Source organism: Argopecten irradians, chromosome 1, assembly GCF_041381155.1.
Source record: "Argopecten irradians isolate NY chromosome 1, Ai_NY, whole genome shotgun sequence".
Lineage (NCBI taxonomy): Eukaryota > Metazoa > Mollusca > Bivalvia > Pectinida > Pectinidae > Argopecten > Argopecten irradians.
The window spans coordinates 51733906-51791717 of NC_091134.1; the positions used below are offsets into that span (position 1 = coordinate 51733906).

The 57812-nt window shown below is 33.1% G+C and overlaps 4 protein-coding genes across 5 annotated transcripts; 1 reads left to right on the top strand and 3 right to left on the bottom strand.

Moving 5' to 3' along the window:
* Positions 1-1355: 1355 nt before the first annotated feature.
* Positions 1356-11436, top strand: LOC138332329 (uncharacterized). 2 transcript variants are annotated; one of them, XM_069280385.1, is made up of 10 exons: positions 1356-1556; positions 3957-4125; positions 6558-6807; positions 7272-7375; positions 7773-7797; positions 8177-8323; positions 8606-8677; positions 9085-9216; positions 9669-9797; positions 9961-11436. In XM_069280385.1, exons 2-10 carry the CDS (start codon positions 3973-3975, stop codon positions 10044-10046), a joined length of 1098 nt encoding a protein of 365 aa, XP_069136486.1. In that variant the 5' UTR covers positions 1356-1556; positions 3957-3972; the 3' UTR covers positions 10047-11436. The 2 variants fall into 2 exon arrangements, with proteins under 2 accessions (XP_069136486.1, XP_069136494.1); XM_069280393.1 differs by lacking the exon at positions 1356-1556 and having other exon boundaries at positions 3343-4125.
* Positions 11437-11575: 139 nt separating this feature from the next.
* LOC138332342 (uncharacterized) lies at positions 11576-18235 on the bottom strand. Its single transcript, XM_069280406.1, has 4 exons — positions 17598-18235; positions 15476-15631; positions 14999-15108; positions 11576-11919 (listed from the first exon to the last, which is right to left on the bottom strand). Exons 1-4 carry the CDS (start codon positions 17836-17838, stop codon positions 11878-11880), a joined length of 549 nt encoding a protein of 182 aa, XP_069136507.1. The 5' UTR covers positions 17839-18235; the 3' UTR covers positions 11576-11877.
* Positions 18236-22021: 3786 nt separating this feature from the next.
* On the bottom strand, positions 22022-33714 carry LOC138332304 (E3 ubiquitin-protein ligase XIAP-like). Its single transcript, XM_069280346.1, has 14 exons — positions 33646-33714; positions 32899-32968; positions 32721-32773; positions 31892-31934; positions 31335-31401; positions 29340-30703; positions 28746-28912; positions 26127-26253; positions 25602-25762; positions 24684-24738; positions 24085-24225; positions 23635-23721; positions 23444-23476; positions 22022-22806 (listed from the first exon to the last, which is right to left on the bottom strand). Exons 4-14 carry the CDS (start codon positions 31905-31907, stop codon positions 22613-22615), a joined length of 2412 nt encoding a protein of 803 aa, XP_069136447.1. The 5' UTR covers positions 31908-31934; positions 32721-32773; positions 32899-32968; positions 33646-33714; the 3' UTR covers positions 22022-22612.
* Positions 33715-34422: 708 nt separating this feature from the next.
* Positions 34423-43224, bottom strand: LOC138332297 (baculoviral IAP repeat-containing protein 3-like). Its single transcript, XM_069280333.1, has 11 exons — positions 43146-43224; positions 42557-42614; positions 39785-41295; positions 39201-39367; positions 37849-37978; positions 37176-37336; positions 36953-37004; positions 36411-36557; positions 35835-35921; positions 35600-35635; positions 34423-35236 (listed from the first exon to the last, which is right to left on the bottom strand). The coding sequence occupies exons 2-11, from the start codon at positions 42607-42609 to the stop codon at positions 35040-35042; spliced, it is 2541 nt and encodes an 846-aa protein (XP_069136434.1). The 5' UTR covers positions 42610-42614; positions 43146-43224; the 3' UTR covers positions 34423-35039.
* Between the last annotated feature and the right edge of the window lie 14588 nt (positions 43225-57812).

The following is a 57812-nucleotide window of genomic DNA, read 5'->3' on the forward strand; positions in this document are numbered from 1 at the left end:
ATGCTTTGATAATGATAATGACTTCACCAGTAAAACAACTACAAATTTACTACCAGAGATTTTTGACATGGAACGTTAAAGCCCCACCCCACTACCTTTCCGGAGCAAAAATAGAAAGGTTTCTTTAAAACATTACTAACATCAGAAAATATTTACAGATGGACAAAGATGAGATTACAACACCAAACTATGCAAGATTTCCTGCGTAATATATGAAAACAGTGGAGTGTCATATCGCTGCTTTGCCGTCTGGCGTAGTGATAGTCAACTACCGTGCGTTACACTCCCATTTTAAAAAATAAAAGCTGTTTCGGATTGGTAGTGGGCTTTTAATATTATTTATTTATTTTTTGAAAGTGACTCCTTACTGACTGTCCTTTTCCATTATCCGACGCGATTCATAAGATTAATATTCATAGAGAGCTTTGGCTCCTAAACGTAAACCATTGAAATTCTACTTTCGTTTGAACAACAAACCAATGAACATGGAAAAAAGGGACGTCAAAACATTTTGGAAATCTTTCGCTGACTTCTTGATGAATAGAAAAACCATTTTAATTGGACATATATTTGAAGACTTCATTTGCTATTTTAGCCATAGTGGAAAAGGACAATAAGTACGTATACACTTTAAAGAAAAAAAAATTTCGTGATAATGTGTTGTGTAAATGTATGTGTGTTTATTGAGAATGTGGTATGTTGCATCTCCTTATAGTAATGCATTTTCACTGACACGGCCCCACCCGGGCCCATACTACTATACTGACAAAGAGTAAACCATTCGTCCCACTACTACCATGTGATGTTGAGCGCTAAGCAGGAACAGGAACTGCCGCTTATATAGTATTTGGTGTGTCTGTTACAGGGGCGGAGTACACAATGAACTATTTATATAAATAAATATGCATATATTGTGTGCATGATAAATAAATAATGACAACAGGAATGGTAATGTTTGCTTGAGTTATCAATGATAATATACCTTGTAAGAAAGTGACGAGCGAGGTAAACTACTCAGAACATTAGATATTTATTTTTAGTTAGTTAAATATTAAAGTAAACAAATCGTGGAACGTAGCCTTAAAGTGTAACACTTAAAAATAGATTTGTGTGGGCGTTGGCAGACTTTATATACATTGTAGTTACATTTCAGGTTGTCTTACACAAGTGTAAGGCAATGGTATAGTATACATCGTGATTAATCGAAAACTCCATCATTCTCCTCACTGCTATTAAAATTATCAAACGTTGTTACATCTTCTACGAGTTATTGTAGGCTTTCGATTTAAATAGTAACATTGTTTCGCCAAATTTCCATAAACTATTTATAGCACTCATTTGCTTTATCTGGAAACACAGCGGATTCGGTGAAAATCTATGATAAGTACGTGGTGTGTTCATATGTTGATTACAACACGTATACGTTTTGTATGTAGAACATTTATCAAACTTAATACAGTGATAAATGATACATCATACATCAGAGTGACCGGATGCTGCCATTTCATACCATAACTCCAGGGAATACACCAAAATCGGTGTATCATATTAATAAGGTAAGTCATAAAACATGTATTAACTTTATCATGGTATTGTATGTCGTTAGATAACTAAATCGAATATACGACAATGAAGAAATATGTCGATAGGTGTACAATGAAGTTTAAATGTATTATAAAATGGCCGCAGTCTTCGGCCACTAATACAGACCTTCCAACGTGTAGACCGGATACTAGAAGAATAATACACACCTCAATGTAATTTTAAGACACAGACTGTTAATGTAACATTATACAGTTGTTGACTGGGGTTGAGGGCAACAGATGATTTGTGGACTCGAAGACCAGCTGTTTATGTGAGGGTCCAACAAATCATCGGTTGCCCGAAACCCAGTCGATAATTATATTGACCCATTGACTCATAAAAATGCATTGACGTCACGAATTGTATATGTGACGTCACTCCGGTCAAACAGCACATTTTAACAGTTCTTTGTACCGCTCGACGGAACAGTTAATTTATTGGCATTTTTGTCAATAGAGTTTATATCAAAACTAATTCACAGGGGAATAACAATACTTAATGATCTACTTTTATTTAACAGAACGTGATTCTTCATATTTATGTATGACAACAATATTCTTATTAACTATATATATATATATATATATAGGATCTTTAAAATGTTAAACGAGTATATCGCCCTTGAGTGATTTAAAAAAGAATGACACAAAGCTACGCAATCGGTCATTATTTATTCTACGCGGGCAATATCACACCATATGGACTGAAACAAAGGTCTTTAACTTTAATATTAGATAATATGAAATCCGTGGCACTATATCCTATATGGAATGATGTACTGATTGCGCATGCACCAAAAGCAAACTGAATTATTTTATATTATTTTTGTGTTAAATAGACATATGTATACACGATTAAACACCAATTATTGTTCAAATGATGAGTATCATTTATGCTCTGTCGGCGGTGGAGCATCTTTAAACAAAAATATTTACATTTACTTGCCACTTCTACTACATAAACTAACCAAGGCAAAGTGGAGTATATGACGGTATATAACTGACATCAAAAACGTGGCCATTATGACGTCACTAATGTTGACGTGGTGACGTCAACTGATCACCGTCAAAATGGCTGTTCCATCTTGTGGATTAAATCGTTCCTGATCTAGCTTAAACAATTTTAATACAGAGACCATAAAATGAGTGGTAATGTAAATATAAGCATTGAACTATCTTCCTATGCCATTTATGGTCTATATAGATGCCAGAGCTTTGCAGACAATCATCTCATAATGCGTTAGCGCGCATTATGAAGATTGTCTGCAAAGCTCTGGCATCTATATAGACCATAGATGCCATAGGAAGATAGTTTAAGTAAAACACAATTTCTAATGTGTTTATTTATTACAAAAAAAAATCATTGGTCAAAGAACGCCACCCGAAGAATGCAGTGTTTGGGCAAAGAAGTTCGCAAAGTAATATATTGACTCGATGTTTCTAAAATAGAAACACCGGGTCAATATGCTGTTAATATAATAATAATACTTTGAACGTCACGTGACCATGTATTAGCCAATGGAAATAGTGGGAAATCAGAGCATATCTAATATATTTCAATTATCGACCTTTCTGGAGGTCCATATGGTGTTATATCGCACGCCCTCGGTCATTATTTTAAATTTCATAAGGGCAATATCACTATGGACCGACAAATTAGCGAATGAAAAATGTGAAAATCAGAGCATATCTGCAAAATTTGTTGATTCACTTTATTTTGTTTTGACGAATGTTACTTATAATTGTGAAAGCTACAATGGTCATTTTAAAATGAATACCCAAAACTTGTGAGCTACAACATAAACAAAATGCACTTCCCTGATAATGTGGGATAGATCGTTTCTAGAGTTACCACACTTAACTTCTTTGTAGCATCTGTTGATTAATAGAAATAATGACAATACTGCATAATTATAAAGTTATTAATAATGAAATATCCTACATAACAAATACCGGGTAGTTCATTTGTTGGTAACATTAAATAATTATTTACGAGATTTTGTACAACAATATAGAGAAAACGTCTGGTAAGACATCCTTCTGATTTCGTTTTGAACAAGTACATAAAACTCAAAATAAAATTTAAATAAATAAAATTGAAGCTGCTTTCTGAACTGGTCTGGTACATTAACAGAACGCATCAGTCAATAATAAATTGCATTGAAAATTAGGTAATTTAAAAATATTTCAACAAAGTCTTGCTGTAAGTCATATCAAAACTTATTGTCTAACATAATTTTAGTTTTCTAGGTTTTATTCATTTATGTATACACTGATATCGAACTTTGACTTTTTATTTCCTTGCCATTTACACAAAATTTTCCCGAGGTAATGTTTTAAGCAAACGGTTTAATTCATTTTTTCATATTTCAGGGGAAATTATTACAGTATGGAGAAAAACACATCATTCAGTACCAAAACGAAGTCTGTCAAACAGGAGACTTTAAAGAGTGGTGTCAACAACACTGTTATTTGTAATGATAAATTACAAGAGCAGAAAAATGACAAACAAGTTCTTATTTATATAAGTCATGATGATCAGGTAAATGATTCAAGATTCAATTGTTTTATTAACATATCACAAATATATATTTACATAGCTAAAATGGTGCTCAGCCGAAAACTTCATACACATATATATAGATGTGTCAATTTAACTTAGCTAAAAGATGTGAAGCTGAAGTTGAATCGTCATCTTCAAAATACTAAGGAACGATAATTAAGATTAGAGAGAATAAAGGATTTGTATTTCCACTTCCTTGTTTTAGCTCCTGTCAATGCATTTCAAAACACAATTGCGTGAGTTTTTTTTACATATTCTAAAAGTTTCGCAAATTCCAATCAGTTATGGTAAAAAAAATGTAATCCTGTCTCGTGTACTCTTTCCTACTGATAGTGCTTGGATCATATCAGGATTAGACTTTGTACTATTCTCTTTAAACAGCTCCACTAAAATACTATTCTAAAACTCTTTTTAGATATATACGGGGTTGGAGTCATTACATAAGATACCCCTGATATGCTGATAAACATACAAATCATCACTGAACCTGAATGCTAGAAAAGGATTTTTTTCTAAAACAGTGTCAATATTTCATTTTTATCATTCAAAATGTAATATCACCAAAACAAGAAATGTTACTATAACAACTAATACTGTGTTTCCTTGACATTATTTATACTACATTAATTTAACAATAAAAGGATTGTTAGATTGCATTTATTGGAGATATAAATGCAATCTGGATGGCAGATAAATAAAATAGCGCCCGTATGCAATCTAACAATCCTTTTATTTTTATATTTACATTTTACTTGCTAGTTCAAAGTAAAATATAATTGAGATGCGAGTGAACATTGGAATTTCCTGCTTCAACCGTTAACCTCAACAGTCGAGTTAAGGTTCATGAAATGGCTTTAACCAGTGATATTTTGCAAGCCGAAAACGCATTACTGTGCTGCAATTGAACAGAACTAATTTCATTAATTGTTGGTATATATCCTGGCTAACTGTCAGTCTTACTGTTGATAAGTAATTTGTGAAGCTGCTTGTAAATTTCAGTAAAATAAGAGAAAAATGTATATTTCTGGAGAAGACATAGAACTTGTGTGAATTGCATTGAAAGCACCAAATAATCGTGCCATCGTGTTCAGTAGTGACTATGCCAGGCACTCCAACAGTTTGTTTGGCAAAATCGGACCAGCGAATAGCGCAGGAGCCTATTGTTGTAAATGCAAATGGCTGCTTTAAATGGCGGATCACAAATATAACATATAAAAGGACATTTTAATTGATACAAGTGCTCTTATATACACTATAAGGTACTCTGAACATGACAAGAAGAATATTTACGAAAAAAATAGTTAAAATGTGGACTTTGAGGCTCTTTCCGGAAATTTGCATTTTTCACCCCAAACAGGTTCTTTGAACTATTTTTTTCGTGAAGAGTCTTCTTGTTATGTTCAGAGTACCTTTTGGTGTCTATAAAACATTTGTATCAATTGAGATGGCTTCTTATATGCGATATTTTCGATCCGCCATTTATAGCAGCCATTTGCATTTACTACACTAGGCTCCTGCGCTACTTGCTGGTCCGATTTTGCCAAACAAACTTTTGGAGTACCTGGCATATTCACAACTGAACACGATGGCACGATTATTTGGTTCCATCAATGCAATTCACACGAGTTCTATGTCTTCTCCAGAAATATACATTTTTCTCATATTTTACTGTATTTTACACGCAGCTCCACAAATTACATATCAACAGTAAGACTGACAGTTAGCCAGGGTATATACCAACAATTAATGAAATTAGTTCTGTTCAATTGCAGCACAGTAATAAGTTTTAGGCTTGCAAAATATCACTGTTTAAAGCCATTACATGAACCTTAAATGTGATACAAATTGTCCCTTTAAAAAATTGAAAAGACGACAAAATTTTAATATTTTCAATAGCTTATCAGTTTACTTTCAATTGTACAGACATTTAAAAGAACTTTTTTTATAGTTTCATAATCAAACTGGTTCATTAATCTACAATGTGAATTTTCCCGCGCGGACTAACATGGTGTCATTAAACAAGACTCACATTCATTCATATAGATATTACTACACCAAGTCTAGGCTGCATTTTTGGCCCATAATGCAGATCACGATTATCATTAGAGTAATGGGAATCGCTGTGGCAAAATATAAATATTTTGTCAAGAGCCAGAAAGAATAGGATGCCGCAATGCGTTGGTTCCAAGATAATGATAATGTCGTGGTTCGTCTTTTTGATACTGGAGAAAGAGTCCAACACATTTAAAGATCACACCCAGAAAGGAGCGATCATGAAGATGGTTCTTACTTTAAATGTTACTTATATATATTTAATTTGGCACATGCCCTGACACTTGTAATTAATTTTCCAAATAGTTATTTTGTGTAATTTATTTCAAGTCAATGATATCATCATTATTTTCTTTCAGCATATCGCTCTGTGCTCCGAATGCATAGACACTCAGCTAAGTAACATATTCACAACGACTGATCCCCAATGTTTTCCAATTCGACTTGAAAGAAAGCTTTTGGATAAATGTGACGAATTAAAATCTTCTATAAGCGGAGGATTTATCATAAAACATATAAAAGATCTCTTAAAAGACGACACTTTGAAGATTTTGAAAACTTCTGGAGATTCTGAAGATTCCGTCTTAGCGAAATGTTATAAGGATCAGGGTAAGAAAACGAAGCAATAGGCTTTTGCACTTGATAAGTTCAATTGGTTAAATGCAAAGCTAAATATTTACATTTCCAAAAGCTCAATACCTACATTTTGTAGGTAACTATTTTGAGCCTTAAGTATGGTTCCTCTGCCTTATAGCGATGTATCCATGACGTCACAACTGTGACGTTGGAAATTACACTTCTTGACTCTCACTGCTGACTGTTCAGTTTGAAATATTTACTCCTACCAATGAAGGCAGGATGTATCCGATCATATTTTAAAGACAGTTCATAAAAAACGGTTAAATCCATAGCGTTGTTAGATCTTGTATTGGAGCATAACGTAGAGCATCGTAGTGTAATGATTCCTGGAAATATGGATTCAATTTCAAAAAAATTATAAAATATAGATAAATCCATAAATAAATTGTGCATCATTATATTTCTAATTATCAAAATTGTACATTGATATATAGGGTCCTCTGGAGTTAAACTATCGGGCAAGGAAGAATATTGTCGACTGGTGCTCAAGTTGATGCAACATAAAGATATCGAATATCTGGAATTTGAATCACCACGTGTAAGTATTTTAACCTAAAATAGTGGTCTTAGAAAAATTGAGCTACATTAAGTAGTGACTTGTCACAACTTATACTAATCACATTGTGTATAGCATGCCTACATATAGGCATATATCATTAGATCCTTTTGGGTTAGAGAAATAATCCTTGATATATTGAAACAACCAAATATGGCATAATAAAACTTTCGTTTCTTACATTTCTGGTATTTTAGTAATTGCAAAGTCTTGACTAAAGTTTGTTTCATGGAGATAAACAGAAGATGATTCAGAAAAACATGCCAAAAGTAGTTTGTAATAATTCATTTCAAAATAATATCATTATTGGATTATACACGACAGTCTATTGCATTTTTTTAAAATGGATTGATACGCCCTCATCACTTATTTGTTGCAGGTAACAAGATCCTCGATTAGGCAAGGTAATTCGTTTAGAGGATATATTATATTCAAATATTTGTGCTGGTAAGCTTATTATACCCCTAGCAACGAAGTTTGGAGGGTAAACTAAAATTTGCTTCTCTAACTGTCTCTTTATAGAAAATAGAACGTCTGCCCATCTAGAGATTAATTTCAATGCAATTTGGCGGCAATGTTTTGTACCATAGGTATATGTGCATGTAGCTATTTTATAGAAATATTGGTTGTCATGGTAACCGAGTCATTATACACAGGTTTTGTAAAATGGCCAAAACGTCATTAGCGGACTTTTTCAATTCTGTACAAAGGTCAATTCTTCTAAGATGTATGTATACTTTCTGTTGTTTGTTTATGTCAGATATGTAAATGTATCATTAAAAGATGCCAGTGATGTAGATGAAGATAGTGGAGCACATTCTACCACAGAAGATTCGGAATGCTCGCCATTTTTTTCTCCTGTGTCCTCTAGCGCTACGGATCCAAAGAAAACACCAGAATTCCTTCGGTTACTTAACAAAATAAGAGAATGTAAGTGTGTGTTATATGTTTACAATGGCATAATTGGATTATAGACATATTATTTGTTTAAATTACAGCAATGATATGGTTATTCTAGGATTGATTACCGGTGTTGATATAGTAAGATAATTGAAACCGATAAGATAATTGGATAAAAGTAAAAAGACACCCGACTTCTCCACACATATACGGATGATAATCGTATTGAAAATAGTACATGTCCGGGTTTGCTTTGCAGGTTACATCATATCTTAAAAATTCATACTTTTGTATACTTTTTGTATTGAACAGTGCACCAATGCCCAATGGATATTCCACGAGGACCTCCACAAGGCTCAACTCCTGTAGGAGGAGGAAATGATGGTAGGCATTGTCACAACGTTATAGTATAAATATGTATTAAATAATCCATTTGATGCGCTATGATATATAAAAGACGTAGTATTAGAATACATGTTTAACAGTACTCATACTTCTCATGAAACAAGTGCCCTGCGTGTATTCGATTTAATGCACTTGCCTATCGGATAGTTTCTTCCTTCCCGTCCTAGGTGTTACTAACTTAATGTGTTTGCTAACAACAAACTAAAAAGTGTCTTCTTTTTTTCACGACGATTGTCTGTTTTGCCACTTTTTTATAATAGTATAATATATTTAAGCCAGTATTTGGTGCTTTGAATATGATATTATCAACAGAAACGTGAAAGCCATTTCACAACATATGATGGTTTGACATTCTAATATTATAATAGTGTTATTCATCCATTCAGACGACCTGGAAGTAGATGCTGATCATGAAACACTAGAGGATAATACCAGAGAATCAGCAGTCCCAATCTTCGGCATGAAAGCTATACTATCAAAAGAAAGCAAGTCGAGCTCTTTTTCTGGACAACAAGGGAGTAAGTTTACTTTGTCAGAAAAAACCTAACTAAAGCAATACGAAATACATTTAAGATAATATTTTCATCAGAACTTCAAGCAGGCATAAATATGCAAATATTTCTAATATTGTAAGAAGAACTCTATAGAGCATAACTTTATGATGTATGATATGGGAAGATAACACAATATTACCCAGGAATCCTCTTACCGATTTAGTATGTCGAACGCCAATAACAGCGACTAAAACCCCTTTACAACCGAGAACGAATATATAGTAATTGATTAGCATTGTTAGAAATTCACCTTTTTGTCATCTTGCTTAACTAGTATTTTTTATACCGATTATTTCTTAAAGTAGAATTATATGTTTGTTTTGATTATTATGAGTCACAGTAACGCGAACCTCCAAATTTTAATCTTGAGGTGTATTTTTTTTTAATTTATTTATTTGTTTGTTTGTTTGTTTCAGAAAGCGACACAAATTTTAGAAATGTGACATATCTTTTGGGAACACCTTCAGCATCTTACTTAATAGAAGAGATTGGATATGAAAGGGATCTTGTTCTGCAAGCTATATCAGACTACACTAGAGTAAATGGTATAGAAATTCATCATTGTGGAATGACATCAATATAAGTATTGCAATCACATTGGTATCTTGGAATCTACAGTGTATATTTCACATATCTCGTTTTAGTGTATTGTATAGAATTCTCCTTTTGTACGACAATTGTTGATTTATTTTTTTATTTTCTTTGTAGGAAATGTTGAATTTGACGAGAACGCTTTGATAACTTTTATAGAAAATGACGTACCCAAAATAGCACAAGAACAATCACTTAAATAGATGAAGATACTTAGAAGAATAGGAAATCCAATGAAGTCGAATGAAAGGATAAAACGACGTATCCTTTTTACATTACAAATATCATAACTTAGATCAACTCCTAAGGGAAATAATTAATTGAAATGTCATTACATTACAAAATATTTATTGGTTTCTTATCAAAGTAATATGTGCCATAACCTATTTTTTTCTTCAGAAACCTATTGAACACCTCAACTTTTGGTAAAATAAGCTCTTAAAATCATTCAAAGATTAAAGGCACACAGATATGATGCTTTATAATTATCAGTTCATGGTAATTACATATTATGTCATATCATGGTTTTTGCAGTACTGCAAAATAATAATAAAAAATTAAACCTATGCAATTTAATTATTGTAATTCTTAAAATGTGGGTAACTTTTGTTGGTAAATAACATATTGAAAGCTCTCTTGATCCGTTAGTATGATAATTACGGCACATACAACTGTAAATATACATCATAAAACTGTTTTGTTAATGTTATGTTCTCAACAAGGTTATCAGGATTGATATTTACATTGTTAAATTGTCAAACTTTGTAAAGTTAACATCAATCAAACCGGTATTTAAAAACAAAATTATAAATAATGGTTTTTTTTTCGAATTTAAAAAGTATATCAAAAAGACATAATGGATACATGTAACCAGTTTATGAAAATCGCTATTGGTGGATTATGTAAGAACAGACAACTCGTTGCAAATTGACCAACCATTAAATTACTTCGGTTGTACATATTAAGTGCCTAGTATATATGTTCAAATATATACATGTTCTTTTAATTCAATGAAAAGTCGCCTTGCGCCAACAATAGGAACCACTATATATATTTTGTTTTAATACATAGTAAATACAACATTTTGAAATTTGTTGTTTGGTTATTTTGATCATGGGATGTTGCTTCACTCATTTGCGGATTTCGTTTTGGCTTTTCATCAAATAAAGAAAAACGGAAATAGTTCCAATGAATTCTTACTATATCTATTTACATAATCTGAAATAATAAGCACTTCACTGTGCAACATGAATTATAGATGTTCCTAAATTTTCACAAAGCGGCATCTTATGCCCCGATTCATTGAGATTCTCTTTAATTAAACATTAAATTTTGTTTACAAGTTTTTGTCAAAATCCGGTAGCGGATTCACACATTTTGCAAACAACATACCGTACATACGATGAAATTTAAAAAAAAAGAATAATTACATCAATGCTTATAATTAATATTCTAGACTACTTGATAAAATAAAATGCATTTACACGTATGATTCCATTGATTTTGCAAGGGATTATTTTTTAAAATTAATACGTAACGTCTATGTTCCAATTGTGACGTCAAATCAAAGAAAAAAAATAACAAAGGATGACAATTTATTGACTCGTGCCCTATTTGGGCCTCGAACTCACTATCTACGGCACCCAATCCCCTAGCCAAAAATACCTGCGCCCTCTGTGGCGTCATTATCACGACGGGCAACAAAGAAAATTAAGTATTCAATTTTCAAATATATGTTTTGTAACATTTATTTCTGTAATAAGTGTAATAATTAATATATGAACAGAAAGAATATTCGTTGACTGTCTCATCATAATAATCATCACTAATATAAATTATCCTCAGGTGTTCAGCCTCCTCCTCTTCTAAGAAATACTTCATCACATATAAAATGTTCAAACACGTTCATCCAAACGTCATTCGAGTCTTCATTGATAATACTACCAAATACAACTTTATTTTCTTGTCTTAACTTGCATTCAATTTGCTTTTAACATATCAATACAAATAACATATCTACATTTATTTATCGAATCAGAAACCAACTAGCTGTTTTGAGAACATGAATCCAACGATCTGAAATGAAGAACAATTTTTTTAAAATACATTCCGTTGTTTTGTATTGCTTTACGTTGATGAGGACAATATGGTATTGTTTTATATTTTTAAACATCGTGTATACTAGAGGAATGCATTGTTTTTAAAACAATATTTATTGGCTTTTTTAACAATCCTGTTATGTTTTCTGTTTCTATGGCAAACTCCTGATTTGAATATAGCTGTGATTCTTAACGATCTTCTCGTGTGAGGTTACAATCTCATTGAAGTCCCTTTCAACTTTATTTTTTAAATTGAAAGAGTTTTTAATTTTGTGATTTTCAAAATATAATTGACTCTGTATGTAGCTAGTTACCATATGTGGCAAAGAATTGGAATCATATTGCTTATAGACTATGCAAAACGTTTCAGAAATAAACTATATGATGGCCATTCCTAAAACAATGTGTGATTCTTACGCTTTGTAGAAAGTCGAAATTTCACATGTTTTACTTCCGAATTTTCACATAAATCACCGATGAAAGGGTATCATTAGCTATATTAAGTACATATCTGCTGTAAATTTGTTTTAAATTCATTTTTTGTTTTCATGTTTTAAAAACAAACATTTCAGTTTCAAATTAACATATTTTGAATTTTGATTGAAAAAATAGCAAATATTGCATTGGGGCAAAAATCAAGCGCACTAACATCAAATATTTTAGGGGGTAGGAGTAACTTATGACAAAATAGAATAAATATAAATCGACTATGTATTACAATTAATTTTTAATGAAAATAACATTTTATCATCGACATGTATGTAAGCAATCATACTTATCAAACAACAATTTAAAATATATTGTTTTAGATTGTTGTATGTATGTTCAAAGCAGAGAAATTCAAGCTATATTAATTTTGATTCACAATAGTTCTAAATCAAGTACATGTATACCACCATATGATTTTTATTTCATTTTCAACTTTAATATAAACTAATACAGAACATCCTTACTATGTTAGTAAATTTTATGTTGCTGTCTGGTCGTAATATCCTGGTTAACATCAAATGCTTTTTTTAATTTGATTTTTTTTATTTTCATTTACGTAAATGGTTGTGTAAATTTGCTTCTGAACTTCAGATGTGTATAATATATCAAGAGTGTGACCAGTGTAAATTTCATATAATACATATTAATATGTGATTGTGTTTTAAAATACTCACTTTGTGGTAAGCTGTGTATGGTACATGTGATTAGACAATATAAGTTATTTTAAAATATATCATATACACAATTTAGAGTGTGTATATACATGCTCAATCAATATTTTCCAAAATAAACTTATTCTAAAACTGAATATACTTGATACTGTCATTGTATTGCATAGAGTATGAATCATAATTTAGATAGTAATAGATTATATAATTTAGTGTACCTGTAGGCGTGGTGATAAGGTGGTGTATCGGTTTCGTAAATGATATAGATGGATTTGTTTTAGAAAAAATATATATGTAGACATATGTAGATATAGAAAGATTACCCAACGAGTGGTTGTTGGATATGGAATTTATTACACACGAGTGAGTTAATTTTTAAAAGTTACAAAAGATACAAACTTTAGCGAATGCCTTTTGTAACTTCTAACAAATGACTTTGTGTATTCAATAACCCCGAGTTGTGTGACCTTTTTCTACTACAATTAAGTCATCTACAAGAAGGTAAAAAAGAGATAACTTTGTTTCCCGACATATGCAAATAACGTGTAGTGATAGCATCATAAGTAAATGATATCATCATAAGTAAATAGGCACTCATAAGTATTCAAAAATCTTAATTGCTAAAATAATGTATTAATAACAAATTATTTCAATTATGAACAACTATTCCATGCATTTCCTTCATACTGTAAGTCTTTCTGAATCGAGATTTCTGTAGGTACTTTAACAATAACTTCATCATTGTCAAACTACATGGACATGTTACGGCAAAGTGATATCTACTGTTCGGCAAATAATTATCAACACGTTGTAACCAAGTTAAAGTCAGGCTTAAGTGCGTTAACTCTACCGAAATCATCCACAGAGTCATCGTAGGATAAGATAACCACTAAATAAGACAATTATGAATTAAGCGTCGATTGTTTATGTTACGAATGGGAAAACATGAAAGATTCCGAGGCCTTCACACATTCGGTTTCAACAGTGGTTTGTTCTGCAAGCAGCGATCAGAGTACATCAGCAGGACGCCATTCGATAATTGATGACGTCAACAATTTGTGACGTGACCGTGACCAAAAAAGTAGTTTGGGTCAATGTTTAAAATCTTGATCAATCAAAAGACCGGAAGATGTTTGCCATTAGTGGAATATCAATATATTTATACCTAGTACATTTATATAATAGCCTGAAAGTGGAATAGCATGAACAATTGGTAGAAAACATATTACATGCACTAGTTTATAAAACATGTGTTATGTTATCGTTAGAGTAATTAATGAAACCGTGGGTAGACATATGTAAACTCAAAATATAGCTATATAGCTGCAGGTCATAGAGTAGGTAAGAAGTTATATAAATGTAAACTTACCTGTACCAGGAAACGATGTAAGGTATGTTTAAATTAACCGACATAGGCGAGACTTACCTGATGTCTGATACGTAGATATATGAATGAAGCCAAGATGAGACACGTAATTTTCTCTCATGTAATATTGGCTGTTCAATTGCAATAAACTCGTCTCGCCTGAGGCTGTATTGTATGAATAACCGTGCAATAAAGTCCCGTGACGTCACAGCGTGAACATAACTACTATTCTTTTTTTGTACAATTTTATCATTTTGTACAGAAACTAAGCTTGATTTACTTTGAAAAATACAAGCAATGGGATTTGCGTTGAACATATAGCACCATTTTCATGTATGGAGAATCGTCTTGCAGTCGGAATTTTTTTCGAATCTTTTTTTTTAATATGAAGGATATTCTACCCTCGGATTCACAAAATGCTGTAAAACATTTTTTGTTTGTCTTTCTCGGCAAGACTCGGGTTTTACAACATTTTGTGATCCTCGGGTAGAATATCCCTATCCTTTATATCCACACAAATAACATTGACTTACCGGTATAACCTGGAAAGCTCCTGAAACAAGGCATACATAAAAGGATGTTCCAAGAGAATGGTGACCTTGACCTTGCAAAAGTGCCAAACAGCACGATAACATCAAGGATCCTGTAGATATACCAGAACATGGTGTTGAGACATTTTGTTACAATATTGAAACACTTTTTTATTTCAAATACTTTTGCAGAATTATACAGATCTTGAACGAGTTGCTAAACAAACGTTAACCAATCAAACAAAATTCAGTTAATGTTTATATAAAATGGGCACATACATAGCAATATGTTTATCATATTTTCGTCATTGTAAAAAATAAAAACATTTGGTTTTTTTACAATTGTTCTTTGCAGCTTATTGCTATCTTAGCAAAGTAATTTTCACGAGAAAAAAAAGTTAATAAAGAAGTTTCAAATAAACAATGACATTTAAATGATCCATATCTACGGTTTTTAACAAATATCTAGATTAGTCTTACCACTAGCAAATCCTACAAAGATGACCGATCTGGTCGACAGATAATGGTATTTGATGCCCTTTATGAAGACGAAGACGGTCGCCACTGTGCCTCCTAGTGCACCAATGATAGATAATGTCCCTAGTACAAAAGCCGCTACCAAAGGACCGGATACCGCTTTTTGTGTAAGAAGATGACGATGATTATATAAATTACAGATCAAAGGTTGCATGTATATACATCTTTTGGATTTGTCATTACGTATCGTTTTATTGCTTTTATTTAAGGAATAGATATTTACAGTTTTTCAAGTAAATGAATATTATTTTTTCCCGCGGCAGTTGCATATTTTTTATTAAAATACCCATGTTTTTTTTTCTCCCGTCATCGCCAACGAATTCGATTGAACAGCTGATTGGAATCGAGTCATTCATATGTGCCTGCCAAAAGTGGGGTCATGACCTCACGTTGCTACACCATCGACTATTCACATAACAATAGAATCGCCGCGCGTGTTGTGCTAACATTATACACTGATAATGATAATACTAGAAATCATGGTTATTGAGTCCATGTCAGTGCAAACTGTAAATATATATAATTATACGGATAACTGACTGATAAGCATTTTACATTCATTTTTTTCCGGCCGAAAATATCCAGAAGGTTACACACTGAACGTAGATATTTAATATTTATCATCAACAATAAACATGTGTTATCAAAATGACACACATAGCAAACCTGTCATAATCAATCGAATTTGTAGTTAAACTTTAGTAATCTGCTGTAGTATAGCTAAAGTTAACATACATCCTTCAACTTACATACTTAAGTTATCTTCCTTTTTAAGAATTAATTTTCGTTCAAATTTCTAAACTTAAAATTCGTTGCCAACATTAAAGACGCCAGAATAATATGTGCTGTGTTATTATTTCTTGTCAATAAAAATGCATAAATTACCTTATGTTTTCAAAAGTTTTGAACGTTGCAAATCTGACCTGCAGTTACTTGATATTCTGGGTGTGTATTATGCAAATTTTAAAAATAATATTGTTTTAAAAACAAACTTCAAAACACAGATCAAGCAGTCATTTGATATTTAGCTGTCTCCATGAGTCATGGCCGGTAACCAGACATGCACATAGAGAGGAGAAAAAAATGTTTACCACACTAAATAGATAACAATTAACAGGATGCGGGGTAAGAAAGTATACGCTTACCTGGTAAATACTCACAAAAGGAGAACAAAATACAAGTTTAAAATCAAAAGGTGTTCTCATGGAATATTACTATGCTGAAGTGATTGTTCCGAAATTGTTAGTTTTAACTTTTCGCTTGATTTCACGGTTTGACGCAATTACTGAGATATGGCCATAGCAACGCTTTCAGTTCATGTATTTGACTTTTTTTGGATATGACATCACATGGCAATTCTCCAACATATTTGTCATCAAAACCATTTAAGTAGCTTAGTGAAAAGTTGATGTCTCTTTAGTTTCTCTAACCCATGCTACCTAATCTTCCTTATTTGAAATAGATAGGCCTAGTTTCAATAACAATAACGGCAACGCACGTTGATTGCTGGTTCTCTTTTACCATAACCTTTTAATAAGTCTTTAATTTCTTTAATCGAGGTAGCGATTGATTTGCACACTTCTGTATTGTAGGAACATTACCATTCTTGTTATTGATCCTTTATGGATCTTTGATCAAATAAATAATGACCGAGGTCAATATAATTTACTCTACAAGAGCGAATAACACTATGTGAACCGAATCAAAAGTCCTTAATTTTTATATTACTGGTATATATAAATTTTATATTATATATGTAGTTTCTGTTTCTTTAACAATTGTTTATTACAAGAAGAACGATGGTCATAGGACGCCACCCTGAAGAATCCATAGCAAAATATTAACTCGATTCTAACGCCAAAAAAGGAATATTGATGGTGTGGCTAACTTGGAAATACCGAGAATAGTGGAAAAGCACGGCACATTTAATATAATAATGTGATAATTTAACATGATAATCTTAAATTATTTTTCACCAAAACAAAACAAAAACTGAACAAATCAGTAAATATGGTACCTGTTTGTTTAATTGAATTGTATACTATTATATCAAATTTATACTTACGTTCTTCTGAAAACCAACCCGCTAATAGACAGGACGTGTTGTTATCGTGGCCATGGCAACAGTCATATATAAGTCCACGATCTGAACAAACTTCGTCGAAAAACCAAAACGGAGTACAAAAACCGACGACATTACAAATTGTTGTTAGAAACATCAGTGGGTAGAGGTATCTCCAGGATTCATCTCCGTCTGGTCCAGTTTTTGATTTTAGGAGCCTCTTCAAAACAGTTAAAAACTCCATTGGGCAGGAGTGATTCCCAGCGATGTTAGGATGCAATATATCGCATTAGTTAATTGTGTACATGTACGTAATGTATGCACCTTATGACAGTTTAATTGTCAGTGTATGCACACTGCACTACGTTGACATCTCTATCCGAAGTTTCCTGTTTACATTCCCTATGTATCTTTGTTCTAGTCCCTCGCACCTTATACAATAAATATGGTCCAGGACCACTACAGGTGATGTCCATTTACCCTGGCCATATCTACAACATGTCATGTGATAATTGATGTATCTTGTCTCTGATAGTGACGGCCTGTATGTTGTCAGTTTACAGAGGACGATTCAGTTTACTACATTGAGTGTCTTACCTTGGCTACATTTTTAAGAAATATTTTCTAATTTTAGAATCCTTATGAACAGATACACCTAATGTTACTTATATTCGCACATCAGTTTTATAAGTTTTCCTTTGAACTTGTCTTCTTTCCGCTTCACCAATCGCACGGATCTGTGAAGCTATACAAAAGACTCGTACTTAACTCTAATTTTCGAATAGCCTTTATTATGTTTGTAATGTATACATCGGACTTGTATGGGACACACAAGACCGCCAGTGCATATACCGATACTTTCAAAATTATAGATAAAAAGTCGTTCAACATCAACCTAATATACATTTGTATAATATACATAATGGTTTTTTAACAACACAATGGTGGTTTTAGATAAATTGGCAAAATCACAATAAACAATAGGGTGAAATTAAAATAATTATGCAATTAAATTAAAATGGAATACTCTTATGTGTCGCTCTCCGTTTCAATCAGCGGACGGTTTACAGGGAGTAACATTGAATATTTAATTTCATTTAAAAACATTGAATAGGTATGCAAATTATTCTGGAGGTGTAGAGTTTAGTAAATGTTACCTAAAAATAAGATCCCATTCAACACTTTATAAATAGAACTATAAGTATGGACAGTTATATATAAATATTGATTAAATGACTAAATGAATAAAAGAAATTATTAAATGTATACAGAAATCTAACCAAGTGTACATGTTATGTACTGTATTTACGACAACCATATGTGTATATATGTATTTCTGTGAGACACGACTTGTGTTATAAATATTCTGAATGTGTCTGACACTAAAAACCACTAGTATACACCAGATATGTCTGCACAGGTGTATCAACAAGGAAGGTGATTCACTTACTGCTTCGGTTTGTTAAACAGTTTTCTAGATATCACTGACGCAACGACTTTGTAAATGGATAGTTGCCCAAACATATGAAGCTTTTATGTACATTGTATCCATATTTCTTTTAATTTGTGTTGCAGATTATTTTAAAAGAATGTACAAGTCAACTCAAAAGAAAATTGGATATATCAAAGTTTCCCATTTTTACAATTGTACGCAAAGTATGCATGAGTAGATTAAAAACACCCACACGATGTTTATTCACGTTTATATAATTTGTATACATTTGATTCAATATTAGCTTTAATACATATATTCCTGCATTAATAATTTCAACCAGACAAAAGATGATTATTCAAAGTTACGCATATCATATTACAACTCTTAGTATAAAAAGAATACTAGTACATGTAATAACTTAAAACAAATCCTCGCACCTTTTGAAAAGGATGATAGGTTAAATGAGGTCGGTCATGTCGCAGTCTGTGCTGATTTCATATTGAGACAAGAACATTTCCCTCTTACATATATATATAATATCTAGTTCTTTAGTTTACGTACAATCTACCTATCGCTAGTTAAATTAAAAGCAACAAAATAAAAACCAAAAGCATAATTTCTCTTATTTTAAATTCATTTTCATTCATACAGATATCTTAATAAGTTCCGAAATTAAGCAAGCATTCCATAATGCCATTCTTATTATAAGTAATACAACTTGGTGTAATAGTATGATTCAATTGTGATGGATTTTGTGGACATAATGTTATGCAATAAGCTACGGATGTTGGGCTCCATAAATAATAGTGTGTCGTGGGGTATCGGTTTTAATCGAGCGTATCAAAGTTGCATTCACAACATTGGTTTATCAAACAAAATTTTAATCAATTCCTATTAAATCCAACGTGTACAGAAATCCAAACTGTTAAGAATATCTAGGCATAAACAAACATATAGGGTCGATAGTGTTTTCATAGTCTTGTCAGATATGTGAGTAAAAGAGCAATGTACATGCATAATATGGTCACACAATTATCTATATTAATTTACATTCAAAATCAAAGATATAATAAAATTTGGACAAACTGACAATAGCACTTAGACAATTGCATATATAATGAAATGATCATATACAATGCGGTACAATACTTGACTATAAATCTATATAATTTGACTTTTACACTATTTTCTATTGGTTTAAAGTAGTATGACGTCATACACGAGGAACATTTTCACGGGAAATATTAAAGCAGCCGAGTAGTATGACGTCATACACGAGGAACATTTTCACGGGAAATATTAAAGCAGCACAGTAGATATCAATGCACAAAACCTAATTTGAAGATAAGTAACGCACCAAAATATATGTTAAAGAATGTTCTTCCGTTTTTTGTCATGACTTCATAACCCCAAAAGATATTGAGAATAATGCTTATAATTTAATTCAGATAACTCAATCAGGTACTACTTAGGCATTAATTTCCGTGATTTTACTTACATTTACAATAAAACTAAATGAATTGTTGCACGGTAATATCTTATTCAATAATTCAGTTTGGCGAATGACTGTGCGTCCTTATATATCAATGAATGTATGTTTTTGGACGGGTGGGTGTGTGGATGTGTGAGTATAGAGTTGTGTATGTCAAACGACAAAAGAGACATGACAATAATGTGGCTCATGGTGATAAAGATGATATTGATGATGATGATGATGATGATGATGATGATGATGATGTTGCTGTTGTTTATGTAGATGAAGATGATGACTTATTATTGAGGATGACTATATATGGTTGATAATGATGATTTTCTTGTTGATGAAGATGATTAAGACGAGAGCCTGGATGATTTTGATGATTATGACAATGATGATGATAAACATGATGATAGATGATGGTGATGATGGCGATGATAATGAATGATGATGATGACAAATGATTATGATGTTAATGAATCGTGATAATGATGATGATGATGATGATCGTGATGATGATGATGAAGGCAGTGACGAGAATAATGATTATGACGATGATGATGACAATAAAGATGATGCGGATGATGATGATGAGGATGACAAAATGATATAATATCACTTAATGTTACGAACATGTCTTTGAAAAAAAAAGTTACAAAAAACTGACTGTGGCTTTTTTTTAAATTCCCCGCGAAAACGTTCTGCATGTATGACGTCATAATACTATTACAAAAATACAATTCTCTCGGTCTATGGAAAAATAACCTCAAAGGCTTAACTAATAGAGAAATGAGTGTAATACGTGAAATTAAATTATTACAATATGTGAGATATTATACGTATTTACCAGAAGACCGTCATGGTGCTAGCATCAGACGAAAGTGTTAGAATACTTCTTAGTAGCTATTTAAGTCATATAATACAAAATCACATAAAATTAAACATCGCAATGGAGAGCTTTCAGGGGAAAATTGACACATTTTTTAAAGAAAGGAGACAATAACGATGCTTACTCGGTACTCCGGGGGTTACTATCAATATCGTAATAGCCAACCCTTGATCATGCCATGGTAAAACCGGAGGCATTTCAGAGAAAAACATTACCAAGCACAGGCTCGAAGCGAATTCCTTTGATAAGTATCATTATCGATTAAAGGACCAAACTACCTGTGTCATCTGTGGTCGGTTTTATTATATAACGATAGTGATAAAAACCCTTAGATTATCGAGGATGATAACGGCGATACCACAACAGAAATTGCAGATTTTTACATATGACCAGCTTTTTGAATAAAAACTGCAGTACTACTGTATGAGAAAAAAATTATTTACAAAATATTGATATTTCTCTATCAATCACACCTATTGCATGATTAGTAGAATGGTGAGCTGTTTATATTTATTTTACTAATGCCATACTGTACAATGTGTTATAAGCATGAGTAGGCGTACAGATCTTATGATTTTACAAATTATATGTAGTTATTTGGCGATGTCCTTCCTCTTTTTGTTTAATTTTTTGGGGCTTTTAATTATCTTTATTGATCACACATACGTTTACCTGGTGTACACTATGTTTCAATAATGTCATAACGTATATCGTCACTGCATATATTGTGACGTTACACTTTTTATATTGACGGGTAATGCACTTTGCTACAAGATGGAAGATCCAATAGTCTATGCGAATACAGATAGATTTATATATCATATACATTCATCTTTGTAAATGTTTCAATAAACTGTTAATTAATTTTCTTTCTTCTATTTCTTCTATGTAAATTTCCTTAAATTTGTCCGTTCTAAGTTATACCATTGTGTATATACTCATGAATTTACGAATACATATTGATACGAAACATATTTGTTTTATATGTCACTTATATACAAAAGCTACGACAACTGTCGTGCATTAAACGTTACCGGCACCTTAGCATACACACAGCAAAAATGTCATTTTAACGCTCTATTCGGTGACCCCTACTAACAGATCATGGAAAGAAATGTATAAGATCTTAACTATTTTACTAAATTATAACTGCAATTGTAACTATTCATTTTTGTGATGAAGCCATACACCCTGAATGCACAGTATTTTATAATTAACTAAATGTATATCTTCAGACGTGACTTCACTTCTTTGGAACAGACGGTACATCTTTTCTGTGTTTCTGCACATGACTCGCACATAGATATGTGGCCACAAGGCCTGAACACCACACGCTTGTCTCGAGTTTGGCAATGATCACAGAGCTGTTTTGACTTCAGATATTCATTCTCCTTGGCCATCGCTTTTGGAGCTGAATCATAAAAAAGTAATGATTTACAAGACCAAATTATAAATAATGAATCTAATTAAATCCACCAAACAACTCTTTGAACCCTCAATATCATAATTGTTGAAGTAACATATTAGAACCACCAATCCTCCCTTATCTGATAATGTTTAGTAGTTGCTAACTGCAACACTACAACGAAGTCATTCATCTTTTATTTAAGGACAGTAATATTCCTTATGAATATCATCCTGTATGAATCTAATGAAGCGTGATCTGCTGAAAGATTTATGTTAATAAAAACCTGCGTAGCATATAGTCACAATACTGATAAACATTGACCTGACAGCTCACATTTTGTCACATGATAAAACATGTTCGTAATCGCATGAAAATGTTCGTAGAACATTGGTCTCCAAGCGTGTTAGAGTTCTTAATTCAATTGACAACGGCAACAAACACCTACGTCAAATCTGAGTCAGTTTTACGTTCTCAAACTAAAACAAATAATGCGTCTTAGTAATACCATAACAATCATGACAACATCTAACAGGGAAAATTATATTCATACATATAAACATATTAACTACTATTTTGTTTCAAGTCTTCTTGTTTCTATTTCCTTTTTCAGTTCTATAAGTAACTGAATTATCCTACTTACTCAAATTGATCTCATCGGAACTTGAGCAGGAGTCTGAAATATAAAGGTCGTAGGTCATTACGTTATCTTGAGATAAATTTGATTATGTTTTTTTATTAAAAACATCATATGATTTAATCTGTGTTGAATGTATTCACATATGGTTGCATGTTGAAATTTATATATGAACAATGCTAAGAATATTCACATACCCGATCCGTCCATTTCATATGATGCCTCATTTTCCTGAAGCTTGAAAATCATATCCATCAACTCCTTAGCGTTGAATTCACGTTTACCTATGAATAGTAAGGAATTCATTACACATGGCGCTATCTCACTGAAGCATTCTGTTCCACCGAATTTGTTTTATCATGTGGCGTCGTTGTGACATCTCAAGTTACTCTAATCGTGTCATAGTTACTGTTTCAAAAGGGTTCGCCATTCCAATTCAAATAATTTTGTTTCTTTGTCCCCAATTCGATATAAAAAAGTTACACAGTTCTGTATATTATATATGTGTGTGTAATGGGATAAGTTTACATTTTCATATAATGTATCTCAACTTGAGTAAAGACAAAAGCCATACTCCTTCCTATCAACCAGGTAAAACATACAGCTTTCTAATTAAGTGAACCTTCAATGACCGGATAAGCATATACCTGATGTTTCCACATGTAGAAGTATCGCTTTCTTTATCATTTTTCTCCCGTAGCCAAAGTCCTTCACGCTCTCGACTGCTGCAGACATCATAGGTTTCTCTATGTCTTTTTTCCGGCATCTTTCTTCATAGCTAGGAGTGGCTGTAGCAGAATCAAGCAAACACGATCAATATATATTATCTATTAAAATGAGTTTCGGTAGAATAATGTTGCATGGTTCAAGGTCATGATGCTTTACATAACCGAATCATAGGGCAACATGATAAGTAACCAAGCATTTACAACTCACAGAAACTAACAGTTTAAGCAAGAATGACAAAGAGTATTATCTATTATTATTTTGAAGTCATATGTAAGTTCTTGAGGATATCGAAACAATACTTCATTATATTATATGTGTGTACTTTTAAAAGATACAAATCTAAAACAATATGAATAGAATTGAAATCATATAGTTTAAATTGTCACATCCGAACGCAGATATTTTTGTGGGGTGATGAGCATGAAACAAGAGTAGATATGTTCATGTGAGCATGCTAAATAAGGTTAATATCTTTCTGAGAAATATTTCAAGAGTTCAAACACGCCATAGAACATACGTCGGGAAGGTGGTGATGTCACTCCAACTGGGTTATCTTCCTCCCCGTCACTTTCCTAGAGCAATAATGGAACTTTCATTGAACATTTTATGTTTCAACACACACTTTAAAATGAATCAGATCGCATTAGTTCAATTACACAATCATTGATAAAATGAAGCTTTTCATTCAACCTTCAATATTGACCCGCCAGAGGACTAAGTAACAAAAGAGCTTCAAAGCCAAAGTCAAATTGTGTAAAAATCGACCAGTTGGGATCCGAATAATGTGGTCTGACTAATCAGGTGAGAACAACAGATAGTATCGTTACTTAAAGTTGTTCTAGATTCGTATTTGATTTCATTTATACATGCCAACCAAATCGGTTTTGTATTGTATTCCTAAGGAGCATGGTATTGTGCAACGTCGTTGTTCTTATCTTCACAAGCACTGCTGCCCTATACAGCCTCTATCATCTTACCTTCGTAGGGATAACTGACTCAAACAGATAAGATATCTTTATCCCCAGTGGGGCTGCTGCGATTAATATATTTACTCAAACGCTTGTTGCCTAATTCATTCGGAAGGTATATGCTTCTAAGATGATCTATGTACTTAGCACTTTCTCCAAGAGTTACCGGTTAATTCCGAAGGTAAGTACTAACCTCTAGAGTGGCTGCCTAATTAAGAAAGTACATGCTTAACTTAAGAGGGGCTACCTAATTTAGAAAGTACATGCTGACCTCTAGAGGACTGCCTATTTCAGAAAGTAATGCTTACCTCTAGAGGGGCTGCCTAATTCAGAAAGTATATGCTTACATCTAGAAGACATGCTACTTTACATTAAGAAGATGTTCTTTCTCCAAGGGTTGCTACCTAATTCATAAGATAAGTGCATACCTTTAGATTATCTGCCTAATTCAGAAGGTACCTCCTTACCTCTATAGGGGCTGCTGCTTGTATGAAGGACAGGCCTTTCACCTTGATGACAAATTTACAGAAAGGGAACCATTTCGCGTGTTCTGTCCATGGATCGTCGTTTGGTTCCCACTCCCGCAGACCTCCGTCACAGTAATGGCATCGGACAGTATCCGTCACACCTAGGTATATTTAGAAATATTTCAAGGACTACAACTACCATGAATGACATGTCATTAATTAATTTAACAAGTGAAAAAAAAAACCATTATAAGTGTATTATAACCACAAGGAGATATTAAACGTTTAATAAGTGCACCAATATAATGCTTTTCAGATATAGTAGATCAGCAAGAATCTTCAGTTTTTCTCTGGAAAAGGGGACAATATTAATAATGTATAGGGTTGCATGAACACTGGATTTACTCATGACTGGTTTTTCCACAAACCTCGTCGTTGGATTGCTACATCTTATTTAGAACATAACTTGTAAGGGATGTAACTCTGTTATGATAAACCACTGTTATGTAACTACTCGCAAAGTACCTGTATAAAAGAAGCCAGCCGCAGCTAACTGTTCTGGTGTCTGAACAACGAAGTCACGTGGCCAATTACTAAAAGTCTGAAGTCTCGCATTGGTCTCGCTCATTTGCGAGTGTTTAGGTGTGTATATCTGTAACATATTCAAGACAATACCTGTAGTTAAAACATAGTTGTGATGTCATCTATTGTTGTTTCTGTACTTTAACTATTAGTACTATTAACTAATTATTAGACGAGTACCTGTAACTGTCCTATATGTTACCTTTTACTGTCTTATATGTTACTCTAATATAAGACAGTCACTTATAAACAGTAAAAGGTAGCATATGGAAGAGTTACACAATATGTGTGAGTACATACCTCCAGGCATAATCCCATAATAATGTTAACACACAACACACAACCTGTCGGAATATTCCATTATTTTTAAATCCAAATAAAGAAAAAATCCCACACAATGAATATGAAGGGAATTTAATCCTCTGTTGATGCGGAATTAAACACATTCACAGAATTTCTGCATATATCCCAGATAGAGCACCTTTTAACACTTATCTACACCATCACCGGTAACTCAAACTTCCGCATTCTGAAACCATGTTGTTTTGGTAAACCACTTTTGATTTTAAATATCCAAATCATCTACACTGAAGTTTTACACTTATTTTGATATTGTTTCAACAATGTTTCAGAATTTTATCTAAATGCCATTGGCTTGTTGAATGAAATTGCACATGGTATAAATCCAAAAATGTCCCTAGAGAGGTCGAAAATTCAAATCCCCTTAATTCAATGAAAGTTTTGGGGGCATCGACTGTTTTGAACTGGCCTGGAAATCACTTTTATATGAGATCATTTTAGCAAGACGCTTTCAAACAAACGCCTCAATTGCAAGTCTAAAAAAGTTTCATATGTCACATCAGACATTGGGAAGAAATGTCATTTTAGTAAAAGCCACCTTAAAGCTTACAATGCAAGTTAAAACATGCATTTGAAATTAAAAAAAAATATATTAACGAAATATTTTTTTCAAAAATTGTTTCTGAGACATCCCCTAGTTATGACAGTGTGGTATCTAAGGAAGTGGCAGCCATTTTTCTTTTGCTCTGCTTAGTAACCTTCACTGGCCAACCCCCTATATAAAGCACGGGACACTTGACACACGTGTGTCATTCTAAACATGTCTTGTCTCAGATACACATGCTCAAATGTCAATGTCAAATTGAAAATAAACACTGCACTCACCTGACAATATTTAATTGAAGTAATAGATGAATGTGCTGTCAGCTATATCCCAACATATGTCCAATACGAAGTAATAAAACACTTCATTATACACCAAGTTTTAAACGTACATGTACATCGACACGTGTGTGTCCTTGATAGTTGTCGCTCGTTCGGGTCAGGTACGTAGTCACGTGTACATGGTCAGTTGAGTGCATCGAGTACGATGATATACGTGGAGATATGTGGACGGATTATTGTTTGGATTTCTATTCACTTGCGTTGGAATTTTATTTTGAGAAACATCTAAATGACAACTTAGAGGAGTTGACATGTTTTCTTGCTAAAACAAAGTCCCATATAGTTTTACAGGTGAGGGTTTTGTTTACCTATTTGTAGGTGATATATACTGTGGACTGCTAGGTGTATGGGTACATGAATGAGCGCACGTGTGTCGATTCACGCGCTTTATATAGGGGTCGGTGAGTCGTCGGAATGAAAAACAAAAATGGCTGTTCTCAACCGGGGAATGTCTCATAAACGATTCTTGAACAACGAGTATACTTATTTAAAAAAAATCATTTTAATAATTTTAACTTGCATTGTCAGCTTTAATATATCGCTTAAATTGAGAAAATAATATCCCTCCATCACTGTCGGTGGACATGATGAAAATGAATTTACAGATAGTTGTCCAACCCAAAAGCATGCTTCATGCATTCCATTCATGAATGCTATTCATCACATATAACACAGGCAAAGGTAATTCTATGTTGCAAGTGTCTATATCGGATTTGTCATGGTTGAATGCACATTGGTAGAGTTACCTTAGCTCATAGACAAAAGACAAAAAAAGTGGCATATATTAGAAATAAAAATGTACTTTATTAACACAAAGACTTGCTATGTTTTAAGTTAGAGATAAGCCTCAAACTGTACAATATGTGGGATAGAGAACAGATCTCGGCTCTGACGGGCCTCGATACAGTTCTCTATCCCGCATATTGTACAGTTTTCGGCTTATCGCCATAACGTGCTTATATTGATTTTATCCACTGGAGAGAGGAATGAAGAGACAAAATAATTTCATGGTAAATCATAAACGTTTAAACATAGTTCTAAAGAGATTACCAAATCATATTGCATTGATCATATTGTATTAAAATCAAAGTGGGTCATATCGATGGCACGTATTTTTTTTAATATTTTAAACTTTTTGAGAACAATTGTTTACCATTTACAAAAAAATTAACTTCATTTCAATATTATCGGTTTTTTTTTTAACTATTTCGTGACATCAAACAAAACGTATAGGCGCTATACCTACCTATTGACAACATAAAAAAGTTACCAACATTACGACGCCGTAAAACGACTTTAAACAAAGGATTATGTTACCTCTGCCCAGCTCCTTTGAATTTCTGAGATAAATCGTCCGTCACGTTCACTTCTTAGGTGAGGGCAGTCCGGACTGTGACGTGCATGCTCAACCCAAGGATCGTCAGTTGGATCCCATTCCGCCAGACCGATGTCACAATGGAAACATCGGACTATATCGCTTTCACCTGAGAGAAGTTACATTGTTACAGTGGAGTGATATTAATTACATTTGCGAATTTTTCTTCTAATAGCAGTCGAATATAGACACTGTTTGTAATGTTTAAACGTATTTGCCACTATAGTTTAAAACGTACGTAGCATATACTCGTAACTGTCATTCCGCTATAACAGTTTATTCAGCAACATTACTAGATCACGAACGGTGATCTATAAATGCAAAATACATATCACTTTTACTGGATTTGGGCTCTATATTATATTAACAACTATTTTTAGACTTCATGGACTCAATTTATTTCACAAGTATTCCTTTTTTATAAAGCAATTTAAACTTCATTTTAGTCTTACATGTATCTATTAATAACATCCTTCGAATCTAAAACTGAAATCCCGAAAATAGTTAAGCAATAAAACTTCAATTTGACAACAAACCTGTGTAGAAAAACCCAGCGCTAACTAAGTTATCGATGTCCTGAGTTCTTCCAGGCCAGTTTCTAAATGTCTCTCGTCTAACCTCCGTCGATATCTGATTGGGGTTACGTGGTTGGTAAGTGAGTGGCGGAGGACTTGTAGCAGATGCTGGTGCTCCGGATGCGGCTGAAGCTGCTGCTCCTGCACCATATCCGTCTTCATCTATGTTGTTACTTGCACTACTAGCATTACGCTGCCTTCGTTCGTGGTGTTCTTCGTTGATGACGTCTATTTGCGCCAAATCATTTCTTCTGTTCACATTGTTACCAGAAATGGTAAGGTGCATGTCTCTGTAAGCCGCTTCGACATCGCTGATGTTCGTCCGACCTGTCGTCTCCTGCTGAACAAATGAATTGTTTTCTCTGTGTGCTGCTGGACACGTAGGTGACCTTTGTCTGTGGACTATTTTGGGGTCATTTCCGTTGAAATCCTCAACCGTCAGTTTTATTCCACAAGACCGACAACCAACTGTATTCCCATTTTCTTCGCAGTGGAATCCTGCTTCTGCCAGTTGAGATGGTGATATCTCTGATTCGTTAGGCCATTGACCGAAGCTGTTTAGTAGAGGAAAGAAAGGATTGATATTTATTTGTTCATTCCTATCATTCGGATAGAGGGGAACTGGTGTCATTTGCGGCAACCGGAGCTTGTATTCTTGCTGTCGTGGAATATGTACATGTCGACCACTTAATTTTTGTGATTGTTCAAAACATCCGTTCTTTTCGAACTCTGCCAATGCGTATTTCAGAATCACCTCTTGTACTTTGACATTTGTAATTTTCCGGTTTCTGGGACATTCTGAGGTTTTCTGAGTAAGGATAGCATTTTTACAAGACATGATACGATGGTCAGACCTTTTAACATAAACATGATCCTGATGTTTACTCATGTATACCATCCAGTCATTATCGCAATGGGTATCGTCGTCGACATCGTTTTCTCTTGCATCAATATCATCATCCTTATCATCTACATTATGTATCTCTGTTGTTTTCACTTCAGTGTACCCGACATATGTACTATTCGGTATATCGTGTTGGTTTGCAATAAATAGAGAGTGATGTGCGCTGTCGTCTTCATTTGAAGTAGGTAGTTTATTGTTGTCACTGAATCCATTGTTACTGACTGTCAGAGCTACATAGGTAGCTTTTGGTGAAACATCAATTGATAATCTGAATGCGTTCGCCCGTTTTGTCATTTCAATTTTTGTCTGGATAGTTCTAAACGTTGCATCATTTCCGCTGATGTCTAATGGCATTTTCCTCATAACCATACGTAAAGATGTATTTCCCTCTTGTGTTTTTCCTTGGTTGGATTCCGGTTTCCTGTGAGTAAAACATGGAAGATCAATAACCATCTTTAGAAAATACTTTTTTGATGTACAGGCTAATATATTACCTGTTCTCAGGTTTATAAGGTAAACTGAATTATAGATATGTATACAGCAACATTATAATACATTTCAAAGTTCAGAATAGTACATTTTAAAACATCTTACTCATAATGTATTTGCAAATGAGTGTACAAATGTAAGAAGTTATTAAAAAAAACATATTATACATATATTCTGCTATTAATTCTTATTATAGGAAATTCACTATCGTGATAAATCGTTATGGTTTATATGGGGAATTAGTTCACATAAGTGTGTATTCCTAGTCTAGTACTAAGGATAAATGAAAAACAAGAAACAGATCAATTTGACAATGTGAGAGCCATTATTTTGGCTATATACATGAATAGAACCATGCAAAGTATCTATTAGATACAATGCATGGCCATTTAATTCATAAATTTAAAGTTTGATCAATATTGTTTCAATGATTAAATTATGATCAATAATTATGATTATGATTAAAGAAAATTAATCCAATAAAACTTCTTATATATACATTTTGTATATAACTTTATTTTAAATAGTACACATTAAAAGGCAGAATTATACGTTACACATACTTGCTGAGAGGACGCTTAAAGTCATATGTCGATTTAACAGCATGTCGGCTGCTGTCTGTCGCAGAATCTGTGCAGAGAAATCACAACAATTACAATTATAATGGGGATGCTTTTCACAATCACATTTCCATATAAATTTTAAACCATTTGATGGATAATCAGGATCGCAGGATGTGTGATCAGGGATTAAATGTCATTTCATATAAATTAAGCAATACTTCAATACAACCGATTTCAAATTAAGTGGGTCCCACTGTATATTATCTTATAAATACCCTTTATTAGAAAAATGATGAGGAAAGTATATCCAACCGGACTTTTCTTAATATGTCTGACCAAATCATTCATATAATACAGTTGTTTAGCTGGAAATATTGCTGTACAAGCCGCTATAGCTAATTACTTGCCGTATCGATCAGCGGGCTATACATATATTATGTAAGTTTCTAATAATAGACTACAAATAGTTGTGTGACCAACTATATATATGTGCTTCGTTGAGAACTGTAACATATACAACGCTACTGTTAAAATCTACATGTTTCTGTCTTACTTACATGTGTTGGAATTCATACTGCAACGGAATGCATCCGGTCTGACCTGTCTCAAAAAAGAAAATAAACGTTGACATTGTGTAAAAAGGATACCACGTGATATAAGTATTTGTTCTAGCTTACGTCAGTATAGTCACAATAAATACTGATTACACAAAGCTTTCCCGATAACAGGTTTACTAGCCGGGTATAATCTACAACCTTCATTCAATATGTAAAAATTTATATTTTCAGTCGTATCCATCTGTTTGTGAAGTCATCAATAAAATTAATCAGTTACACCAAACATAATAAATATTCAGTATCCACAAGGATGTTCACCTCTTATCGATAGAATCAAAACACTACTGAGGACAAAACCAACAAATGTGTAACACTTATGTTTATATAGTTGTAAATATGAAGTCTAAATAGTCCAGTATGATAATTCAATCTTTATAATATCATGAACAGATACCTAAACATACATAGACAACCCCCTCGTTAACAAACAAATGAAATCATAACTGTAGTGATGCAAAAATGAATTTATAGTAATAACAACAAAATATAAATGCAAACTATTTCTTTGGAAACAAAACTAAAATATGTTTTACGTGTAGTTTAAGCTTCTCTGTGGCTAAATGTGGAAAATCAGTTAAATATATATGCTCTTCGCCTTCAGATGTAATATCAATATTTATATCATTGGCAGCCCTCCAAATTACATGTCTAGGGAGAATAAAATGTTTTTGTGGTGAAGAAAATATATATTGTATAAATGAACGTATTACATAAGTTATTTATAATCACAGCTGTTGACTACATAACATAACTAAATACCAATACTTACAATACTTTCTAACAAGAATGCCACAATTCAGCAATGTTGTCTATATGTTACATCTGGAAGTGAAAAAGGAAGTAATATTCAGTGTGTATGCTGTGCCTCTTTGAATTCATTCTATATCTAATCAAACTTGAATATAATTGTAATAGCTAGTCGAATATATTACGTGAACAATACTTACCGAACCAACAGAATGTTTGCAGACACAGACAACAACCTCATGTCCTTAGTAAGCGCCATTTAGAGAAGTTCTAAAAATAGACATTGGAAAATACATTTATTGTATCTATTAATAGCCGTTGCAATTATTAGAAATCATGCTTTCAAGGGTCAAGGTAAGACGGAAGCATTCTGATCATTTTGTCACCAGCTTAAATACAGCTTGTAATAAGTACATCTTTTACGTAATGTAATTCAAAATACTACTGTGATGTATTGTTTCCACACCATTCACGATAATGAATCATATTTAAGTTGAAATTATCGATATGCCATACGTATGTTTTTTTCCTTTAATCATTTACAATGCAGGTCATTGGAATCGGGGTATGGCTTACTAGTAAATCCTTAACATAAATAAAAATAAAGTACAGTTGTTGTTTTTTTCAAATAAATTGACCGAACGACATCCATCAGCACAATGAAATCCATACTCAAAGATATAGTAATCACCATTTAACAGCATAAATATTAAAATGTTTGAATTTAGAAAGCTACAAGGATTACATCAAAGTAATTATGTGGTTGCTGTCGTATGGATAAATTAGACTATATTGATTTGTGTCCTCAGGCAACTTTTCAGATGTCCATAACTATTATACACGCCTGATTCGGACTCGATTTCTACAGTGATTAATTATGATATTAAAGTTATGAAGTTTTGATTTATTTTCAATATACAAAGTTTAAACTGATAGTGCATCCTTACCTGCCATGATATATCGGGTGGATACATACAAAATGCACCTTATGGTAACACGCCTGGATATTTACATTGTACCTGTTATCAGCACACGTGTACATGTGTGTACAGACAGTGCAAGGGACGTAACTCGTTTAAACAAAATGAATTTCTTATGGCTCTCGTACCTGAATTGTTAACATTCTATGAACTACATCATCTCGTTGATAACAGTAAGGGAATATTTGAGTTATATCACCTCTTCAGTTGTACTCAGTAATTAATAGAGTCATGGATGAATGATCGAATAAATAAAAACGGATTGTTAATGATAGGAAAGGGTATTTTATTTTATTTATACTTTTTTGACAGCAAAATAATGTACATTATTGTAGAAATTATGTAAAGCAATTAAAAACAACAAATTAACAAAATAAACACATATACTCATATGTTATGATAAACGTAAAACGATCTCAATATCATGAAATCAACTAAAATTACATTAAAAAAGAACTCAAAACATAACTGATCATTTCAATATTGAAAAGGTATAACAATCATTGTACGAGACTATCAGTTGACAACATTTTGCAGCTAATTATCCATGTGGACTTTTCGAGTCGCGCGTAGATAATTCGTTTATCCCAATACCTAGTGACGGATTTCCTAAAACATCCAAAACGTATATCCGTGCAAAACTGGCGGGCATGGCTGATCTTAGACGTCTATTCACAAAACAACTATAAACATTCCATATAATAAGAGGATCTGTATAGGAAAATATGTTTACAAGATGGTTGGTTATAAAACACGACTGTACATTTAAATACACGCGAGGATCTGCCAATGAAAATATATTTACAAGATGACTGATTAAAAAAAGACATTTACTATTTACAAGATACTTGGTTGTAAAAATCGAATATACATTCAAATACACACGAGGATCTGTATATTTCAAAAATGCCCTACATACAACCCCGTCATATCTTTATCTTAACTCATTCACCCCTTATATTTCATAATGGACGGCTCTAGTCTTTCATTTAGAAGAACCTAAATGTGTCTTCAGGGGTGAATGAGTTCATCTGGTATGTTATCCGTATGTCACTAATGAGTATCTTTATTAGATGTGATCATTATTTTATGTACAATACTATAAACCTTTCAAACATAAATTCTACATAGCAATAATGACTTTCCAAAATATTATATACAAAATGGAAACATAATTTCCATTAAACACTAAAACTAACCTCATAGCAATAGTAAACCGCTTGTCACACTGATCAACAACTCTCACATTCAATCCATCCAATCATTACGAGATTGTCCTGTAATGACATGTACGTCTCTGTTTGCTTAAGAAATATTGCTCCTGTGGAAGTTAATTATCGCCCAATCCACATGGTGTATAACTACCCTAAAAATGTCTTCAAAGCCTTTGTAATTCCTGTGGAGCATACTGGACATATTGTCAGATCTTTTGAACATGTTTCACATGTAACACGGTGCCCACATGAAATGAATAGCATGGACCTCTCCTTTTCCTTGCATTTGACACATATCATCATTTCTTTCAGATAGGCATTCTCCATCGTCATGGCTTTCGGAGCTAAAAATGAATAACGCAAAGTTTTGTAATGTGATAAAATAACTGGATACATTTTGTATGTGTATTTAAAAATGCTGTAAGAATTTATCTATACAACACGATCGACCATGGTATTGTTGATATACAGGTAGTTTCCTGCTTACGTAATTACTTTAAACCAAACCTAAGTTATTCATCACAACAAGTTTCCACAAAAGTATGCAAGGAGACCCTAATAGTGTGTGATATCTCTAAGCATGATGTAAAAACACAATTTATCATTTACCATATGTTGCAGTGCAGTATATTTATTAGTAATCTATAATTCTGTGAAGTGTAATTCATTTGAGTCGTGTAATATTAATGACCAGAGAGTTTACTTACTTAGTTGAAACTCTTCCTCTTCATCCGTAACGATATCTATAAATAAAAAATAACACACGTGTTTAAACGGAAGAAATTGTTTCCTTTTAGTATAACAAAAATCTCCACTAAATTTCCTTACTTCTTTATAAGTTTTAGCATGTGCGTTTTAGACAACGTTGGCATGATCAAATACATTTTGTTAATCTCCATTCAATTGGAACTTTTCAACAAGCATCTGAATTGTGACACATACCAATATCTTCAGAGAACAAAGCTTTTCCTTCCTCTTCAAGTTCAAAAGCTATCCCCATGAGATCTCCCGAATTGAAATCGCGTCTTCCTGATGACCAAAATAAACAAAACAAAATGAATTATTGATAAACAAAATAAGTTACTTAATGAAGGCGTTACGTCATGATGGTCTCGTAAACATGTTTTTTTTTATTTTTTTTTATTATTCTCTATATATCGATTTCATTTCATATCCGTATAGAGTACATCATTCTTTCTTTAACGATAAACCGAATTTGAATAGATAAATTGAAAACTACTATCTATCTGACAATTTGAATAGATTTCGATAAATTGAAAACTACCATTTTTCTGACAATTTGAATAGATTTGGATAAATTTAAAACTACTATATATCTGACAATTTGAATAGATTTGGATAAATTGAAAATGCCATTTTTCTGACAATTTGAATAGATTTGGATAAATTGAAAATGCCATTTATCTGACCATTTGAATAGATTTGGATAAATAGAAAATGTTATTTATATGACGATGTATAATTTGACCACCGGTTCAATACGTCACGATCACTGACCTGTGCGTTCTATGTATAACATAATGACATCCTTTACAGTAGATTTACTGTAACCAACAGACAGAATACTCTCAGCTGCTGCAGAAAACATGGGATTTTTCAACTCTCGCTTTTTGCACTCATCCGCATACGTCGGTGGTGCAAAATCTGTAATAGACACAATACATTACAATATCATATGGAATATTATTTGGAATATTGTTACATTTACAATTGCTGTAATAAAACTACTTGTTATAAAAATACACAGGGCCAGGTAAATATTTAAACCTTAATCCCTGATAAAACCAATAACGAGTCACATTTATATTTATTTTAATTTCAATAATTAAAACGAAACCATTGTTTTAGACGCCGTTGATTATATAACAGATGTTCTTTATATCATATTTGTAGTGAAAATGAAAAAAATATATATACGTACATCCAGATTGATCCATTATATCTATGGTAAGTTATATTACCAATGTTCTATAATTGCATACGTTTTTCGTTGCATGTGTTTATTGTATTAGGAGAATCAGTAATAATAAGCAACATACCCGGTGTTTGTGTGTAAACCTGGGGTACATCGTTACCTCCATCTGGAGCATCCTGTAGAAATAAAAAGTATGATAATGTTTTACAAGGTAACCATACAGTAAAATAATGAATGAATTTTGATATTAAGCTTTTTTTCTCGTACATAAATGTAGCAGACTACAAGTTATATATTAAACTAATCGCTTCTCACAAATATCACAAATATGGAAAATTGAGCTTTACCTCGGGAACAGCTGAATTCTGGATAAACTGCAAGCCTTTAATCTTGATGACAAATTTACAGAAAGGAAACCATCTAGCATGTTCTGTCCACGGATCATCGTTTGGTTCCCACTCCCGGAGACCTCCGTCACAGTAATGGCATCGAACAGTATCCGTCTCACCTAGGTATATTTAGACATATTTAAATGACTACAACTACCCTGAATGCCATGTCATTAATTAATTTAACAAGTAAAAAAAAGTATTCATCATAAACACCTATACATAATAGAGATCTAATACAAACGTTTGGAGAAAATTTAAAGATACACAGCATAAGGAGAATAGAACCAGGTGATCCGAAGGAGCATGCGTCCCCCGCTTAGTCATTAGTGCACGAAATACCACATCGAGTCAGATATTTGTTGCATTGGAATCATGTAATGGTAACGGCGCCGCAAACCATATCAACAAGCACAAAATAATATTGTATCATACAACATCGATTTTATTTCCTCATAACATGTACTTAATATGTTTCTATCATGTGATTCAGGTTCGTCAAATCGGAGGCAGTCTAGTCTCAAGGAATTCCAATAGTAGTTGAACTAATAAGTTATGGGAGAGAGGGCAGGAATACTATTTAAGATTTGTTAATGTTTTTTGTGTTTATGTAATTTTAAAAAATGTCTACCTGTGTAGAAGAATCCAGCCAGTGCTAGTTGGTGAGGCGTCTGCACAACGTAGTCCCCAGGCCAGGAGGTTGTATAGGACTCCTCCCTTTTAGCCACAGTGTCCATGTGAGGATGTTTGGGCGTGTATATCTGGAAAACATCAATATATATGTGTTTGTAGTTAATACACTTGTTCGTACCAAATGCCTTTCCCAATAGCCAGTCAATCACTTTCTTTCTAAATGTGATCGCCAGTTAACTACATACATTTCCCAAGAATCAGTTAACCAATGTCTTTCCCAATATTCAGTTTATTAATGTCTTTCCCAATAACCAGTTTATTAATGTCTTTCCCAATATTCAGTTTACTAATGTCTTTCCCAATATTCAGTTTACTAATGTCTTTCCCAATATTCAGTTTACTAATGTCTTTCCCAATATTCAGTTTACTAATGTCTTTCCCAATATTCAGTTTACTAATGTCTTTCCCAATATTCAGTTTACTAATGTCTTTCCCAATATTCAGTTTACTAATGTCTTTCCCAATATTCTGTTTATTAATGTCTTTCCCAATATTCAGTTTACTAATGTCTTTCCCAATATTCAGTTTACTAATGTCTTTCCCAATATTCAGTTTATTAATGTCTTTCCCAATATTCAGTTTACTAATGTCTTTCCCAATATTCAGTTTACTAATGTCTTTCCCAATATTCAGTTTATTAATGTCTTTCCCAATATTCAGTTTACTAATGTCTTCCCAATATTCAGTTTACTAATGTCTTTCCCAATATTCTGTTTATTAATGTCTTTCCCAATAGTCAGTTTACTAATGTCATTCCCAATATTCAGTTTATTAATGTCTTTCCCGATATTCAGTTTACTAATGTCTTTCCCAATATTGAGTTTATTAATGTCTTTCCCAATATTCAGTTTAATAACGTTTTTCCCAATAACCAGTTAACTAATGCCTTTCTTTATGGGCTATATGCTAAGGGATAATTGGTTCTCAAAAGTCAAATAACACTCATATCAAAAAAGTGAGTGAATTCAGAATCAAGATACATAATTATGCTTTAATACGCAGTTCTTAGTCGGCGAATTTGTTTAATATAGTAGAACATTTATGGAGAAAATATAAGAGTGCTCAATATATAATGGACAAAGATCTGAAGTGAACATATATGAATTATTAAATACAAAATTATATATGAACACATTATATCATACTTTGAACTGGAAAATAAAAAGGACTAAAAGACATGTCATTGCTGATTTCCAAACCCGTGTTTAGCTTGTTACTGACACAGTATGCTTATTTCTGGTATGCAATATCTTCGTTGTTTTGTAATACCTACAATCTGCCTGTATTTACCTGTGCCCACTCTAGTTGAATGTTGTTTATGAACTGCTCGTCTTTTCTGCTCCTGAGGAATGGACAATCAGGACTATGCCGCGCATGCTCGACCCAGGGGTCATCTTCTGGATCCCACTCGGCCAGGCCGATATCACAATGAAAACAGCGGACTATGTCTTCCTCGCCTGGTCAGAAGTAAAATTATAGGTTAAATAATTTATTAATAAATGAATCTTGTACGTGATATTAGGGCTAGCGGGCTAGCACAAGAGTTTATTACGCATTCATGAACCTACAAGTGTATACGTATACGGACTTTTTATACGGACGCAAAAATTAATATATGAATCGAGAGTAATGTCGAAGGTTATTATTTAAAAACAGCTGTTTTTGCTCTATATATTATGAATAACAATATAAAATGAATGAAATATGTTACGTCATCGAACGTGTCAACATTTCATTATTTTGTCGCCCGTACAACTCATTTTTGGAGAATGAACATTGCGGATTTTCAGAACATTCCAATAACAATTATACACATACATTTCCAAATACATTGAAATGGCATAAACAAAAATATGCCAAACCTAAGCCTTTACCTGTGAAGAAGAAGCCACTATCCACAATGATGTCTATGTTGTTATGTGTACCAGTCCAGGCTCTGAAGGAAAGTCTTCGTGAATCTGGGGACGTGTATCTTGGATGGCGGGGTGGGTACAGAGTATCACTTCCACCGGAAGCTGTTCCCAGAAGACCAGAGTCGGAAGTGACGTCAGAGGATGGAGTCGGAATGCCTGTCTGTGCTTCTTCAGGTGCACCATTTGATGAATATGATTGAATATCGTTTGTGTCGTTTCCTAAAGAAACGCTTTCTGAAGATGGAGACGCCTTATTTTCCTCGGGATTCATTCTTAGCAGTTCAACGTCTTTTGTTCTCGGGGGAGTATCGTTTATTGTGCTTTCCGCTGTATCAACAGCACCAACAGAGCTTTCTTGAATATTTTCATTATCTTTATCATCAGTTTTAGTATACACCTGTTTTTCTTTCAAAGTTATCAAATCATCGTTGATTAACGACATGCATCTTTTACCGTTTTGTGTATGAGTAGATATGGTATCTTTGCAGTTCAAATCCTCTGAATCAACAACTAATCCACAGGAACGACATTTCAGGTGCATTCCGTTATCTCGAACAAATTCGGCTCGAACCAAATCACACGGAGAAAGTGCTGCATCGTTTGGCCATGTTAGGAAAGATAACAAGGATGACATGAAGGATTCATTTTGAATGTTCTCATGCATTTCGAATTTCTTTGGGTTAACCATGACGTATGGAAATCCTCGTAACACGGAACAGGCGCGGGTCGATAACTCTACAGGTCCATAGTTGTTTGGCCCTCTACTGAAATCGCTGAGCGTAACGTTGATCACATGGGCCAAAACTTCTTCATTGGTACAAAGACCTACATTGGATTTAGATGACTTCTGGAATTTATGTTTTCTTTTTTTGTGTGACGAAGCTCTACATATGACGTCATCTTTCCTGCGCGGCGATGATCTGCAGAGACTATTGCCAGAAGATATGGGACTTTTACAGTTGCAATTATCAGGATATCGTCTGAAGATTACTCTAAATATTGTTTCGGACTTCGCCGCGTTTGCTTTTGAACCAAGGTCCTGATCAGAAGATTCCTCTGAGACTGGATCTTGTACCGTAAATGAATAGCTGTACTCGGGCTCCTTCGGCTCATTGATACAAACAAACCCCACTAGCTCCCATGACGTAATAGTGACGTCACAAACAATGACCGTCACTGTGACCAGATATTCCGTGTGAAGAGTTCTGCTATAACCGATGTCTGAACCTTCAGCTTCACCAATACAGCTGGCTAGTGTTCCTACTAATTCATGTACCTGCTCAGATATTGGACATACGTCATTGTTACTTTCGATATTGGCTTCTCTCAGCTTGAATTTCGTTAATCCAGTAGTTCCTGTGCTGCTTATACATGTGTGATATTTCCCAGAACAAATGTTGTTCGTGCTGCTGATTGGATAAAATTTCATCTTATGCGTCATACTTCGTTTGACTTTCGGTCTGTTATGTGATCTTCAAATGGAGAAAAAAAAAGAAAAACATTTATTGAAATTTTTGTCAACCAACACATTTTGACCTTCAACCTGACAACAATGTTACGGCAAATATTATGTGGGCCGTTTATAATGTTCAAAAAATGAAGAAAATAAATTGAATTGGCAGACTGCTTTTTTCAAAAGTCTGCTTTGACCAGTTAGTCGTGGTACAAAATGTACAGTGGGACTCTATTGTTCCTTTCTTAATCAGTGGCATCGGATAAGTAATCTATGACGTGGTTTAGTTATCTGAGGCCGTGGTTTATAAACTTTATATAACTAAAACAATGGCCCTGGTGTAAGCGCGCGAGGGGTTTTAAAGTGGGAGGAAAACAAACGTGATCGTTCAACTAACCCCTGGTCTGTTAACGTCCATACCGGGAATCGAACCCCAGTCCGCTAGGTGAAAGGCGAATGGTTTAACCACTATACAGTATACATAACCCGGCCACCTATTATGAATGAGAAATGACCCCGTTTTATCAACTTAGAATTGTGGGTTTTTTTTCAATGAAGAATTTAAATTAATTTAGGAAGATCATATAATTAAGGAATGTGGTGAAACTGTGTCGTGAAGTAACAAATCAAATTAGGTAGCTTTTACTCACTCAATCTAACACATAATATGGAAGATTATTTATAACAGCATTAGTCTATCAAAATTGCTTATGTCAGACTGTCAGAAATAGTCAGTCGCCATCAGTCATACTATTGACTATTGAACAATACACATACAATCAATTGATATGTAAATACGAGCGTGTACTTAATGATATGATTTATAAAATTTCCATTCTTCATTTGTTGAAAACCTGGGATTATATCTTTTCTAAAATGCGATAATAGAAAAAAATGGAATACATAAACAAAAAATATAAAGTTTCAAGATATTTCAGCAAGAAATCAATAATTGAAAATTGTCGTTAGTCTGTGATTATGCTAATCACATTTTGCATAAGTGGGTCCTAGTGAAGTTACATGCATATTTGATCATGCATAATGATTTACGTGATGATGACGTAATAAATCTAGAAACGTCTATAGATGGTAACATACTTGGCTTTATTCATAGAACCAATGAAATACTATTGATTTAGACACTCTTTCCAGATGATTAACATCCAAAAACCGATAAAAATGGTAAATAAGTTTGGATTGTGTTCATATTGATAAAGCAACCTAATCCCAATCGGCTTAATCCTGTATTTTCTAATTTTACATGTATACAATGTACATACCTCTTCTCACGATAACTCTTTGGTTTAACGTCTTGAGATCTACTCCCGGACATGATTTCTGAAACAATTATACATGTATATTATAATTTACATTCTACCAATGTCTCATAGATTAATTTTCCAAATTAATTTATCATTACATGCTAAATTATACAAGTAATTTATGTGGATATAATACAATATATAGCAGTACAAAGTGTATAAATTATGCAATGCACAAACTAACTATATACATATATAAGGGTCAAAGAAGTAATATCAACAGGATTTTCCAGATGACACGGGATCCAATCAAACGTAAATCTGTTGGATACGAATTACTTCAAATATTAAATTCACACTGTAAGCTAATGAAGAAAATAACGCATTAATGGGACATATATATACAGTGTATACTCATAGTTTCATAGTAAAGTATAACAGATTACAACTTCCAGATGAAGTACATAAGACACTGACATTTAGAGTGTAATTTAAGAATTCTGTGAGTTAAAACATACAGCTGTATACATAGCATATCCTTGAATAAACCTGGGTGATACATTAATAAAGTAAGAATTATAATTTGTCAAATGTTAGTATGTATTACCTCGGTAAAGGAAAATCACTGCTTGTGCTGCCTTCTCCAAAGCTAGATAAATCTATAATTAGAATTTACTATGCCTCTATATATATTTGCAACATGTTGGGAAAACACTGTTCTATTTATAGAAACGTGACACTGCTATAAATTCTCAATTCACTCGAACTACTAGCTACTGAAACTATCATTATAAGCATCATACAGGGATTCCTGTGTTTAATTAAATTGAATTAAATTCTTTGTTAGGACACGAGTAACTGTTAATTGTTTTATGGACGCGGGAAAGTAAAGCACAAGGTATTCTAAAATGTCCTACCTAGATCTATTTATAGCGAAAACGTTCAAAACAACACCACGTGTGCATTAGTCTTGTTTACAGCTGCACGATATATTTTTTTCTGTTAAAAGCCTGTGACATTTGTCACGTTTTTTGTGCATACCAGTTCCAGCAGTAAACAGTACTTGTAAATATTGTTTATCAAATGAGGTTGAGGACGAGGTTCACTGATTTACGGTGACCTTTTAGTTGATATTCAGGAGTATGTTGATTTTAACACCAAAGGTTAATTGTAACTAATTCAAATACGATCAAGCAACTTTATGCAGTGTGTAGGAGAAGTAACTTTTTGTAGCTTTTATATCCTGTAAGAAATTGTGACTAAAATGTATAGCGTCTAAAAGAATTATTGGCTTGTCATATCTATAAAATGTTTTACACGATATTTAAATAAAACACTAACTGATTGGTTGATATAAATCAAGTCTAACCCCTACAGTGTTTTACATATTTGCGTCGCTCTAATGGTTTTGGTGATTTTAATATTGTATGTAATGGAGCCAATTTTTTCGTCTTAACTACAAGTAAAAACTATCTCGTACACGAATGTATCTGGCAAGATTGTATATATATATATTAACTTTAATTAGCTTTGCAATACAAATATGCTGTTAAACTGCGAGGAGGAGTATGATATACTTCTATAAATATTTGGAATGCTTTTAGTTAAAAGAACGGATGGGCGATTCTAACTTTTTATTCTTTTTATTACTAACGTATAAATCATATCCTCTTCCATTCATTATCATTTTTTCCACTTTATAGTTTCCTGAAAAAATGGAATTTGTTAATACCCTAATGTTTAGTAAAGGTTAATTATTTATAATGTATCCTTGTTGTTGGGTTATAATTTATTACTTTTTGAGGGCAAATACATAAATGTAGGAACCTATCTTTATATTTTCGAAAAAAAATCGTGCAAAATATGATATGGTTTAAGTTTACCTTTAAGGGTTTAAGTTTAAAGGTTTAAGTACTTGTACCTTCACAAATAAATATATCGTTTACTGGTACGAGAAAAGATAGGAAAAGGATCCGGAGTAGGAAGGTTAAAAGTATACATGTAGAGAAAGTAAAGAGCGGGGAAAGTCGTCAGTATTATCGATATATCCTAATATGACCTAGCCTAGCACCGTCCAGTAGTAACTAGCTATCCTAACCTATCACGAGAAGAAGGCTAGAGATGAACCATAACCTATCAATTTGGCATTCATATCTAATCATTTGGAAGCCCTTCTCATCATTTATTTAAAATATATTAGATCCTCTGGGCCAGCGATCACATAGGAATTTTAGCGTGCTTGGCTGCATGGACTCCTCACACGGGATATGCTATATATATATATGTACATACATATAACCTAAGAGCAATAGGCGAATAGATATTCGACATATATGCATATAGACATTATCGATAAGATGTAGTGAGAACAACTACCCTAAGGACACGACATGCTATTTATGCGCTACGTGTTGGGTCAAAGGTCAAGTTGGCGGATACGTGGCAAGCACAGGTGCAAAATAAATTTGATTTCATTTTTTCAAATGATTTCAATTATATTTTGTTAGTTTTCACGAATTTGGTAATATCAAAGAAGGAAAACTGATTAATAAAAAAATCTTGAATCACAATTTTATACTTATTCGTAAATTCAAATACCCAATATGTTCACCTGTCTATCGGCTGGGAGTTGTGGCGTGCTCCTGTAATCCAGCTACCTGGAGGCCGGGGTTGGTGGACGGTTTGAGGGCGGGGGTCCTACCCTCCGGTCCCCTATGTCGATAGGGCGTCCGCGCTAAGTCTGGTATCAATATGGTCACATCGGGGGAGCCCAGTGTGACCAGGTTGTCTAAGGAGGGACGAATCGGCCCAGGGTGGAAACACAGCAGGCAGAAGTCCCCGTGTCAGACAGTAGTGGGATCGCGCCCTTGAATATGTGCCGGTTGGTAGCCCGTCCAATATAATTGGACCCAATCTTTTTATTTTTTTTTATCTTCACTTTATCATTTTTGGAGCTGCATGATTTATAACAATTTGTCTTCCTACCTTTTTTATCCTTTATTTTTCTTTATATGCATATACATGTGTTTGAATTATTTTTTCTTCATTGATATGATATTATTATAAATTATTTCAACATCTCTATTTACATTAAATGTAATTTAGACAGACTATCCCTGCTACTGACAATGGCGGAAAACTTACACGATGATTTCCTCTTGGAACTTCTAGAGATTGGAGACTTCGGGTGTGACCTGGAATCTGTTGATATTGATGAAGATGATATTTTAGATTTAGGCACTGGGTTATTTACAGCATTAAAGGTGTACAGCGACAAAGGGATGAAAGATGAATTTATGTTACCTGCTATGCCAGAGCTCCCGACCCCGGAGACACCGTGCATAGAAAATCCGAGAAAGCGATTGAGCAAATGCAAACCGAAGAAATTGAAAACATGTTTGAAGCTAGACAAGTACCATCAACCAAAAAGAATACAGTATGCGGAATAAAAATATTCCAAGGTAATACATTTAAAATGATGAATATCTGTTTTACAGTAATCTACACGTAACGTTAGCTTCCAAAAAACCCAAAAATCGTTCTGTAACTAGGCCTAGCCTAATTTAACTAGTAATTATACCGCGTAAGTAGGCTACATGTGAGCTGACATATGTTGAATAATTTAGGTTTATCGTCCTAACACAATGTATTAAACAAAAATGATCTATGGAAAGAAATACTAAAAGACCAATATTTCTAATAATACGCATGTGTAAAGTTGATGTCTATAACATTGCATAAACACCAAAACAAATTAATTGTTGCATATTTTAGTAAGCAAGCAAATAATTGTTTCGATCATTACACAAAGTACTCTGTTCACACACTGCAATATTTGTTCTCAGATTGGAGTATTGAGACAAATGGATATCAACTGGACATGTCGACAATAGATGACCCAACACTGGCAGAAGCACTATGTATACGAAGTTTTACTGTAGTGCAAGACCCAAACCAAAATCAAGCACGAAAGCTGAAAATGAAACCACATCCCTGTATCACAGAAATACCCTCATACATATACGAGGCGCTATAAATAGGTATTTGGCAGACGTAAAAAGAAACATTGACATAGGCCTAGGGCGAGACGTACAATTCAAAACCTCTAACGGAGTGTTAGATGGTTTTTGAAGGAGAGAACGCGACTAGGACAATCCGAACCCACTCGACTTAAGGCGATAATCAAGCCAGAAGATTTGATCCTGATAATCCTCCGACAGTCCGTCTGGTATAGTTTATCTGTACACTTCGTGTCCAGGGCATTGGAATTTCACCATCAACTACATTTGAATTCATTTAGATTCCATGAAGATGACACAGATGAATACGTAACACTTTAACACGAAACACAACAAAAAAATCACCAGAGAGGCATGGCGTCGCACCGTCCTCAATTGAATGGCATGTTGCCCTGTCAAAATGCTGAATTTTTTGGTAAAGAAAACGGATCCCCAGGCCATACATCTATTCAACCAATACTCTAAAAGTTCCATAACTCTCCCATTGGTCATTTGAAAAGATGTTGTCAAATATATGTAAAGCTGCCGGAAATACACGCCTCACTGCCGTCGCGCTACAGACGCTGAACATCTTGATCCTGCAGGTTTTCAGGCTAGACATATCATGTTCATGCATGTCTGACCACAGGAACGAGTCTTCTCTGTGACAATATAATAGATCCGTGTCGTCTTAACAGAACAGTGACCTGGCACGATTTTGTTTACCAACAGTATACTTACATGAACTCGGAGGTAGAAAAAAATCGGACTTATTTTTAAACTGTGTTTTATTTAATAAACGGGCTCTATACACCAGTGACGCATACCTTTAGATATATGTCATCTTTCCAATGAGTGTTTGATGAACAAAATTGGCCAAGTATTGACCAAGTTATGACCTGATGAATCGGGAAACTTACGAAAATATGCTAGGTAGACATTTCCCTGTTCACTCGAAATGCTGTCTTCTAATGGATACCTCAATAACCAAGCCGAAATCACAAAATCTACCCTTGTGGTGTTAAACAGTACCCATAACTGTGTTCATCCACAATTTCCTATGGAGGTGTAATGTCACGTACTTTGTAGAATCTCCGTTTAAACACTTACTTTAATCAACACCGCCATATTCATTTTTTCTCAGAATGCTTCTCAGTTTTACATATCATGACTTCAGTATGCAAATTATGTAGTGTTGCGCTGGTCGGTAAAATAAGATAAGCGTTCCGAAGAACAAATGAACATGGCAGTGGTGGTTAAAGTAATTGAGCACCATGTAACTGTAACTTCTCTTTCAATCAGTAAGCGAGCAACAACATGTTCTGTTGTGTGGCCGAATTACCTTTTGATTTTTGGAGATATTCCTCCGTGGAGTTTTTTTTTTTCAATGAAAACATTATGTGACTGAATTGCTTAGATTAAAATTCAATTCATGATTATAGCTAAGAAAGATAAACATTTAAACATGATGAACTTAATTGAAAAGTTGTTGTTTTATTAGCGTTTTTCCACAGACTATATTTTCAAAATCATACAGGAAAGATCACGAGCTAGTCAGCTGTTCCATTTGATCATCACTCCTGACGTTACTGGCTTTCGTTTCAGATCATAGGCATATGAACGACCACTGCAATACAGAAAAATAAATTATGATTTATTTTCCGCGCTAGCGGTTCATGATTTATTTTTCTGTATTACAGTGGACGTTCATATGTCTATGATCCGAAACGGAAAGCAGTTTAATGCTTAAATGAAGGCAATTCAATCATCCAACCACTGTTGAGGCAGGTGAAATATGTTCTGTCCTGTTGTCTACATTATTACAGTGATATGTCCTTCTCCACATGTGTTTTGACTATGCATATGAAATGTCATTCTCAATACTTCAGGGGTTCCGATCACTTACTAAAAGAGCCGTATAACGGTACACTGTGGTTGACTGTGTGGCTTTGAAGTTGGGCGTTGCTCTCTCTGCATAGTCTCCAAAGGAAATATTTGTTGACCTGTGATTGGTTCAGATTATTTCCTCTGAGCTGCCTTTATATTTACTCTAAGACAGTCCAGAGGTGTAGAGATCGTAAGTGATCGAAACCCCTGGAGTATCAACGATGATGACATGTCGATGTTCTATAGTGGTGTGTGAGTTGTGTGAATGTAAACTTTTTGTTACCCCTGTTTGAATTAGTTAATAAAAATAAAAGTTAATAACCGTTATCTCCAACCACTTTTATTGTGTGAAACTTTGTTTTATATATTTCTTCGGCAGCATTTTACATTATCTCATCACGAAACAGAAACATGTTTTGTGTTTCTTTCTCACACACTTATTATAAATCATTTTAAAAAGGAAGCTTTTTGAGCGATGAACAGCATTTTAGATATGTGTGTAAAAATAAGTCATACCGTTGAGACACGCAACGTAAACTGATGACGCCATGCTAATATGAAATTTAAGAAAAACTTTTTTAACAAGATAAGGAATCAAAACATAAGAAAAATCAATATTCTGTATGATGATTTTATTGAATCACAAAAAAATACACCAAAAACACGCTTCTGTATAAGCGGTAAGCTATATTATAATTTCTGCATTGCCCTCAATAATTCGCAATTGATTTAGATGATTTAGATATACAAAAAGTAAAACCTGCCGATGCGACTACCTCTGTATAAAGATAGCATGCTTAGTAAAACCACTTTCCCAAATAAAAAAAAATATCTGTAAAATCAAACTTGTATTAACTGATGTTACTTGATAAGGTACTATTTGAATGGATAAATATACAATTTTATAATAATCATTATTGACTTTAGTTTAACTTCAATTTAAATAATATACATGAATACATAAATCTTTAAACAATTTAAATAATATACATGAATACATAAATCTTTTAACAAATCTGAGTATGCTTGTATTTTTAGTGAATTTATCAGTTTTCCACTGAATTCGCGGATGTAATATTTTTGCTCATTTTGACGCCATGATATGGACAATAAATCATCTTCTTTCTACGTTCGTAACCTTCAATTTGTCGTAGTGCTGACATTTTTTAGTTGCTTGATATTTTATCTGTATCTCATATGATACCTGTGGAACTCTTATTTGTTTGTTTTTTTTATAATTTTGCTCTCTAATTTTTTTTTATAATTATATATGTGGACTTCTAAACAGTTCTTACATTAAAAAAGACATTTTTAGACAAGGTAAGCAGACACTGACGCGAGCCACTGCTGAATTGTTTTAGACACATGTGCCAAGATTCAATTTAGCTTGAAGGTGATTTAAACGTTCGACACGCTGTGACGACGGCGGAGTGCGTTTTTTAGTTGTTTTTAAATGCAAAATATCTATTATTAATGTCTGGCATTCGGAATAACAAATATTAAGTATGGTGTATTAAATTATATGCATTTTCGGCCTCTTTGCCATCCTCACGTACAGGGAAACAAAACCTAGTAATGTAAAAAAGATCTTGAACTTCTTGATATGATGCTTTGATGTTACATAACTGATTTGTATTTCCATGTAACTGAGGATGGTTAAGAGGCCGAAAATTTGTAAAACAAGAGATATTTGTATTGTTTAAATTATACACATTCTTCCTCTGGAGGTCGATTGTTTGAAAATTTGCATTATATGTAAAACATTCAGGAGGGAGTTTCTATACAAATGTAAAATACATATTATCAGGTATGATATCTTAGGCGGGATATAGACACATTCATTAGTCTCCAATTCTAATAATCAGACTCTTTCGTTAAATCTGTGAATTTAAAAAGAAATTGGTAATTTTGTTATTTATCTGATATAGTTTATTTTAAATAAACTTCACCAATTCAAAACACATTTTAGTTAGCATTTGACAATTTTGATAGATCACAAATCATGTTTTTTAAAATCATTATTTCAAATTGAACATAAAATGATCATGTGTTCATTAAATTCAAAATGTCCTTGAAATATTGTCAATAGTAAAAATATTAGTGATGGTAATGAATTTTGTACATGTTTTCACATTAAAATCCGCGCATGGTATCATACTTAATACTTGTAAATAGAGTGATAAAAATAAGAATATAATCTTCTAATAATTCAATTAAAGAATATGCATGCCTATGACTGAGCCTGGAAATTACCTGCTTCTGAATTTCTGGAAACAATACCCAACTTAAGTTGAAAATTCTGTTTCTTATGTCAAAAGTTCTGACTTAAGTCTGTTTCTTTTTCAATTTGTTTCGGAAACTCGGGGATGGATCAAACTACCAGTATTGTGCCATCAGTAATGTACATTAATTTTATGTAAGTTAAAGACACTAATTTCATTTCATATTTCATAGGATAAAATACAAATGAAAAATAAAAGAAATATTAGATGAACGATATTTGAACTAAAAAAAAAAGAAATATCCGTATACGATAAAGGTAATATATAACAAAAATCCTGTCTTACGGTAGCAATTTAGTTCATTAAACGTTATTCTGAGTTCTATTTACAACAACAAAAACGAAAATGTCATACGAAAATGTCATACATATCATACATATATGATATACACAGTAAGTCTTACTACACCATGAAAAAACAACCGGTCAAATTATTAAACATATAGTGACCGTGATTTGTCAACAGTAAAGATCATTAAAAGATTAACTTGAACAAAGCTTTATGTAATGGAGATATAACACAAAAATCTGAATGTACTCCAAACCGCCCGATTTAAGATGAGAGTACACTCAGAATTTTGTTTTATTTCCATAACATAAAATATTTGTTCAAAATTAATCCTTATAATTCAATTTATTGACGATAATCTCTTTAGAATTCAATTCATTTTGTGACTCTTTTTTCTATGAATTCATTACACCGTTGCCTCAGCCAATCAGAAGCGACGTTACAAACGGCGACCCCATTTTTTCCTTAATGGGCTGATAAAGTAAATGTAGACAATGAAAATGCTCGTAACCTAAGTATGAATATATGCAATTATCAATAGATATGGCGTGATTGCTGACCTAAGTATGAATATATGGATTAGATCTATAAGATCTATAAGAATTTCTCATATCGCATTATCTTAGCGTTATGTCATTTGTTCGTAGAAGTGAAAATAACGCTGTTTCTCTGATATAACCATGACGTTACTTTCTCTCCCAAAGAAATGACGTAACAATAAACGCCTCAAAAAACCGACACTGTAACTAGATACTAGTCATATTTACCCCCATCCAATCTTCCTCGTTTGTATACTAAACTAGACACTACTACTCGTATAATGCAGCAAATCATAAAATAACGGTTACAATATCGATTAGAAATATGCATATTTAAAATCACCATTTTCATTTATTTATTTGTAATGTATAATCAATATTAATCCCATATACAGGTAATTTTTCCTACTAAATGTAGTAAAATGCTTATATTGACATTTGAAAACTTGTTTAATAACATCGCGAAAAATGTTGCATCTCTAATGAATAAACAATATATTATCTATTGTGACGTCACAATCATAACGTCGTCAACATGAACGGAGTGGGGTTGCAGTAAAAATGTAAATATTCACGAATATTAGCTACAAAATATACTTGTTTATTCACAAAATGATGGCTAGTTAACCATCTCGGACAAGAAAAACAACAGTAGGTATAATAATATCGTTATACGATGGACGAGTCAAGGTTGACTATACATGAATATGCTGTTGTTGTCTCCCTCGGTTGGTAATGGGTTATATAATTAAGACCCATATAGTTACTCATAGAGACAATCATATCGATATAAATGTTAAATATGATAGTCTTAGGGATATTAAATGTTTGAATAAGAATAATTCGATTTATGCAAATTATTCATTAATTCTAAAATATCGAGTCCTATACATTCGTAAGAGTTAGACTGTAACGAAGGAACCAAACCGAAAACTGGTGTGTTAGAATATCGCATGCATTCAAGTGAAAAAGAATATCATAAATTTACTCAAGCTTGGCAGATATAAAAGGCAATGGTAGATATTGCTTAACCTTTCGTAAAGCAATATATGACATTTTTTACTGTGATTTGAATAGAAAAGTTCACCCCTCAGGCCCCAGATGTTGGAAACCACCATTCTGAACAGTTTTGAATTTGAACCCCATAGGCATGCTCCCAGGCGAATATTAATAACATGCGTACCTATTTTTACACAAGACGTCATACATGATATTGTCAACATCAGCCCAGTAAGAACCCAGCCATTTGTACAATTTTGAATCACTACCCCTAGGGTTACTAATGTTATTCCCTCTCAGTACAAATTAATGCCGGCAACCCAAGAAAGTTATCAGTCTAATTTGGTTAAATCCAACAAGCGGTTAAGTTGATTGTAAACGAAAGGACAAATGGAATAAATTCACATGTTATGGTCACAAGTTGAAAATGTTTCCATTTTGAAATCCTAATTAATGAAATATTAAAGGAAAAAATAATGTTTTTTTGCAGTTTTTGTATGGAAATGATGAGTATGTGAATTTTAGGTAAAGTTATAGAAAAGTATATCACAGTGACCTATTTTTAAGCATTTGTTCTGTTGAAATTGAACCTTAACGTCCCAATATCCGTTTCTGTTTGATGTTTGTCGTGAGTTAGAAGAATTTCGAAAAAAATCATGCTGTAAATCATGCAGAAATATGACTAAATCGAAGTCAAGATAGGACTTGATCGAAGTCATGATTGGCAGTAATGATTCGGAAAATTTTGATAAAAATTAATTAAAATAAATATTGAGCATAGCTAAGTGGGTCCCACTTTTCAACTAAAACGAAGTTAGTCGACATTGTAACGTCGTTGCCGAGATCACCATGTGACTACTGTAACTACGTAGCGTCATTCCGAACTCTTCCGAGAACGGGTCATGACCTTTCCAAATTCCGTTCGGCAACTTCTATGACGACCAATTTTAAATGAAGGCATGTTTACAAGCAGCGACTTTCAACAACTGCAGTACCAAAATTAGAAATAAATCATTATAAGTATTCTTTATATAGCTTCATTTTAACTACATCTACAAATATTAAATATATCGGGGTCCGAATCTAACATGACTTTTTGCGGTCTGTTACCTATATTGTGACTTAAACACTGCATATGGATTTTACATGACTTGGTTGAGGACATTACATACTAAGGTCACATGGGCTAGGTGTTGGGAATATATTCGGTCATATTTAATGTATGATATCGTCTGTCAACTTTAAGTTTTTCCATGTTTAAAGCAGGTTTTTAAGTTATTTACGTTTGGTTTATGAAATAATCTCAAGCAACATCTATACTGTAGAATGTTAGACTGCATCACTGCATAATCATAAAGAACGACTAAATTATTTTCGTGGCTACCTAGATAAAAATATTTTCATTTTAATGTTTGGTTTATGAACTCAATGCAGTAACAAACATTAGCATGTATTATAAATATTGTAAATACCCCACTTGGTTACCACCGTCTATAATTCTATTTGTTTTCATTATTTTTTTTCTTTTCCCGGAAGTATGTCTAAATCTGTTACCGTCAATCATTTTATTTTTGTGTAATTGAACTTAGCGGGCGAATAGAAAGGGCGAAAATAAATCACGAAATGTTTCATCTGAAAGTATAAGGCCACACCAAATAAATCAGTTGTTCGTTGGGAATCTCGCTCCTAAAATGTCTAAGTGGAGAAAAAAGTTCAAAAACAAAAATAGCAGCGCACCTTAAAAAATCGGCAAACCCGGAATTTTTTCAGACGTTTCCATACGATTAAATCCGCAAATCTTAGCCATATCTACTTACTAGGCAGTGGAACACTGGCCATGGCTTGATAATGAAGTAAACAAAGAGGTGTGAACACTACTCTCTGACCAACATCAGCAGTCCTTATTATCAGTTTGTCATGGGGCTACAGTCACGTGTGTAACGTTACTGTTACGTGTATTATAGCTGAGTCTGAGGTCGATCGGCTGCTTATTAAACAATCATCTGGCCTTTCAAGGAATTTTGAGATTTATAGATAGTGAGCATTACTTCAAAAACAAACATTGCTTACAACTGTAAATGATTTACTCACATTCTTTAATGTTTAATAGGTCTAACCATGGACGTCACAAATTTTGCAATCGTAATGGCCGCCATTTTGGGTAATTGTAATAGTGGATCCGGATTGGTATACAATTTCAGGATTTCACTAATAATCATGTTTTTTTTTTCAATGGGAAAAGGATTACTTTTCCAGAATTTTGGTGTAGAGTTTAGACTAAATGGTGATAAAGATGTAAAATTAATAATAGAAAATAAATTTAAATCAATCAAATATTTAATTTCAATTTTGTTTTTACTTGTTTTCTCTCTCTCAGCTTAGTTACATTTTGATTATTAATGTAACAGGTCTGATATTTTCTAAAATTAGTACTAATGTTGAAATGAAAATTACGTATATTGCTTCATTAAACATAATTGTGAAAATGTTAAACTGTTGAATGTTAATTCAATGTAAGCCTAGTATTTTTTTCAATAACAGATACTAGAATAAGGGTACAATAGGATTGAAATACAGGCATCTTCATCCATGAATTTATATCTTTCCTGCGAATCATGGATCGTCATAATTTAAGCTAGTAACTTCCAATTGGTGAATCAAAGTTTGACCTTGAGCTAGTCTGTTTTTTTCCATGAACAAGGGCTCAGTTTTTTTTAAGATTCTTTTTTAAAAATAATATTGCTTTTTAGTTATTTTTGTCAATAAGGGTGCAAAATTAAAATAATTATAATTAATTCAATGTAAATATTTTGAAATGTAAAAAAAAATTAGCACTCGCATGACAATTGGATCCCTTCGCCTCTGAAAACCTGAAAATGGATATTTTATTAAAAATAAAGAAAAAAAAAGCCTGCTCGATCCCAATTTGTTTCCTCTGTTCCCGAAGAACAATTGATTTTTTTGGTGTGACCTCACATGAATTTTAACTGTAATTAGCGAAACGTTATCGCCGTAAAAAGACATTAGACATGAAAACATGGAGGAAGTATACATGGCAATAAGTTGGTTTACAATGATATTACCGACAATCTGTACTCTTTCTAAAGCAATATTTCTAATCCATTATTTCTCTGCTCCGGAAAACTGGATAAAGTTTATCAAATGGTTTAATGTGCGATTCAAACATTAAAAAAATGAAAAGAAAGGGAATTTTATAAACATTTCTTTCAGGTCAAAATCTATCAGTATGCACATAATCAACTCATCACATATGTTAGTTTTTTTTAACTTGGTTAATTTCTGAAAAATATCCTTACGTTATCAAACCAAATGTACTTACCTTCAAAGAAATCTTGAATTTCACAATGACTATGAAATGATATGCTTTCCGAAAAACAAAATCAATTATAAATACACCTTGCTGAAAGTGAGTTATATTTACAGGTATATCTAAAATAGCTTTTGTTTTATGAAACGAATATCATTTAATGTCATACATGTGAAAGGTCTGTCATTGTCGTTGGATTTTGTCGTAAGGGATAAGAGGAAGGGTGTAGGTGGGGTTCGAATGGAGAAGCAAGTATCATCATCTCGTAATACAACGGCCATGTTTGAAAGATAAAATGATGATATTGTAGCGATATTCCAACACACTAGTCTAACTCAGTAGGACTACTTTATATATATTTGGGGCAATGGCTATTAACAGTTGAAAAAATACATGCGAGGTAATAGTAGATATATATTAATATATGGTCTATCTTTCATTTCTACAATTGTTCTATTTCTAGAACACGTTTTACGATACGTAAATCAAAGTAATTGTCATGTCACACTAACATATTCAATTGTCTTAGTGTTTATACTTTTTTGATTAGAGGATCCTTTTCTTTCATACATATATGAAGAGAGAATCTGAGTATAGCACAAAACGTTATTGTGATGTCACAAGAGAAATTTTAACGTTTCGTATTGATTTTGAAAAAAAATAATGGAATCATACATTAAAACGTATTTTATGTTATGGGTAGTAATCTCAAAAATTAACTATTTACATTTACATCTTTTAAATTTCATCTGGTTATGATGAAAACAAAATTCTTTGCAAATAATAAATTCAGTACGAATATGCGCTCTCATATAGAAATTGCATAACTTACTGTAGAAATACATGCCAGCAACATAATATAAAGGTAGATATACAAACAATCAATAAAGACAATATCACTATGATAATAAACTTAGCATAGCTTCAAATAAAAGGTCAATATAACAATTGAAGAGAACGTAACTTCTAATTTGTGTACAAGTACTTAGTATTTACTTATACTAACTTATATTCTGGATTAGACATTGTTACAATATTGTATTCTGTTTCTATACTTTTGCATATTACAGAGTTATTTGCCCTTGTGGGTAGCGTAACGTCACATTTTGTTCAGTGAGAACGACGTATTTTTTTCTCATGAAATGATGCAACACAATCGATACGCATCCGCAAGGTTGGATAACTGTGTTATATGCAAAGACGGAATAACATATTATCAATTTCAAAGGGTAAAACATCAAGCTGTAATCATATTAGCTGTATCGAAAAGCCTATTGTTCAAAATATTATACATTAAACTTAATAATCACCTAGGATTATTCTGTATATTTAAAACACTAAAACAAAGAGATTTCAGAAGAAGTGGTTAGTTTTAAAGAGTTCAGACACAGAATGAAACAAAGACATGCATATAAACACTATATATTAAATTTGCCCATCAGGCCCTTAAAGTCAGTCAGTGATTTTATAAATTTGACTTTTTAATCTATGAAGATTATTTGGTTCCATCAAATCTGTGAATTCAGAAGAAAGATTTTTAAAATGTTATCCATTTTGACCCCTTTTGGCCCCACCTCTCTGGCCTCTGGGGGTCGGCCAGGACCAATTGGATATGATGTTAAATGCTATCTCAGGCTAATAATTCTAACCCAAATTGACTAATTTCCAAAGAAAACTAAGCAAATAATGTTCTTAAATGTGTTTTTCCCATATAAACTATAGTAAATTTGACCCCCTCCCTAGGGGAAAATCTGAAATCCCAGGGCCATGAAATTCACAAATTTTTGTAAAGGGCCTTAAGACCTTCCAATCTATCAGGAGTATCTGGTTTCATCAAATCTGTGAATTCAAAAAGAAGATTTTTGAAATTACCATTTTGACCCCTTTTAGCTCCCCTCCTCTGGCCCCTGGGGGTCGGCCATGACCAATATGGATATGATGTTAAAATGCTAT

What these genes read in the sequence shown, in the direction of transcription:
- LOC138332329 (XM_069280385.1), top strand. Translation starts at nt 3,973, where the DNA reads ATGGAGAAAAACACATCATTCAGTACCAAAACGAAGTCTGTCAAACAG. An exon ending in ACTTAACAAAATAAGAGAAT is followed by an intron (nt 8,324 to 8,605) that starts GTAAGTGTGTGT and finishes TGTATTGAACAG; the next exon opens with TGCACCAATGCCCAATGGAT. An exon ending in TTTTTCTGGACAACAAGGGA is followed by an intron (nt 9,217 to 9,668) that starts GTAAGTTTACTT and finishes TGTTTGTTTCAG; the next exon opens with AAAGCGACACAAATTTTAGA.
- LOC138332342 (XM_069280406.1), bottom strand. Translation starts at nt 17,838, where the DNA reads ATGGAGTTTTTAACTGTTTTGAAGAGGCTCCTAAAATCAAAAACTGGA. An exon ending in GGGTTGGTTTTCAGAAGAAC is followed by an intron (nt 15,632 to 17,597) that starts GTAAGTATAAAT and finishes TTACACAAAAAG; the next exon opens with CGGTATCCGGTCCTTTGGTA. An exon ending in CTTTGTAGGATTTGCTAGTG is followed by an intron (nt 15,109 to 15,475) that starts GTAAGACTAATC and finishes GTATATCTACAG; the next exon opens with GATCCTTGATGTTATCGTGC.
- LOC138332304 (XM_069280346.1), bottom strand. An exon ending in TTCAAAGGAGCTGGGCAGAG is followed by an intron (nt 26,254 to 28,745) that starts GTAACATAATCC and finishes AATATGTTACAG; the next exon opens with ATATACACACCTAAACACTC. An exon ending in AAGCAGCAGCCCCTATAGAG is followed by an intron (nt 24,739 to 25,601) that starts GTAAGGAGGTAC and finishes TTATTGCTCTAG; the next exon opens with GAAAGTGACGGGGAGGAAGA.
- LOC138332297 (XM_069280333.1), bottom strand. Translation starts at nt 42,609, where the DNA reads ATGTCCGGGAGTAGATCTCAAGACGTTAAACCAAAGAGTTATCGTGAG. An exon ending in GGCTGGATTCTTCTACACAG is followed by an intron (nt 37,337 to 37,848) that starts GTAGACATTTTT and finishes AAATATACCTAG; the next exon opens with GTGAGACGGATACTGTTCGA. An exon ending in GGTTTACACACAAACACCGG is followed by an intron (nt 36,558 to 36,952) that starts GTATGTTGCTTA and finishes TGTCTATTACAG; the next exon opens with ATTTTGCACCACCGACGTAT.